We start from the raw sequence: 72,089 nt of genomic DNA on the forward strand, positions 1-72,089 counted from the left end.
ACTACAATGTCAGAAATACATGAACTTCTGAATTTGGCCACGTCATGGCTAAGCAGAACTACTTATGTGAACAATTCTGCATTATTTTGAGAAAAATGTGCCCACCTACAAATTCCACTCATTGGTCAAGGCTCGTTTCCCAACAAGGAGAAAATGGCGCACTTCCCTACCCCAGTACAATGGAAGACTCCCTTGAGTCTCAGTACTTGAAGCTTTGAAATTCAATAAGGCATTTGCATCCCAGAGGACACTCCAAGAAAAATCTCAAATCCAAGACATCTCTTCTGTTCCTGTGAGAATGGCAGTTGCCATGGGAATGGGGAGAGGGGCGCTGTTCTCAGGCACTCCATGATTTCGTCCCAGCCCAGCTCCTGCTGCGATGTAAGTGTCTGCTGAGATTTTTATAGAGGTCAATCAGCTGGGCCCAGCAGAGGAAGTGCTGGGTCTCTCTGCACCAGAGCAAGGGGACATGATTTATTTAGCGCTTATTGAGTGGCTCTAATGTCCCTGCCTTGCCTCAAAGACAAATGCAGGAATTCCGATTTTATTATAACTTCAGGCTCTTGTTTTCAGTCATCATTCTTGGGTGGATTTTAATAGTTTGTAATTAATAGAAGAGAACACTCCAATAAACCCTAAGCTCATCAAGTACCCATAGGCCCCATGGATGTATTTGGAGTGCCGATCAGACTCTAAATATTAACCTCTTGATTCTTCCGTGGCTGTAAACATGAGGAAGCAGCTCGGACTGGCTTCAACAGGATCTTCAGTGTGACTCATCCAGTGTTGGGAATTTCAGCTGAAAATACTCTTAGTGCATCAGGCTATTTTGCAAACTAATGAGAAATATGATTCTGTCCTTGGAGAGAGACACCACCCAGAAGACAACACAGCCATGTTTACATAAAGGGGAGATGTGGAGCCTGAAAAAGGCAGCTAGGAGCCACCTAATGTGAAATACAAGGCTGAATTTTTGTATTGATCTTGGTGTGGGACAGGGAACAGCGTTCCTTGATATGAAAGCTCCATCTCTAGAGAGTCTGAAGCATTCTAGGGAAGGCTCCAGGCCATTCATCATCATTATTTTATCAGGAAATAGGAAAATTGGACTTAGGTTAAATCTTTAAATAGATTTAGTGGTATCTTTGCTAGTTTGTAAGCGGAACATCAGCTTGCATCATCAAAGTCAATGTGTTGCTTAGGTACTCTTGATTATATGAATATGGTCAAGAAACAGACCATTTCTAAAACGCTTCCCAAATATATTCTTACACACACACAAAAATCATTCTCTTGCAGAGTGACAGTGCTTGACAACTCTGGTAATTCACTGGAAATGTTAGAGTGCTCAGTAAAAAGTCATTTTTCTTGACTAATAAGGAGATTTATCATGCAGGGCAGAAATTTTCTGAAAACTAGTATGTTATCAGCCAGTCCCTCAGTATTATGCTATTGCAGGGGGCCTGTGATGTGCTTGTCATTTATGAGTAGGGTTTTTAATATTTATAAGTAATTATTTAAGATACATAGGTATACTAATAATGTGATGAAAACTTATGATTCATTATTCAGCATAAAAAATAAAAAATGACACATAAATTTGAAGCCTTTCTGTACTACCCCCACCCTCATCGCCCCAGGACCTGTGGAGGAATCTCCAATCTGAATCACATTCTTTTTACTCTCAAGCATTTAGTTGTAAAATTCGTGCACAGTATTGACTTGAATGCCTATAAACTTTATAGAGAAGAAAATTTGTACATATTTTTCTGTAATTTGATTTTTTTCACAAAGGAAGGTTCATCCTCATTAATAAATATAGCTCCAGTCTATGCATTTTGATTTATGATGAACACTTCATTTATTTTTTCATTTTCTTACTGACAGATACGTGGGTGTTTTTTTTTTATTTTAGTTCAAAACGTGTACTTGAAATTTTACTAGACACAGTAAAATTGTCCTTGAAAGCAGTTATACTAATATATACTCAGATAGACAATGTATTAGAGTTTCCATTGTTTTACATCCTCACTAACATCCGCTATTGTCAAACTTTTAAATATTTGCCAATCTAATGATATCTCATCATGGTTTGAAAACCCATTTCTCTGGTTTCTAGTGAGGTTAAGCATATTATTGGTAAGATTTACATCTTTTATATTAAACTTTCCCAATTTCCTTTTCCATTTCTTATATTAAGTGCTGACCTCTTTCTCTCTCTGTCTCTCTTTGGAGAGAATATTTCTATTTGCTTTCTTATTTGGTGAGAAAATAAGATAATTATTTTTATTTCTATTTGGGGAGAAAATTAAATAAATTCTTACTTTTTATTTCTACTTCAGGGGAAAATTTGGGAAGGCTTCTAGTATCTGACTCCTTTTTTGCATAAAATAATAAAGGTGGCCCTGTTCATGGGGTTTCTTGGAAACTCTTTACAAGTATAGATGTGTACATTGTACATACCTTGATATTTACCAGAATTAGATTGCTATATTAGATATGTGTGTTGTTAGGGGTTTCCCCCTGAACAATATGTTTCCATCCTTGAAGTGTTACTTGCAGAGACCACAAAAGTATACTCCAGATAATCTATGTCTGATCACACCTGATTTTCTGTATAGTTCTTAGTTAGGGCCTGGATTCTATCCAAAGGTGAATGTTGAAGGGATAAGTTTAACTCTATTCCATGTAGTCAATTTAGTATAGCCATGGGGAGGGGGAAGATGTTTTCCTATAGGAATTTTAGCAAAAGTGTTGGAGTTTGAATTTCATGTGTGGCTTTTCCTTTATGAGGATTAGCTGCTGTGCAAGCTTGAAAAAAATGCTAGAGAAAAATAAAATTAGAGATAGAGACAGTGTAAAACCAAGGGTGGCTTTTGAGTCACACTCAATAGGAATATAGAACTCTTTACACTTTCCAAGTTTTTCCCATTCTATTGGGACTCTTAAACTGAAATAATAATCTCCTTTCCCCGTTAAATAATTCTGGTCCTACTTTTAAGATTACTAAGGGAATAAAATAAAACACATGCAAAACTTAACATCAGCATTACTAAAACATATGTGACAGTATGCAAAAACTCCACAGACCTTGTAAAAATCCATTTAAAACTACAGAAAAATCACCTAAAATACTGACCAAAATGTATTTAAATGAAGAGCATGGGTTTGGAGGGCAGGAAATTTAAGATTTACTTTTGACTTTGTCATTGCCCAAATCTGTGCCTTCTGTGTAATCATTCTTATCACCTGAATTTTATAGTTGACTGATGGTTTTCTCTTGCCTTCCAGACACATTAGGAATATTATGGTCTCTGTCCTAATATTCCTAGACCAAATGACACAAGGTGGCTAAGTAACTCAAGAGATACTACTGCTGTGACAAACACTAGTGAAATACAAGATGGTATGGCTCTTGGAGAGTCATGGAACTGGCATTAGATCTAAGGTCATTTGCAAAATACTCAAGTTCATGATTAGCCACTATTCTCCCTGGATCCATGATTCTATGGCAAGATTCCCTTGAGTATATCTAAACTGCTTAATCTTGCATTTACCCAAGCATTATCTTCTTCCTATTTAACCAGCAGTTTAAAACATCAACTTCAATGTGCAATGGATTTCCTTCCATCCTAAAATCTAATGGATTCTCCTTGTGAGAACTCAAATAGGTAGAAAATGAGGTGCTACAAATCAATGAACTTTAAAATTTCTTTCTTCAATGCTGAAGTCACTTTCTCAATTCTAATAATCCCAAGCAGCCAGTCTCTGGTCCTTGATCTTGACCTTTGGGCTTGGGTCCACAATCTTCAGAACTGGGAGTCAGCCCAAGTATAATTTTTGCCTGGCTGCAGACCAGAAGTTTGGTAAAACTCCTAGCAACAAAATATCTCTAAACAAAATTAACTGGTATTGTACAATACTTTCATTTATTTGAATTTAAATCAGAGAAATTATTTATAAAAAGTCATATAAATGTATCTAAAGGATTTTATATTTGCAAAAAGATGTTCTCTAGCAACATGATGCTTTTAGGAACACAGTGGGTTAGGGTTTATGGAAACCTTTGTCTGACCTCTCATGTTCCATAACTGCCCTTGACAACCACCCTGTGTAAAATTGTGGTCAGGAACAACATCATGGGAACCCAGTCTCACAAGGCCCCTCTTCCAAAGAACACTGTGCTTGTATGAATGCTCTATCATAGCCTTCTGGAAATTTTTAATAATTTTATCTTTCAGCTTGGGTTTTATAATTGAAGCTTAATGGGCGATGAAACATAAATGTAAGAAAAAGAGAGATAAACCCCTATTGTCTATCTCCCTATTTGTATATAGTGTTCACCATGAATTCACAATTCAGGGGGGACCCACCTTACATGGGAATTCACAGCTACTAAAGGTAAGTGTAAAGTAAGCTTCTTATGTCCGTGACTGAGAAAGCAAGGGTGACAACAGTCCCAAGCACCACATTCCATTAGAACTAAAACTTGCTTTGAACTCAGGAAGAAGACAAGTCCATCTAAGAAACATTAATAACCAAGTAACCCTGTTACATCCATTCTTATCTGTGTTACTTGCCAGTATCAGCCAATGATCTATATTGAAAATGATGGCATAGAAGGAATGGTAGGGTAAACCTGAGTTCCTTTTTTTTTGTCTTTTCTTACTCATCATTAACCAAACATAGAGACCATGTGTGTGAAGAAGTAAAATTTAAAAACTGAGTTAATTTTGTGCAGCATTTTCACTGTCCTGGTAAGAACAAAGTACATACGTGAATGCAAATCGTGAAATACAAATTGAGTGAACTTGTTGATTCTGCATACAGGTTAAATGGTCTTATATTTGCATTTTAAATTTGTATTATGCAATACAGAAATGAATGTTCACATTCATTTTAATAATTCAAAATTTGTATTATTTTTTACTTAGTTTAACATTAAAAGCAAATCAAAAACTCTCTGGTAAACCAAGAAAAAAAAAGGGAAAACAAGTTTAGTACCATTAACAGCAATTTTTTTCCTACTTTTTGAACAAGAAGGCTCACACTTTCATTTTGTATTGGATCCTGCGAATTATGTAGCTAGTTGGTTGTGATGTGAGCAGTGAAAAAGAGATAGAGGTAGACAATGAAGAGTAGGAGTAAAGTGCTGTCTCTGATTGTTTCCTTCCTCAGGAGAAAAAAGAATAAGAAAAAGAGTGGCGGAAGGGTATAAACTCATTTTAGGTAGAGAGGACAACACCCAAAAAGCTACTGGGCTCTGTGGCCTGGGTTGGTTCAACTGGCTCCAAAGCGGAGAACAGGAGCATTCATCAACCTCATGGTCCTGCTGTGGATCACTGTGCACTGGCTGGCCCAGCTGCCATCTTTTGACTCCTAGTGTGTTGCGGTTAATATAACAAGTACAAGCAAATGAAGCAAAACTGTGTCAGAGAGTCAGATGCTTTATCTGCCATCAGTCACTCAGCCCAGAAAAACTGGGTAAATAGTAATGTTAGGGTTGTACACTGAAAGAAATTGTCAGTATTTATCTTTGCAAAAAAGAAAAAATCTTAATGGCCTTATAAAGTTGGGTTTGTAAGTTTTATTTTATCTACTAACTTTTTATTGTTACCCTTAATCATTCATGGTTTTTTACCTATTAATTCCCCCACTTAAGCATTACATAATTTCATGCCTGGGGCTTTTCTTCTGAAATGTTGCTTCACTCTTATTTTTGAAGTTGTAGATGTTTATTTCCTTCCCCTGTCCCTTTTTCCTGCCATGTTCTCCTCCGGTATTACTTCCTGTCTTTCTCCCATGCAGTTGTGACTGCCTGAGAGCTATTGCTGGCCATCAGGGCATGTTAAGCGCACGTAGGATGGGCTGGGGGGACAAAGAATAGAAACTCTGTGAGCAGTTTCAACAAATGACAAAAAGAAATTAGGGGATACATATGTTAGTGTTCTTGCTTTTGGGTGGGGCAGCTCTGAGATATTGGTGTCATTCAGGGGTCATCGGTGGGCCTGGGAACTCATGGCTTATAGTGACTGGCTGATTATTAACATCTTCTCTTGCCTTCATTCCCTTCCTCCTGGAATAGCCTCCCAAATAAACTGGCACTCAGATCCAATTCATAGTCTGCTTCTGAGGGAACTCAATATAAGACAAGAGATTTTTTTTTATTTAATTTTTTAAATTGTTGTTCAATTACAAAAAAAAAAAGACAAGAGACTTTTAACCCAGGTCTACCTGAAACAAAGCATGAACTCTTGAGCACTATGCCATCCCAGAGTGTCTCTTAAAGTGTGGCCCATGGAATAATCCCCTTAGGATTACCTAATGATGACTGTTAGTAATGAAGACTCCCAGGCAGATGGGTCTTAAACACACTAGAGCCTGAGAATCAATTTTAGTATTTGAGGTCTTAGTTAAGGTTTCTAAGGCTTCGCAAGAATCTCTTTCCACATGTAATAAGTACATAATAATTTCAAGTCGCTTAAACTGGCCCTAAGTGATTTTCTACCTTCTCATTTTGACAATGTGTGTCTGTATGTTGCCTACGCTATATGCTTATGCTTATGAATACATTTCAGTATTTCACAGCAGGTCAAGAATATTCAACCAGCTAAAATAAGAAAGTGTTCTAATCATAGCAAAACAAAATCCAAAGAGCAGAGAAACATGGCTCAAAGTTAAGGATTTTTGATCCTTCATCCTCTGTCTACCAACAATTCCCCATGAGGCCCTGAAAAAGCCAGTTAACCTCTTAGTGTCTGTGCTTCCTTGTGTATTAAACAGGAACCATAGCTCTTATGATGTAAGAGCACTAAGCAGATGAATTATTTAATGTTAGATGATCTATAATCTGCCACACAATATTATTTTGAAGATGCCCATATATTATTCATTGCTGAATGCACTTGTCTTACATTATTAGAGTATGCAGTCTCTCACAAATTTCAGATATTACACACACTTTTTAATAGGAGGCAATAACATACATGCTGTGGGATATTTTTAGCTAAAGTGAGTTAATCTAGGTAACCCAGAGTGAAATGTTTTAAGGCTCTATAAAAACGATGAACCTCACTTCATATTGGATGATATATATTACTGTATTTATTTGCAGTTCAGTAGACCCTGGGGACTCAAGGATGTAATATCACGGTTTATGGTCTTTGTAAGCCACCTCAGAGGTTTATGTCACAGCGTAAGCTGCAGTTTTGTGGTGGCATGAATTGAATTGTGCACACTGAGAGCCTGCTATGTGGGAACCAGTCACAGTAGCACGGAGGGAAGCAGCTGCCTTCCCCCGCTGGGCGGCTCACCTTAGCCCTGTTTTCTCTGATGCAGTAGCTGTTCTGAAGTGATAAAACCTTAGTCTATTTATGAAAAATGGCTCTTCTGGGAGAAATAAACCATTGCTAGTGCTGGTGATGAAAATGAAGACATCTTAGAAGTACTTACTCTTAGCCAGGAAAGATGGATTTTTAATAAATTAGAGTAGAATATTGAACTTGGCAGATTTAAATCCACTATATGATGGAATCCACCAAATGGGTAGATGAAAGCTAGAAAATCACTTCATGAAAGTATTTTAGCAAGAGTCCTCACCAAATCAAAATTTTATTCACTTGTTTTCACATTTTTACTCTTTTTGGAAAATGGTGAAAGGGGAAAAAGTAGGATAACTCTAATAGCATAAACAATAAACTATATTAAAAATGGCTAACCTGAGGGTCAGAAAAGGAGTTTTCTATTTTCACTTTTGCTTTGTAGTGTTTGACAAGATAGGTTATGTGTTATAGTAGCGTTCTTAGCATTCCTTTTATCCATTTTGATAGCTTTAGCTAGTTATTTTGTAGGAGGAAATCACATAATCTCTGAATGAAAGTGTTACCCCCTTCTTTTTGACATTTGAATCATTAGACTCTATTTTTTACTTTTCTTGTACTATACCAGCACTTTAGAAATAATGTTAAAAATAGAGTGCCTGACATAATTCTATTGTTCTTAACTTTAACTGGGATATTTTAAGTGTTTCTCAAAGTATGTTTTGTAGAACAGTTGTCCTCCTTGAAGAAATAATTTTATGATAAGGTAAGCCAAGCAATCTTTCATGTTCTGTTCCCAACTTAAAGAGTCAAAAAGCATATTTACCTACTTATTAAATATGCTTAGCAGCCCTAGAGTCAAACCTTCTGTGGTTTAATTTTTGATAATCTTGGTATAAACAGCCTTCCAGAGATTAAAAAAAGAGAAGATGATTACTAATGTCTTATAAAGCCAGCATAACCTTGATATTACAGTAGAGGAAAAATAGTATTGTAATCTCATCCCTAAACAAGTTGGCAGATACGTCATCATTTGTTCTCGGACCAGGAGTGTGAAGGAAAACCCTCCCGTGATGTCTCCCATGGCCACTCTGGGATGAACACCAAGCCCTGTAATTATTGAAGTGAAGTCACCAATAAATGCTTCCCAAAGTAAACAATTGTTGTGCTAGAGATTTTCGACCACTGAGTATTGCTGAGTGCTGAGAGAAAACGTACCGACATTTCCTTTTGCAGACTTCTGGATTAGTTTAAGAATTATAAGGCAAACTATGTAGAACTTTGATCCATTTGCAGCTAGTTTTCCTGTGGAACCATGGCATTTTCAATTCTCTGCTACGTGACTGCAGTCATGATCCACAGTCCTCCGCCTCAGCCTGTCTTGCTCCCCAAAACAACCTTTTGTACATAAAGAAGTGAGTACATAATAAACTTTATAAAGTCAACCTTACAGAATATATATGGAAACATAAGTCCCTTTTCTGTTTTATAACTTGGGACTATAAAAGTTAGTTTAAAAATTCTACACTGTAATTTGTTTTGATTAATTGCATCTATGTTCTTCCATGAGATTTGTTTAATGTTCTCTTTTGCTTGGTTCTTGGTCAAGTTTTGACATCATACATCCATTTTTCCCCTATATTTTGGGAAAGAGTATATTTTAATTATCTACTCTCAAAAGATTTAAAGACTTCACCTGTAAGTCTGTACTGTAGTTACTTTGAATAACCTTGTATTTTTTGTCTGTTTCACCCATACTTATTGGTATATTTAGACTTTCTGTATTCTCTTTAATCAATATTGGTAATGTTAATTTTTCTAAAAAGTGTCATTTTTTTTTAAATTTAGAAAATTCAAGATATATCTATTATTCATGGCTATGATGAAATATATCCTATACTACTTTCTCTCTAACCTTTTCCTCACGTTGGGAAGGAAAAAGAAAAACAGAGAGAATAATAAAAGCATGTGTGCAGTGAAAAAGCCCCACTGTGGGAGAACGGGATATAAAAGGCTACTTTCCTAGTCCTTACAGACCTCTTTTCTTTTTCTATTTTCTTTTAAAGTTGAGGTAACATTTCTTAATAATAATAATACATAATTTTCAGATGTACATTATAATTCCATATCTGTATACATTATAGCACGCTCATCAGAAAAGTCACCGTATAATTGACACCATTTACTCATTTAGCCCTTTCGCCACCAACAGTAACCACCAACTGGTAACCGCCAATCTGTCTTCTGTATCTATGAGTTTGTGTGGTTTTGTTTGTTTATTTTTTGTTTGAAATCAGATAGCTTTTGTTCTTTTCCATCTGACTATTTTACTTATCATAATACCATATAATCCAACAATTTCTCTTCCGAATTTATACAACAAATTTGAAAACACTAATTCGAAAGATATATGCACCCCTGTGTTCATTGCAGCATTACTTACAATAACCAAGATATGGAAACAGCCCAACTGCCCTTTGATGGATGAATAGATTAAGAAGATATTTTATATATAAAATGGAATACTACTCATCCATAAAAATAATTTTTCCATTTGCAACATAGGACATTATGCTAAGTAATTCAAAGCTCTTTTCTTCAAATGGGAGTTACTACATAAGAACAATAACAGTAGATAAACAAAGTAAAGAATGGGCTTTCAAAGGTTTAGTCAGGTCACTGTGAACCACATCTCTTAAGTTATAAAAAAAGAATAATTTATATGAAGTGTACACAACTTTTAGTATGAAGATTAGGTAAAATATTTTATAGTCCTCTGAAATAAAATCCTACATAAGTATAAATTAATAGTAATATTTTACAAATTTTAGATGTTTTAATCCTGGCTCATTCTCCGGTAGTAACATTTCATTTTTAAATTCTGTCCTTTTGGAAACTTTGTGTTGGGGAAATGACCAAAGCCTATACAAGTTACTGACAGCAGTTTCTGGCTGACTGCAGGACTGGCCCTCGCCACAAAGGCCTTGTAAGATCAGTGAGTATATTCATTATTACTGATAAGACGTTATAACCACCAAAATGGTCTTCTAGACTAATTTTTAAAGAAAATGTCAGCAAAAATTGTAACTTTGTAGCTACTACTGTTTTCCTTAAAAGAATCAGTAGTAAGTGTGAGAAGAGGAATAGATATTTAAAAGATGTGACACCTTGACAGGAAACTTGTTCAAAAGAGAGAAAATATTGGCCTGTAACCCAACTACCTATCTTCTGTTCACTAGCCTCTCTTTCTCTGTACCCTTCTATCTAATCCCCCACCCTTACCTAGGCAATCTGTGGTTTGTTCTGTGGTAATGTATGTTGTAAAACACAACTGATTTCTTTCCTATCTATTTTTAACATCATTTCCTTATTGTTTTGCATTTCCCTATTATTTTGTTCCAGTGGCAACATTTGATTTATTTGTCTATTTTTAACATCATTTCACCTCTAGTTTTGTTACTATTCTGCTGGTAAAGTGAATTTATACATCCTGATATTCATCTTTTTAGATATTCCACGAATGTCTGTAACTTCCTTTTGCATATATACAATGATTTCTGTGGGCGGAAAATAGTGTTTTGGTCAGTAAGAATATGAATTGAGAACAAAGAGGGGAATAAAAGTTATACTTAATTGAAGCCCAATATGTTGAGCTCATGAAACTATTCTGAAGCTCATTTAAACATCTGTCAAAGTGTATTTCTCTAGAATAAAATAACCAAATGAAATGCCCATCTCCATGTCATGCGTAGGCATCAGTTTGCATAGCTGGAAAGAGTGTGGAGAAGGAGGAACTGCCAGTGGTACTACAGAACTTTGTGGAGTAGTCTGCATATCAGTTGCCTAAACCTGGGGTTATTCCATTAAAAATGACCTCCATGACTTATTGGTTTATTTTGGAACATGTATGAAAAGGAGGACCATCTCATGAATGTAAAGTATTTAGATAAGCAGAGGCAACAGAAGCACAATGTCTGTGCTATGGAGGTGCAAATCTAATTTTCTAATTTCCTCCTTCTTCCCCTGGCTAACCTAATTTCTTAAGATAAAATGACTGAGATGGTTCAGCAAAGACCAAGAAAATCAGGTGAACAACTGTAAAAAAATTGACCTACACCATGAGCCACAGAGAGTTACATATCCCTGGGGAAATTAATATTTGTATAATATTTAATTTACAAATCACTTTGAACACTGAATTCTTATATTCTTCTTATATTGGAGGTATTACTGTGATCACTTTTCTTCTTTTCAAATAGAATAAATTAAGACTCACCCATATGAAACAATAGAGAATTGAACAGAACACTCAGAGGGAACACTGGTTGAGTGCCCTCACTCTGCTGACAAAGTGGAGCAGGTGTGTCCAGATGGCATTTTTGACTCTTAGTAGTTGATTGTGCAGCAACTTTGAGACTAGTTTGCAGGATTACTGTAGACCTTATATACTGGTATACCCACACAAATAATACTATTACCTGTCTGTAAAACCTGTATCGATTCAATCTGCAAGCAATGCATGGATTCCCATTTGCTGTTGATGTATGCACCCCAGTGTGGATAAAGATTCTTCATACTCCTTTGGTCCTGGTTGTTCTCTACCTTAACAGATGAACACAGTCTTACAATCTTCTTTCTCATGTAGTCACCTCATATATTTAAAATCATTATTAAAATGCTTGAAAGTTAGAGCACTCAAAGGAATGATGCTGTGTTTGGAGAACTCAACTGAGCGTTCTCTGAATTTGAGATGTAGACTTTCAGAGACTCTGGCCATTTCTTATAAACGTTATTCTTCTTTCATCAATTCTCCTGAAAGGTGTAGAAAATCATCCCAAAACGCTCAGATTATCAAAAAGGATGAACACGTTTTCTAGGTGACCCCTTTAGTCTGTCCCAAATCACTTTTTAGGGGGAGACAGAAGTTTCTCCTCTCCCTTGTAATAAACTCCAGCTATCGAATCATTGTCTCTAAACCACAGTTAGAGCTTTCCTGAGAGCTGTATGCCAGGCTCCCTTGGTTTTCTACATTAGAAAAGTTACATGGTTTTTTTGCTCCAAGAAAAAGCCCCGAGACAACTTTGCTGTCAAAAATGTTTTTCCCTAAGTGGGAGGTCAAAGCATCTCTATATCCCTGGCTAGAAAGAAGAAATGAGGTGCCAAGTGTGACGCCCACTCATCATCTACCTTTCAGGGCTTGACTGGGCAATTTTCTCGGAGGATGAAGAAGCCGACAGAAATGCTTTCAAGATGGAAAGAGGGCTTGTAAACCTGACTGACTTATTATTTTCTCCCCCAAAGCAATAAACATCTGTTTTCTTGATAAAGTAACCAGGTTCATATTTGAAGGAACAAGACTATTTAGTTGGCTTTCAATTATTGATTCTTGAGAATATTATCCTGAGGGCTCTGTGCAGTGAATGCTGACCATTACCCCAAACCCTCTAGATTCCCCCACTCCATCTGGCAATAGCCCAAATTCCATGCCTCAGGACATTTTTTCATACTATAAAATGCTGGCAAATCTGTTAGCACAGAAAGTAGGTAATAGCTGTTCCCTTTGATTGAGATATTTAAGTAGGCCAATGCTTAGGGTAGAGAATCTTTCGCACATATTGGTAAGTCCCACTCCTGAAGAGATGGAAGGTTTTCCCCAGATTTAAATAAGCAAGTAGGTATAGGGAGAGACAGAGTTCTTATCTTTTGTGTGTGTATGTGTTATATCTGAGCTTAATCACCATACTTACAACATTCAGGCTCTTGGTTCTTTAAACTCATTACACGAAAGTTTGTTCTATTACTTACCATCTTAAAAATATAACAAAAAACTATTTTTATTCATGTATCTATTCAACAAAAGTTTCTGAGTATTTCTATGTGTCAGACACTTTTTTAGGTACTTAAAAAAAAGATTAGGACACAAAAGACAATGATCCCTTTTCTCTTGGAAACTTACATTCCAGAAAATAAATAACAAGCATAGTAAATAAGGAGATTGCATATTGTGGGAAAATAAAAAATGAGCAGAGCAGTGGAAGTCAGGAAAGCCAGGGAGGGGTAGAGAGTTGAAGACAACAGTTGCAATTTTAAAAAGAGTGATTAATATTAAGACTCACTGAGAAGTTGACATTTGAGCAAAGGCTTGATGGAGATGACAGAGCTATATACACACAGGTACTCAAGGAAGAATATCAGGGGAAGAAGGAAAAGTCAGTGCAGAACTAGAGGGAAAAGCATACCTGGGAAATTCAAACAACATCAAGACAGTCAATACCCTGGAGAGAAATGATTGAACAGAAAAGTACCAGGATATAATGTCAGAGAGGTAATATTGGGAGGGCAGGAAGGAGGATGGATTATGTGTACACTTTTGATTGTAGTGAAAACTTTGGCCTATGCTCAATGAAATGAAGTCTATTAAAGGGTATTGAGCAATGAAGCCATATCATCTGACTTGCATTTTAGAAGGATCTCTCTATCTGCTTTGTTAAAAGACTGTGGATGTCAGGTAGCAAGTGTAGAATGAAGAACTGTTCTAGGAGAATATTGCAGTAATCCAAGCAAGAGGCTCAGAAAAGGGTAGTAGAAGTAGAAGTGGTGAGAAATGTAGAACTCTGAATATATTTTGAAGAATCAATAGGATTTCAAGTTATGTTGAATGTGAGGTGTGAAGGGAAGAGTCAAGGATGGCCTCAAGAATTATGGCCTCATCTACTGGAAGGTTGGAGATGGGTCAACTGAGATGGGAAAACTAGGTAAAAGAAACTTGGGAAAGAATATCAGAAATTAAGTCTTTAACACGTTATATTTGAAATATCTATTAGATATCCCAATGGAAATATTATATAGGCAGTTGGATTTATGAGTGTAGATTTCAGATGAAAGATTGAATGAAAGTATACATTTGGGATACATTTTTCATATATAAATTTGGGGCACATTTTTCGTATATAAATTTGGTTACAACTTTTTGATGTAAATTCCAAATATCTGTGGTATTTAAAGTCATACTTTGGGAGAATATTACTAAACGAGTAATTATAGATAGAGAACTGAAGATTGAGCTTTGAGCATGTCGAAGTTAAAAGAGCAGAGATAAGAAGAGACAGCTAAAAAAAGAAAGAAAAACAAGGGGAGTACAGTGCTCCCATCTATAACACGAAGGAGACAGTTAATAAATGTATGCAATGTCAATAAAAAGTAAAAAGGAGAATGAACTGAACCACTGGATTTAGCAATATAAATCTCATTGGTGACCTTGATACAAGCTAAGAATGAGAAGAATACAGTTGGTAACAGCAGATGTGGAACATGTGTAATTTCTTTGCACACAAGTACAAAAATTGGAGTGGAAGCTGGTGCTGGTTGAGGGGAAATGGAATCAAAATAAGTGTTTTGTTTTTAAAGATAAGAGAAATAATGATGTTTGTGTGTCATACTGATGGAAACAACCCAGGACAGAGCGAAAATAATGGTGCTGCAGTAGGGAGGAGAATAGTCCTGAAGCAATGACCTTGGGTAACAAGAACAGGTGGGATGGGGTTGTTTTGGTGGATTGGTTTTGAATGGGAGCATAGGTATTCCATTTTTGGTTACAGGTGGGAAGACAGAGTAGGTAGGGGTAGATAGGATAAGTGGCTGGATGTGATAATGTGAGCCTTTTAATTGCTTCTGTTTTCTCAGTGTGGTAAGAAGCCAGTCATCAGGTGAAATGATGAGCACAGGGGCGGAATTTTTCAAGGTTTGAAGAGAGAGTGGGGAATAGTTGCTTGTTCCCTTGATACTCAAAGTGAGGTCCTTGTACCAGCAGTGTTGGCATAACCTAGAAGGTTGTTAGAAAAACATCTCAGGCCCATAACTACCGGATTAAAAACTGCATTTTAACAAGGTCCCCAAATGTTTCATATGCACATGAAAGGTTGAGAAGCTCTGATATCCATAGTACATCACTGCAGAAAGAGTTTAAAGGTCATGGGCTTTTGAACACAATCATTTGAATTCTAACATCTCTGCCACTTAGAAATCATGCAATTTTCAAAACATTACTTAGCCTCTGTGTAAGCAGTTCCTCAGCAGTAAATTGGGGAGAACTATTAAATTAGTATAGTATAAACAAGGGTGGTGGCAGGAGCAATTCTGAAAATAATAGGTAACAGGGTCTTTGCAGGGAACAGAAGTCACTCAGAAAGTTTCAACGAGTCTTTCTGATCTCTGACTTCATTATCTGCAGAGCATATAAGCAAGTAGGGTGTGCACCACTCCAGCCTGATACAGCGGCCTCGGGGGAGTAGTGACCCAGGCATTGGTAGTTTAAAAAGTTCCCTTGGTGAAGATAACAGGCAAGTTGACTTGAGAACCACTGACTTAAGTGAATAGATTTTTAATGAAGGCACTACTTACAGAGATTTGGGCAGAGTTAAGGAAACAAATACAGGATGTTGAAGCACTCAGGGACTAGCAACAAAGGGAAGGCATTACCCTTCCTGGGCAGGAAGGACAGAGGCAGCAGAAAAGGCCACTGTGGCAGTGAAGGAAGGGCCACCTATGGGGAGTTTAGTAACAGAGGGACTGGGTTACAGTCAGAGAAGTAAGCAGACGACTGCAGAAAGAAAATTCCCTATCCTCTCTCTCCTTACCTTCTGGGTCCTTGAACCTTCTTCTTCCATTTGGCTGGCCCCAAACTGAAGCTGGCTGGGAAATGTTAACTGATAACATTTTAGAGTTATTGATTAAAAGTTTACCAATAACATATTTAAAAATATCCTATGCCGAAAGGGGCATTTTACTTATTTTTGACCCTGAGAAAAGCTGAAATCAAACATGCTGGGCCATAGTAGAAGGGAAAATAAGCAACAAGAACTATGCTAACAAGGTTCATCTGTGGCACCAGTCGGTCTCCTCTGCGGTGATCTTGTTCCACTTATGGATCAAAAAGATGGACCAGGAAGAGCCAGAACAGGGATAGGGCACTTGACGTGGGGGCGAGGCTGGGCTATTGCTCAGAGGGCACTTGTCAATGTCCTGCTCTCCAGCATTCTGCTTCCTCTGACTCCCTTTTTCCCTGTCTTACCAGGGGTTCTATCAACCTATTGTCTTTAGATTTTGTTGTAAAGCATCGCTTTTGGAGAATGTGCTTTGAGGAAGAGATAACAGTTATTTATAACTTCTGTGTATGCCTGTTTGTTCCCATAGGTTTCCAGAGACCTAATGACAATTTCATTCTAAGACCTAGCTGTCACACCACATTGAGCAAATCCAATTACTTAAAGGTGTAAGTGGGCATATCATTTTGTTAGAGGTTTCTAGAGAAAAGGAAAATCTTCTAGACTCAAAGACATTCTTTCCTAATATTGAGTTCAAGCACCATGGCATGTTTGTAGGAAAGAGAAATTGTTCTCAGAGCCCACTACACCCAAACTGCTTAGACTGCTTTCCCATCCAGACATTGTACTAACAAGTCAGCGAAGCCTGTATCTCAGCACTGGTGATATTTATTTAACATGCATTACAATTCCAGCTGACACTTCCCTAATGAGTTTAGTGCTGCTGTGGAGTTAAAACTCCCCTTCTCAATAAGCATAAACTTGAGTGTCAAAAATGAAACATAGTCAGTCCTGTTGCTTAAATGGCCTGTATCGATTCTCCAGTGGTCTAACTGCTGCAGTCTGGTGCCAGTCCTCTAATTTGTGCCCTGAAGTGTACAGTCGCCCTTGATTTAGATGTCAGACTAAGGCAGCACATCAGTTTGAGGAAGCAGCTGAAACATTCTAGAGGATCGGTCTGGATATCTTCACCTTGCATTGTAAAAATCATTGCTCTCACATAAACAAGGGGCTAAATAATATTATTCCCATAGACTTTTTTTGAGTGTGTTTTATCAAAGGAAATGTCCTCAGAGTCAAAGCTTGCTCTGTTTTGTGCTTTATCTGTACAGCAAATTCCATTTAGAGAATTTTAATGCCAAAGCTGTAAGAGCTACATTCCTAGAGAATGACTATTTTGGGCATTGTCTTTGAACATGAAGCAAACATACCCTAAGAATGTTTGTATGAAGCTTTTTCGATGGCCAAGTCATGCTCACCGTTCTTAGGAGTCAAAACAACTCAGACACCTTTAAAGATGCTGACTCATTGAGGTCCAGCAAGTTTCTACTTACTGCTGGCAAAACACAAGAAAAGCTGATTATCTTCTTCAAACTTAAAATGAAAAACCCAATTACTTAGAATTGTAATCCAGACCTTATACTTGTAAGATCAACTACTCTTCACAATAAAGGAGACAAAAACTTGAAAAAGAGAGAGAGAGAGATGACTTGGCTAAACTCTGCCCCCCAAGCCAATTTCAAGATCTTGCCAAGAGGTATGGAAAGGACTAGAATTCCAGCCCCATTCTCAAAAACTGTTTCTCTGGTTCATGGGCTTTTTTGCTAGAATGGTGTAGATTTACTTTAATCTTGTAATTTCCAGGGAAAGAGTTTTCACTTTATTGATGTTGTTACAAAGACAACCTTGATAGTCTTTAAAAAGTTGCTAGCAAATAGTTCTTCAGATTTCTTGTCCTTAGAAAGCACTTTTTCCCAGGTCTCTCAGTCTGTGGGTTTCCTTCAATTTTCTTGAGGCATGAAGCATTTTGATAACTGATATTTACTCTACAATATTTGATCATATACAGTGCTGTACAAGTGTATAGTGTTCGTTTTATCCATGCTATTGGTAGTCAGCAAACATGTAACCAGGAACCCAGAGGCTGCTACAATTGCTCTAGTGATCATCTTTCAGGGTTTTTTTCCAACATAGAACAATGAGTATAAGAAATGAGGTTTCTTTGGTAAAAGTAATGACTGATCAACTAGGTGCCAGAAATGAGTTCTCCATGATGCGGTGAGTGACTTCAATATTTAAGAGATACTCCACTTTTACATGAAAAGCATATAGGAATCTAGAAGATTCTTCAAATGTACTCCTAACAATGGCAACTGAAGCTGCCTTCTGGCATCATTCTGTGTCCAGCGGGTAGTCCAGAGGATTGTGGCCACAATATGTCAGCTCTAAACTTGACTGTACCTTGTTTCAGAATTTTCTTATCAGCCTCATTCAGAGTGTTCTTTGGGCAGCTAAAAGAAGAGAGGTTACCTATGACTAAAGGTCTTGATGTGCTCAGGACTGAGGGATTTTCTGGACACAGGACTCAAAATGCTAAAATTGGGACAGTCCCCAGCAAACTAGAATAGTTGGTCACCATACTTACTGTGCAGTCTATCAATTGTTATGTGCTTACTTGCTAATAAGTGGTGATCTGACACTTGTTTTAATTTTACAAATTATCTGCTAATAAGTTTGTTGTAGAAAATCCTATAGTGCTCATCTTTTCCTCATTGTTGGTGCACCACTTTCTATTTTCTAAAAAACCTAATAGTTTTGAGGCAATATTGGTACAGGTGCCTATACAAGCCATGGAGAGGGGTGGGAAACACATTTTTCATGTAATACTGGTCTGGTTATTTGTGCTGGGTAGTTACACAAATATAAACCTAAATACTCAAACAAAAACAAATGCAAAAAAAATCACATCATAAACAAAGAGTATAAGCAGATGATACTCCAAACAACAACCATGAATTATTTTATGATATTGTGATTACAGCCACCCCAACCATAACACTTTAATTTGTTATAAAAATTTGCAAAAGATGGAGAACTTAAAGAATTCCTCCAAGCAAATTTTTGAGAATGGTTCAAAATGACTCAATACAAACACTAGCAATAATTACAGGCTTGATTGCTTATAAAACAAAGGCTCTCCCTCTTACATTTAATGTTAGAAAAACATACAATTTGCCTTGCCTCTTTCCTCAAACAGTGATTACTTATTTGGTTTCCGTAACTTCCACAGGAATTATGGAGAAAGGCAAAAGCAAGCACTAAAATAAGTGAGCACAGTTTTCAGAAACGAATGCTTCTTCTTAGGTTTCATTGGCTGAACCTTGGAGAACTTTTCACTTTATACCCTGCACAGCTATGTCCCAATGCAACAGCATCTCTTCCCAGCAACCTAACCTAGTGTCTGCATTCACATCTAACACAGCCTGACATGGTCGCTTTGGAGGGATTGAAGGTATTTCCAGCGGTCTAGATTCCAGAGATCCTTTTTTTTTTTTTTTTTTGGCCTGGACTATTTACTATTGTATTAGTACAGTATTGAGCACAAAGCACGTAGGCCCATTGAAGTTGCAGAAATATTGCTTCAACTCAATGCCATTAAAATTGTTACAGAGAAGATACCATGCTAGAAGTTTCATATAGGCTGAAAGGCATAACAGCTGCAGCCACTCTACTTGCAAATTAAAACCCTAGCTGTGAAGTTCAACAAATTAGATGAATTTAGCTAATTGTCTCTATGGTTCATTACTGATGAGTCACAAACTTAGCCCCTATCTGGCATTTTCTGACTCCAGGCTATCTTTTTAACAGGTGCATGCTGGGGCCAGACTATATTTTCAGGCTCTTGCTGAGCAGGACATGGCAGGTCCTGGATGGCCTTCCATTTAATCATGGGACTTGTTGTCAGCTGTACTCTGAAAAGCAAAGTTAACACCTAAATCACTAAATTATTATTTTTAGGATTGTGAGATGCTGTATCTCATACCACAATTCCCAGCTTCACCATGAGCTCATAGTCTGAATTATGCACATGATAATCTCATTTCTTTAGTTCATTTATGTTGTTGAGAATAAAGACAAAATTTTGTGAGTTTAAGACTCAGCCTCTTCGGGGATCGTCTCAGGAAAAGTAGGATAAGAGGTGAAATGACAACTTATTGGTCAGTGATTAAGTTGGAAAGTTTATTTCAAGATAGAGAAATTCAGAGCTATGAAAGTTTTTTCACCCATAGAACAAGAGTTTGGCTACACTTTTAGTGTGGGTTGTCAATGGCCAATCAGGAGAATAACCCTGGCTTCTGTGGGACAATCAGGGGGAGATTTGAAGTGATGTACACGCAATAGGTAGGAAGAAAATGTCCCCAAAAGATACTCTCTGTCTCTCTACTTCCCCAATTTCCAGCAACAATATGGAGCTAGGACTATCCATTGCACAACATACTACGTTCTCTTCCATATACAGTCCTCATGAGATCTATTTTCTCCTCATCAGCTGCCTGGGACGTTCATGTGAGCCAGATTTCACTGGAGTGGACGTATCATTCAATTGATTTGCTTAGAGCCCATTGATTCGGATATGACCCTGTTTGACTCTGGATTTAATGAGAATAAAATTAGCCACGCAGCACACATTTCAGAAAGATTATCTTATTCCTTATGTTTGCAGCTCACTAATACGTACTAGAAAGAAAAATGAATCCTCCACCAACCAAAACTCTTCTTCCTTTACCTGGGTCAGTCAACTCCGGAGGGCTTAGCCTAATTTGAGAACCACACACAAATTCACTATCAGGTGGCAGTTCTGAGATCTAATTTAATAATGCTTAAGTAACTTTTTGAATAATGGGAAGTGAAGAGTTTAGGGGTTACTCTACCTTGAAGAATTAATTCTTTCTTTGAGCTGGGCAAGGAGTGCTTTCTCAGGGATGCCATGCAAAGTATTAACAACTCATGAGTTACAACAGACTCAGCCCCACATTGGCAAGACTGCCAGCTGTTAACACCCAGTGTGTCGCACAGCATGATGTCCTGCAAACAGCCCTGTCACCTCTGTGGCAACCTCACTAGGCCTGGCGTACAGAAAACCTGACTTAATTTTCACCCTGTGACATGACTCATTCTAACACGTTTATTGTCCCAGACAGGAAGTAGAGAACAGAGTGTCCCATCTCCATCCTGGAGGCCACGTGGGGCTAGCTGCTATATTAGATGTCCCACTGGTGTAGCTTTTATCTGTAAATTGCTATAGATGGTCTAGCTTCTCTGAGAAAGCCTGTGACAGAGGGGTTACCACAATATTTTCAGAGGCCACTCAGTCTATTTTAGAGTTTCCCAAAAGATGGATATCATGATATACCAACTGTTTCTTCAGAGTTTGAAGAATCCTGACGTATGTGACCTAAGTCCCAGTCACTTCTGAGGCCTGTACCAGCTCCAAACAGAAGAGCCTTCTGTCTTAGTGACTGTCTTTCTCTGCTAGTGGTGAGGCACAGAAGACAGAGTCCCTGCCCTGACTACACTAGAACACAAATCGCATCTAATACCAAGCTGTTGAGGCCTTTTCTTCTCTGAAGAACCCTGTCCCAGGGAAGGTAGGCAACCAATTCACCTCATGCTCCATCCTTTCATTTTGAAAGATCCCATTCATTGGCATTATTTGACACTCTTACTCTGCTCTGTGTTTGGATTCTTTTTTTCTTTAAGCATATTTGAAGTGAAAGTTGGATGTCCCCAGACTCATCTCATTGAAAGAAAATTCAGTATGCAAAAATTTGAAAGATTAGTTAGGACGTATTGTCCATTGTTTAAAAGGGTTTTCTTTTCCTTTTCAATAAAGTCTCTACAAAAGATTATTTTAGATATTCAGCTCCTCTATTGTAATTTTTAAAAGCTCCACTTAAAAATTCAATTTCTAAAAAGTGTTTGAGAAAGGGTCTATTATATTTATGTTGTAATACAACTAAAATGACATTCCTTTGAACATAATGGCCCAACCAAGCAATAATATAATCACAATAAAGCAGAAGTAAAACATTCCTTAATTCCTTAATTCTATGCTCTTAGGTTCATTGTGACTCTTTCAGTGTGAGGGAAGATCAGGCTTCTGTCTGATAAACATTAAGGAATTAGAGTATTGGCAGACAATGCAGCAGAGGCCCATGGAATGGTGACTGAATGGAACAAAAAGAGAAAAATCTCTTTTTAAGCATCTTTGATAACTTTGGTCTGGAATCCTGAATATAAACCTGGACACAATATAGATTAACTTAAAGAAGTTAAAAGAACAGGAACGTATATAATGAGAAAGTGCGAAAGTGATTTATGGGCAAGCACCAACAGAACAAAATAGTGTCCATATAGGTTATTCAAGCAGGAGGCCAGGCTTGGAAGTGATGGCTCAGTAACTGAAGAATGCGGGAGGGAGAAGGATCTTTTAGTGGGGTAGAAAAAGAGGTTAAGTAGGGGCAATGAAATGGAATAAAATGCCCTTGTTTATGTATTTAAAAGACCCTCAGAGACAATCTTCTGAATTCCAGATCAGCTGAGTCATCAGAGTAGTCTTGCAAACTTAAAAAGATCAAAACGCCTCGCCATAAACTCTTGAAATGATTGTGTTTGCAGCTCAGAAAGGAAAAAGTAGAGAATAAAAATTCTAGCTAGACGCCGGGGAAATCTTTCCATGTCCAGATGGTGAGAAATATTAGATCAGGAAGGTAGTCCCTGAGGGAACTGACAATTGCTGTGAAGCTCTTAAAAATCAGCCTGCCCACGGCAACAGAAAATGCAGCAGGGAGAGCCTGCGTCTGTTAACAAAGAGATGAAAATAGACGCAATAATATCCACCGTCTCCCCTCTTTTCCAAACCACTAGTCCTCTCTGTTCCTGTTAGTGGCACCAGCATTTCCCCAGACACCAGGTTCTTTGATCTCACAGGTCAGCAGCTGCCAGCTCCAGTTTCACATAGTGCGTTTTTTGGTTATTTCCTTCTTTCCCATTATTACCTTTTTCAGATCACCCATTACCTCTCACAGAGATGACTCATGGGAGGTCTGAATTCTGTCTCTGTCCCCAGTATCTCACCTTCCTATCCATTTTTCATATCAATATCAGATTTATTCTCCTAAAGTACAATTTTGATTATGTCACCTCCTTATTAAAAAAAAAACCACACAACTTTTTCTTAATAGGAACGTTCCAGCTAATAAATCATGGAGGTATGATAGAGTATCACCACTTTGCAATTCGTAATGAAATAATGTATCTGGGCATTGATCATCAACCTAAAATCATTAAATTAAAAGCTGAAGGAGGTTTAATAATGAAAGTTTCAGGCTGACAACACTTGAACCCACTGATCAATTTTAGCATCAGAGAGAGAGAGAGAGAGAGAGAGAGAGAGAGCGCCTGATGGGAGTACACAATTTAACTTATGAAGAATTCTTGTGAATAAATCAAAACTGAACCTAATTAAATATCTAGCTATGATTACTAGTTTACAGAAAATGTGGGGGACAGAGAACTATGTTAAAAAAAACCTTGGTAGTATAAATTGGATGGATGATACAGATCTTTTCACTCTTAGATTTGAGACAACATGGAGTCCAATCCATTAGTAGTTTGTCTATCAGGAAGCTGAAGTCATTTAAGGATTTTGTGTCCACTGGGGAAAACAAAAGCTCTTCAAGATCTGGACAGTGAATTTATGTGTTTCTGTGCTTACTTTGACCTGTGGCTAAAACTATAATTTTTCTCTGTTTGTATGTCTTTAATTCAGGAAGACTTTCAATTCCTGATTTTAAGTATCAAATGTTTTCCTACCTACAAAATGTTTAACAAATTAGATTATAATAAATCTTAAGTTAAAGGGGCTCTGCTCCTATTGACTCACAGAGACATTTCCAAAATACAAAGAAAATGAGAAACTTGAACTTGTAAAATTTAAAATGTGTTGGACTTTTAAGAAAAACAAATGTACAGATAAAATCAGTTTAAGAATATTTTGATATAAGAATACAAATTCATATAATTAAGATAAATCCTTGGTTTAATAATTTAAGTTTAAGACAGAAAAAAATCAGCTATGTTTTTTTCCCAAATGTAATCAGCATGGAATATAAGCAGACATTTTGTTGTTATCAGATTAAATTTTGTTCTCTCATAAAGTAGTTAATCTAAACTTTCTAAATGTTTTATATTATTTATCAAGAAAAAATAATTCCCTTTACGTAGTACTTAAGACTATGAAAATATTAGTTTGGGTTCAATTAGAGTTTTTATTCTGAAAAACTTTTCATATTATCAATTGTCGTATTTTACAATTTATCAATTTAAGCATAATCCAAGACCCTACATAATTTAAAACCTTGGACTAAGATTAAATTGAGTTGATTAATGAATAATCACTGGACACCTAGACGATTTTTAAGATGACTACATTTTAAAACATAGAAGATTAAACGTAATTTTAAGTGTTTGCTTTTTGCCTTTGCTTCTATGTTTACATGGTGTGGGATACCTGTGCCTTTGGTACATTAACAAATATGTTTAGTTTTTTTTTTTCCTATAAGAAGGTATAGAAGGGAAGTAAGAGGCTATAGAAAATTGTGTTATGTTTATGCATGAACTTTGCTGATCTGCTAAAATGCTTGTACATGACAGATATTTCTTGTTTATTTAGCTCCCAGTTTTCTGAAATATGTTAGTTACTTTGATAAAGTTATAATTGCTATGGGTTTTGATGCTATTCTGGGAACAATGGTGACAGAGAAGTAAGAATATGGAGACAAAGTAATGGACTGTGCTTTTCTTTATCAAGATAAAAATAGTTTTGTCTTAAAGTGTCTGGTTGTTCCAGAATTTAAACCCTGAAAAGGACAGTGAAAGACAAACCATGCATGGAATCAGAAAGGTGTAGAAGGTTTACAGAAAATATACTCATGTCTACTCTCATACTTCAGAATTAGCAACTGTTAACATTTTTCTCATATTTGCTTCTACCCTGTTTCTTTAATGCATTTAAACCTTACTGAAGCAGAGACCCTGTTAAATATCATATCAAGTTCCAATTTTTCCCTTTCTCTACAGGTAAACTGTGGGCTGGGTTTGAAATATAAACCTCTAGTCCAGCACTGTCCACTAGAAATATAGTGTGAGCCATATATGTAATTTTAAATGCCTAATAGCCACATTTTAAAAAGTAAAAAGACACAGGTAAATGAATTTTAATAATAATATATTTTAAATTAAAATATAATTTCAACAAGTACTCAAATCAAAACGGTGTTAATAAGCTATTTTTATAATACCAAGTCTTCCAAATCACTGCGTAGTTGATATTTACAGAACATCTCAATTCAGATGAACTGCAATCCAAGTGTTCAACAGCCACATGTGGCTAGAGGCTGGCACATATAAGTGTCTGTTTATATACATACACACACACAAATATATGCATTCAGTATATATAGTACTGTTTCTGCATTGTGAGTTTAAATTTACATAAGTGGTACAGTGCTGGTATCATTCTCTTCTTTAACATTATAAATTTAAGATCTATTTGTGATGATGTATGTCAATCAAATTAATATATTTAAACTGCCTTATTATATCCCATTGTGTGAATAGAAAGCATTTTATTTATTCATTCCCCCACTGACATGCATTTCCAATCTTTTGCTTTTTATGGATACCTATGCAATGAACATCATTGTACCTGTCTACCACCTCTTAATTTTGCTGAGTAGCAGGAAGTTGCTGAGAGAAATTAAATAACTTCCCCAATGTCACAAAGGGATATACTATATAATTGCTGACCTTAAGGAAATTACAGTCTAAGAGATTTTCATTTGGGAGGTAAAGTAATTAAAATCACTTGAATAACTTTTCCAAGTTATACAGCTCTGATTTCTCATAGCTACCCCAGCCCCCCAACCCTCATACCAGCAGAGATCTACTACAAGGTGAGAGGATGACAATGCGGAACTTCATGTGAGCCCTGGGCTTTGTCAGTTAAGAAATGTCCCTGCTCCTTTATATTTTGGGAAGTGTCTAACAACTGTCTTGGCATATTCCAAGCCAAGAATGTCCTCTCCCATGGATCTCATAAGACTTTCAGTACATCGTGACTCATTCATTTACTCGTTTCTATAAACCCCTGATTTTCTGGCTTATCTTTGAGATGTTTCTTATGAATAAATGTTATCACTATGGCAATAGCCTAAACACAACCACCTCCTGGATTTTATAGTATGTCTGTCTTTATGGCTTGGGGGCCATGTCTTGGACAGGCTCACATCCCACTTTCAGATCCTCTTTCATGCCACCCAGGACAAGAGGCCGTTCGGAGCTCGTTAAACTCTGTTCCTGACCATGCCTGGAGCCCCAGCCGTGAGTCTGACTACTCATGCCTGCTCTGCCACTTTGCCCACTGGCAGCATGACAAGGGTTTGACTTGGCTTCCTCTTGGATATTCACTTGGTTTCTGGTTCTGGCTTTTTTCAGTTTCATGGTCTGACAATTTAGCGGTCTCTACAAAGGGTTAAGTGGTTTATAGAGATCTTTCTCTGGAGTGTGAGACAACAGATAATCTGGCTTGTCAGTCCTTTCTGTTTACTCGTCTACCTGTCTATATTGAGCTCAAATAAATTAAAGATTCATCCCCACTGTGAGGAGAACAACTCTTTGAAGTGGACCAGTGAGTTTTGTAATTAAGTGTTTATGTTTGGCTCATGGCTGAAATTTTAGATCTGAAGCTATAAACTCTCTCTATGCCCATGTGATTAGGAATCTAAGGAAAAGCTTTTGCTTCTCATTGTATGAGTATACAATATTTCTTTACCTCAAATGGTATTACTAAATTAGATTATAAAATTTCTTAAGGCAGCTCCATTCTGATAGCTTAATGATAAATTAGCACTTACATAAATTGAATATTTCTATAATTCCCAGAAATTAAGGAAATTAAATCTTAAATACTTCCAGTGTGCTAGATTTAAAAATTATGTTTACAGAAACCAACTTGGATATGTTTTAGAAAGTCAAGTTCACATAATTTAGACAAAGCTTTGGCAGCAAGACTAGTTTAATTTTTTTGGTGTAATAAAAACAGCAATGTGTCTCTGATTTATTAGGGTTAAGAATAATATATACACAGTTTTATTCTACTTGGGAATGTTCTACATGAACTAATACAGGTTTATTGATTGATTAAGCTAGTATTAATAATGTTTAAGACAATGTTTAAAATTATAAAGATATAAATTTGTGTTTAACCAAATGAAATCATTATAATAATAAACTTTATTTCAACGATAATTATGTTTTATACTATGTCAGCAAGAAGATAGTTTCTAAGATCTTCAGGAAACTTAAAACCTTAGATTTACATTAAGTTGAGTTAACATTAATTATTTAAAAGTAAGATGAAATACTGAAACATTAATACATAAACATAATTTTAAGTTTATGTACTTTTGCCTCTGATATTACATGTTACAGGGTGACTATATATTTGAGACAATCAACAGGTTCATTCTTACCATGTTCAGAAGTTGTACTATAAGGTTGTATATGGCTAGAGGAGGTTGTGAGGTGTATATTCACTGGTGTGTGATAGACTGTTCACAATTGTCTGCCTCTTAGTTTTCTGTGTGAAATGCGAGTTACTGAGGTTAAATCATATATGTGAGTGAGACTTTACCAGAAGCAGTCATAGCAGGGAAGTAAATCTTTGTATGCAACTTGTGCCAGATATGTTTCTGTTTTTAAAAAAAAAACAGCAATTTTGATTTAAGGTCAAATGACTGGTAGGACAAATCCTATAGGACAAAACCTGAATGGATCTAGAAATGGAAAGGGAATTTTACTTACCATGGTCAAAGCTAGTTAAGGTTTGATTGATTTATTCATAGATTGTGAAGAAGAGCTTGTGTTTGCATTTACCTGCTTTACTAAAAGACTATAAAAGACATTTTTTTTAACCTTCTGAGTAATCTGCTAGAAAGAAGAATGTTATTCTTCTTGAGCAGAAAAAGGGACTGGCAATGTTGAACTTTAATGCACCATCCTAGAAAATGACTAGGCACATGTTCTAAGATAAAAACAGGCTCCACCCTCTTCCCCAATCCCATAAGACTCCACTTGTTTACCTGTCTCTATATATCCTCATCTCCTTTGTCTCTCACAGGGCTACAATCCTTAAGTTAGATGACCATGAAAATGTAATAAATGTAGCAAGCAGTGCATGTAAAAAGAAGATGACAAAATGGTCCATTTTGCAATGACTTTTATGGAAATAAGCTTTGAAACAATATGAAGGCGAGGAGGCAAAGGGGAAGTCTGGCCTACTAGTAGCCCCCAAGAACACCAAACTCTCTTCCACATGTACCACCCACAGGGGAGATCAAAATGAGCCAGAGGCAAAGAAATTATTACTGAATTTCCAACACCAAATCAGACATTTTTGAAAATAGTAAAATAGCTCCAATGCAAGTCTTTCTACCATATAAGATGGAATTTTTGATAGAACAAAGGTTTATTAAGCTCCAAAGGGCTGACAGCCAAGGAGGAGTCATCCTAGAGCATGTACATCATGATCCATAGAGAAGAGAACTATAGGAATGATCCAAGAGGAGCAGTATCCTGCCACCAAGATACAAAGGTTCATCCAAAGGAGGAAGGAAAATTCACAAGGTCAGGAATTACTGGTTAGTGCCTTAGGATGAATCCATGATTGACGATTATAGGAATGTGGATAGAAACCCTAGGTCCTAAAAGGGAAGGCACATTGCCTGGCCTCCCCGGGCATAGCCTGGGGAACTGCTGGCCTTGGAGAAGACAGCCTAGTCTTACGGGAGCCGAGGGAGGATCTGGGGAGGCAGGGCATTGACGGGAGCACCCTGAAGTGATGTGGAAAAGTCAGCGATGCTGCTAAGAATTCTCCAGCCCCCAAGGAGGAGCACAGAAGTACCTTTCTGCTGGGCTCAGGTAATGCAGAATGTCTTCTGGGCCGCAGGCTGGAGACTCAGATAACCAACTGCAACAGATATAGCAGGGCCAGAAATAGATGCCGAAGACCAGGTGGCATAAGTTCTACGTCAGTGATGATCAGTGAGGACAGTGTAGCAGGTGGGTCAGAGAGCCCTCAGCAGAGCCCAGGACAAGAAGTCAGAATATGTCAGCCACCTTGAAATTTATGTAACATCCAGAGACAAAGGCAGAAAGGTAGAGCAACTTCAGGATTGATTCAGTGGGCACAGAAAGATGCAGTCTGTAACTGGAAGTGAGTTAATGGCTTTGAATTGATGATTAAGTTTTCTGCCTACCTGGTAGAAATGAGCACATACAAGGTACATTAAGTTTGGTTATAAAAAAATCACATCTTTGCACATCTGCATTTGTGAATTTAAAATGTTACACCTTTGGTAAACTACAGGTAGAGTGAAATCACAAAATATCAGGAAGGAGACACTGTTTTTGACTGAAACAAGATTGATTGCAGCATAAGAATGACTGTCAGGCCTTTCTGGAACATGATTCTTGATAAAAATCAAGGACAAAGAAATTTGATTTTAAGAAACAGCGTGGTATGAGATTCATAGAACTCTTCTCTAGGAGGGAAAGCAGAGAAGAAAAGGCAGATCAATTGGACCATATTCTATTGGAAAATATTTCTTTGACTCCAGGATCATTAGGAAAACTTCTACATATGGAGTGCCTTCCTGAGGAAGTGATCTAACTATAAGGGTGGTCTTAAGTGTAGGGTTGGATTCTCCACATATTCTATGCCAACAGTCTGGGCATCTGGACATGCAGTTTTATAGATATGAGTGTATTTGTAGGGAAAATGTGACAGAATGTTTGAAATTCAGCATAATCCTTGAAAGTCTGATTACTAGATATATACAGATAACAGATCACAGATCTCTGGCCAAACGCTCCTCCCTCTAAACAGAAATAAAAGATCACTCTAGTTTACAGACTATCCCCTGAACTTCTGGTTTACATAAATTATTTCCCTGAAATTAATCATCCTTGGATTTTTGGATAAGTAGGAAAATGAATTGGTTTTGTTTTGTCTTGTTTTAGAAAACCTGAAAACACACACACACACTGACCCTTATGTACTGGTGGCTTCTTTTCTTACCTCGAGGCCCTTGTTTTCACTGGGTCTGGATTTATTTTACCTGCTCTTGGAAAGATCCTTCACACTGAAGTGCAAATTGCTAACACTTTGAATGGCACATCTCTTAGGGAAGGAGTAACCCTTCACAACATCAAAATCTGAAATCGAAGGGAGAAATGCTCACAATGAAATAGCAGGCTTTCTGAAAGTGCAGGAGAGAAGGATGTTGCAACTGCAGTCCTTACAAACCTGTCTGAAACCATGCCACCTAATTGGTAACCTCATCTATGTGTAACTTGGGAGAAAAAACATTTGTCTGGTTAGGGATCAAAGTCTGGCTTTGGAACAAAGAGATAAGGGTAGTGCATTTGATGGAAGCTTGAAAGTGCGCACCATAGGGTATATTAAAGAGTCCATTGGTGTTCACAAGATTTCCTTAACAGAAACAGAATCTTAAGAAACAGTTCTTTATGCAAAAAGCAGGGTAACTGGAGGGATCAGGGACTGATGGCAGACAACCTATGATAACACATTTCTAATGGTGCATCTCTAAAAATCTGTTGATAGACTTTCCATTGAGTCATGTTCCTTAGTGCAGGCAAGACAGGCTCTTCCAAACAGTAAATTACATTTCTATGTTCTCTTGCCTAATGATGGCTTCGCTACAAACACACAAACTTCTGTGAGAATCTCGATGTGAAGAACTAACAATTACTGCAAGAGGAAACAACCCTGGCAGCATAAGACCATAATGTGACAGCCACAGTCCTTTTCCAACAGGACAAAATATGCCAGTGAAGTCCACCACACAGTCTCCTGGCAGATACTTTCGTGGAATTGGAGTGCCAGACCCCATTTGATCATCAGAACACAATGCTAGTGCCCACATCGCTTTGGATCCGAGCCTTCTACCCTCCTTTCTTTTCTTTCTCTTTTAAAATTACTTCAGGAGCCTCGTTCCATTAAAATACACTCAATCTGAGCAGCCTTTGACAAAGATATATAGGCTCCTCATGCAGGCTAATAATTTAACAATGGGAGCAAGCTAATACACTTGCCCCTTCAAACTTGTATGCTTGGATCATTTGTCCTCATCATTTGGAGGAGAGGTTGAGAGCTGCCTGAGGGAAAGACGGAGAAGGACTCAGACTCTCTTCCTTGTTCTGCACAGGCAGTTCTGGCCCCAGACTTTACACGCTCTCAGCCGAGCAAAACCCTTGACCTGGGGCATTCCTTGGGGCTGACCCTCCTTAATAAGGAGTTAAATGAACATCTTATGTTTCTGAAACATCACCCTGGTGGAGGGGGGATCTCAAAGGCTTTTCTAAGAGGCTTTTGAAGTATCTGTCCTGACACCGAAGTTCCACCATATGAGATAAAGTCTTTGCCATTTCCTAGCTGTGTGACTTTGGATACTTATTTAACCCCTCTCTGCCTCAGTTTCCTCATCTGTAAAATGGGAATAATAATGCTATCTACATCATAAGGTTGCTGTGAGATTTAAAGAAGTTAATATTGTTAAGCATTGAGAATAGTGCCTGGCACACACTGCTCTGTGTATGGATATTTGCTATTACTAAGAAGAGGACAATTACATTTTTCTCAATCTCCTTTTATGTCCAGAAATGTTACCCCAGTAACGTGTGTTGTCCCATGCAGATTGGCATCCTAGATATCTGCTTAGCTGGTTCATCCCTTAGTTGAGCTCTAACTGTAAGTCCCCTACAGATAGTCATGCAGAGTGTGATGTGAGAAAAAAGTAAGTAATTAAGCTAGACAGAAGGTGCACTGTCTTCTCGGAGCGTGGAGTGCTAAGATGGACATGCAAAGTCAGTAATTCTTTCGTGAATATGGGAAGAATTGGGAGGAAATTATTGGTGGTGGCAGGCCGGGGCAGAGATAAGAGGTCAGGGGACTGTTAAGAGGAAATATATCCAAACCTACATATTGGAATACTGACTTAACATATGCGTTTTGAGAGGTTATACTCTTGTTTCAGTGATGCTGCTATATTTTAACACACTTTGGGACACATGGCAATTTTCAGAAAGGAAAATTAGAAAGTAGAAATGAAAAGAAATCCCTGTTTTATGTTTCACCCCCACCTCTGTTGGGCAGTGAGGCTGCCCCCTGCACTCACTGCACTGACTTGGATCTGGATACCCTTTAGCTATTTTTCAAAAAGCCAAAGGATGAAGGAAACACTTGCACCATGGAGACCATCCAAATCCCCATTCTGAACGTGGCAGTAGCATTGGAATGAGGATATTTAATTTGGATATTGGGTCAGGATATAGAATTTCTAGAGTGTTTGTCAAGAAAGCTAACTACATTACTCTTTAGTCATTTTATCAGTCTTGGATATTATTAAATCACTGTACTTTCCAGGTAAATTAAATCCAGTGGGTTATGTTTCTATGTAGAAAAATGAACAAAATGCAATTAACCATGTTTTATTTCACTACAGCAGTGTACATTTTAAAGAGAATATTTGTAAAGTGATTTTGAGTTCTTACTGTGTGAATGCAAATCCTGAGTATTAAAGTCAGCACATAGCACAGCTGCTTGTGATGGAGGCACTCAAGTTAAGGGTTTTACAAAAAGTGTTTAAAGAGTTATTTCTATTATCTTCCTTGTAGGAGCTAATTTACCCTTTGTACTACCTTGACAGGAATGCAAATGCGCTACTCTGGAAACGCTGACTGTGTTATGGTTAAGTCATTTGTGACTGTTAAATGCCTTGCATTGTAGCAGGACTAATAGGTGTCAGAACTGTATTTGCCCACACATTTCTACCACATAGATCCTGCTCGGTGGACTCTTACGTATTTATCATAACAGTCTTCCTCTTTGATGGGGAAGTTCAGCCAGAGTTTGCCTTCAAATCCCAACTGGGATGAGTTTGTGGAAACATAACATGCAGGACATATACATTGGGGTGGTAGGCTTAGGAAAATTATAAGAAAAATTTACAGCTTTTCATGCCTGATGTCTAGCTTACCTGTAGAAAGTGTTTAGAACGTGCGCGCACCCAGGTGGTTGCACAAGTACTGGTTGACCTCTGGAATGGCTAAACACTACCTGGAAAATTGGAGATACTGTACAAAGCTGATACATGGCTAATTATAGACACTGGCCCCAACAAATTTTACTAGTAAATATCATGTTATCTCTTTTTTTAAATCTTATTAAGAAAAACAAATCAAAACAAAATCCTTAAACATAAAGCATCATTTTATGTAGGATTAATAGTTTCAGTAAGACTTTCCTCTGCCAGAAAATTGGGAAGACCATAAGAAAACATAGGAGAATGTTTATCTTACTCAATTAACAACTGTTACTGGGCACCCATGTTATACCAGACACAATAACAACACTTGAGAGACAAAGGTGAATTAAGACATGAACACAACGTTTAAAGGGATTACTGTTCCAAAAGGAAAAAAAAAAAGAACCAATCAATTGTATCCTCACAGGTAAGAAAACTATATCAACAGTAAGAAAGTCCTCTAGGTCTGAGGATGGTAACCACCTACCTGGGAGAGTTAAAGAAGCCTTCACGAAAGGATTTACGTTAGAGAAGGACTTAAAGGCTTAGCATTCACTATAAAGAAGTAAGGGAAGAAGCATTAATCTCAGTAAATAGAGCCTTTTTAAAATTCAGGATTAATAATATTTCTGTCCCCAATGGGCATAAATAACAAATATAATTAAGTTCTGGTTAATTGGGCCATGTTCTTTCATTCTTTGAAGCTAAAGTGACTGACAAAATCTGAAAAACAATCATATGAGGTGTTGTCTGGAAAAAGTTCAGCCATTATTAATATATCGAAAACAGTTTGTACAACATTGATGTTACCTGGCAGCCAAGGAGTGTGGACTGGAATGCACATGTATGAACTATGATGGCTTCACTGCACTAGTCAGTGGGGATGGTAGACACCATTGAATGAGCATGTATCATGTATACTGTGTGGTCATCACATTCAAAATGACAAATGAGTAGAGCAACAAATGTACATCAAATTTTGCATTAAGCTTGAACATTCCTCCACGGAAACTATTAGGATGATTTGGAAGGATGTACCTGTGGGCAACTGGTGATTGGCGGTTTCATCATGAAAACGCACCTGTTCCTGCATCACATCTCATGCAGAGTTTTTTGGTGAAACATCAAATTATCCAGGTAACTCAGCCCCCCTATAGCTCAGGTTTGGCATCCTGCTACTTCTGGCTTTTCCCAAACTAAATCACCTTTCAAAATCACCTTTGAAAGGGAAGAGATTCCAGGCTGTCAATGAGATTTGGGGAAATAGGAGGGGGCAGCTGATGGCAATTGGGAGAACTATGTGAGGTCCCATGGTGTCTAGTTTGAAGGGGACTGAAGTGTCATTGTCCTATGTACAATGTTTATTGTATCATGTATCTTCATCAATAAATGTCTCTATTTGTCATAGTGCATGGCTGGATACTCTCTGAACAGACCTTGTATGCACGCGATGTAAGCAAAAAGTCCTTGTGTATATGTGTGTGTGCATGCTTGCATGCACAATATGGCTATGGCTGGTTCCACTTTATCAAATACAGTTGATTGACCATTCACTTGGCAAGTTTGTTTCAAAAGACTGACCTATGGAGGCTATGATTCAAATGTATACTAACTCCCTGAAATTGATTTATGTTCCAATATTTTATCTATAAATTTTGCACAATTTTAAAGTAATTGAGCCTTTAATTGGAGAGGGGCTTAGAGTGATGGGTGGGAGTCATATTAAACAATATTTTAAATCCATATTATAATTCTGATTATATCATAAGCATCTATTTGCCCTGGTAAGATCACCTTACTTCTTTGATACAAAGGCGTTTATACTCCTAAGTTTTGGCAGAGTTGAAAAAGCTAGTATTTTTTTTAAATTGAGGATCTTGTCCAAGATTGTATGTTGAGGGTAGGATTGGAGTCAAATTTAAGCCAGACTGACAGGAAGCCATTTATCTCTGGCATTGCACTGGCTTTCCAACTATGTATTATTAACATGAAGACCTGAACAAAGAGGAGAATTAGTATTCCTTGAGTACCTACTATGTACTAGATGCTTTGGCATGGGTTATCCATTTAATGATCAATTATCTCCATTTTATAAACTTGGATATTGAAATTCAAAAAAGTCCATTTTCTAAGTTTACTCATCAAATATGTGATAAAACCAGGATTACAATCCATGGTTTCTGACTCCAAGTTCACTGTCCTTTCCACTACACAATTGGAGACAGTCTCCCCCACTGCCCCTCCTCCCAAATATCCGAGTTTAGCTTTCTTCCTCTGACACAATCTTATAAATTGTACCTTACTGTCATCGATTGGATTCTCCCAGATGCAGACCTTGCATCAAGGACTTAAGGGCATGTAGTTTCTTTGGGAGGTAATTCTAGGCAGGATACTCAGAGAAGTAGGGAAGTGAAGCAGAGAAGGAAAAGAAGCCAATAAAGGGCACAGTGATGTGCAGTTTATCTCTGGGGCTGAGTCCATGGGGATTTCTGGGAAACTGCATAGAGCACATCTCAGAGTTTGGGTGTGTTAGCTGCGGTATCTGTCCACTAACTCCTGTTAGTTATTAGTTGAAGGCTGTTCCTGGGAGCCACAGAAAGCCCTCAAGCAAAGAGCTGAAGGTGCTTGCATTCTTATATCCTGGGGAATAGTGAGTTCTAAAGTGATAAGAGGTGGGGTGGGGAGGTGCACAGTGTTTGCTAAAATTATTGTCATCATCTTATAAATATGGCAACTAATGGTGAGAGAAACTAATTTTCATGCCCAGTTACTAAGGGATTATGAACATGCTAACAGTGGACTCTTCGAGATCCTGTCACTTATCCCAAAGAAACATGCTTTTAATGGTGGGCAAGAGTGAGTATATTAACTTCTCTAGGGTGTTGCTCTTTTAACACACTTTATTCCTCCCAGCAAGAAGTTATTTTCATCTCCTCAAACTTCTCTCCCTCCAGTTATTAATTTTCATCAGTTCTCCCCTATTTATGAAATAGTCAACATAGTCTTTAAAGTACATTCTCTTTGCCTTCTCAAGGTATCACTCCCTCTTCCATTCCTACCCTCCCATTACCTTCTCTTCCATTCCTACCCTCCCATTTTAACTTAACCACCTCCGTACAGAACCTATATCCAAATAAGGACAAATTTAGAGACACTGGGGGTTAGATCAACATATGAATTTGGGATGGCATAATCCAACCCATAACCGTACATATATAAAGAAGTAGATGAGCCCTAGCTGGTGTAGCTCAGTTAGTTGGAGCATCAACACGTGGACCAAAAGGTCACAGGTTGGATTCCTGGTCAGGGCACATACATGGTTTGCAGCTTCCATCCCTGGTCATGCAATGTACAAGAAGGCAGCTGATCAATGTTTCTCTCTCACATTGATGGGTGTCTTTCCTCTCTCCTTTTCTCTCTAAAGAAAGCAATGAAAGAGAAATGTCCTTGGTTGAGAATAAAAAATGTCAATTAGACACACAAAACTGATTATTTATGTTAGGTTTAGGAATAATCTTCATTTTTGGCATTAAAAATTATTGTCATATTTAAAAGAATTTGACATTTTGAAAATTCTGATAGATTTTTACATTTTGAGTGAAATGTAAAACATGTAACTAAGTCACTGATCTTAGACCTGGAATTTTAAGTTGAAAAGTGTGAGTTTGCAAACAATATTATAATGTTTTTAAAAACTTTTGATTCCTATATTTTAAAAGTATAATTTAATAGAGTTATGTGCAATGTTAAAGTATCTAGGAAAGTTTTGCTTGTTGAACATTTATTTAAAATATGTAAAAATAGAATCAATTATTTTAAGTTTATAAATGAAGTTACAATCTTTTAAAGACTTTAGTCAGGTTTGTAAGTGGGACATAATATTTAGAAGAATGTAAAAATTATTAATCAAAGTTCCTTTGGAAGTGATTGTTAAGTGTTACCAGATATAACTATAATAATATTATTTTTAAGTTGACTTTAAGCTTAAGGGAAAACTAGGCTCTTGAATTTTTCACTTTAATAAATTGAATATTAATTTAGTGTTTAAAAGCAGCCACCAATGGCATTTCTTGTGTACCAGTCTGTACCAATCTCATCTCAGTTCTAAGAATATCATATGATAAAGAGCTGCCTTTTTAACCTAAAATTACATTTTTCTCATTACAAAAGCAACACATACATATTATAGGAACATTGGAAACTTTTGAAAGTATTTGTAAAGATTAGAAAACATCCATAAGAAAAAAGATAATAAAGAAAAATATATAATCCAAGAGATAATTATAACAATAAATACTCTTGTAGTAAATGCCTACATATGTTGGTACTTCTCACTGTTTGGTTTCCAGAGAGTGGCAGGACCAGTTTTAAAGGCAATCTTACCCTTTTTCACAACCCTCAGACATGCTGAACAAGATTCTGGGAGCAAGGCCCAGCGAGCTGGTTGGAACAGTTCCTCCAGGTGATTCTGTTGTATGCTAAAGTTTGAGAGCCACTGACATATGTCATAATTGTTCCTGCAAGATAAGTGCCTTAGGAGTAATATTGCTTAGTCAAAGGTTGTTTTTTTTTAAATAATTTTTTTCTAAACCATAGACCTTATTTAGAGTTTTTCCATTAATGTCCCTTTCTGTTCCAGAATCCAGTCTAGGATCCTATATTACTTTGAGTTGTCACATCTCCTTTATTTCCACAGGTCTGTGAAAATTTCTTAGGCTTTCCTTGCTGCAAGACCTTGATATTTTTGAAAGGTATTTGTAAAGTATTTTGTTGAATATCCCTCATTTTGCTTTGTCTCATGTTTTTCTGTTTTTTGGGTTTTTTTTTTTTTTTTGGTGATTAGGTTGGCATTATGTGTTAGGGAGAAAATACCACAGAGGTAAGGTACCCATCTCATTACATCATATCAGAGGGTATGTGATATCATCGTGACTAGTGATGTTAATCTTAACTAACCAGTTGGTCAGAGTACTGTCAGTTTTCTTCACCATGAAGTTACTATTTTTCTTTTTCCATATTTCATTCTTTGAAAACAAGTCACACAGTCTAGTCCACCCTCAAGGAGAAGAATATAAAGCTCCTCCTCCTAAAGGGGGTAGTACCTGCATAGATTGTTTGGAATTGTTCTGAAGAAAGATTTCTTCTCCCCCCATTGACTGATTGTTGATTGAGATCAGTATGGATTCACAAATATTTATTATTTTATTTTTTCTTGATGGAGCTCATTACCTAGCAAAAGGGCTTAGGAGAGGGGGAAAATCACGAAGCAAGAGAGAAAACGGATCAGTTCTTGTCTTGCCTGCACTGCTGTGTGACTATATGTTTTGGACCCAGTGATCCCCATCTCTGAATCTCCATTTCCTCACATATCAAACCAGAGGGTTGGACTAGCTGGTAATAATAATCTAGAAGTCATCATTACTTGGGTGCTTTGTATGACTAGTTTCTGAGTTAAATGTATCATGTAAATGGTCTGTTTTCACTTTCTCAACAATTCTAAGTTTCTATGAAAACTCCTAGCATCAGTAATGATCATATTAAGTTTTAGGTCTTCTGTGAATCTGAAAGTTATTCTAGCCACACTTTTACATACTTGCAGACATCAGACTCTTCATAAAGAAGAATGTATTTCGAATTAGATACAATATCAGTTAGTATTAAGCATTGCTGTATGTTAACAGGAATCCCAAAGTAACCCAGTTTAAAGGATTTACTTTATTGATTGCATAAAAGTAGTCAGGAAGTCAGCAGAGCAGTACTGGTATGTAAGCTCCTGGAAGTCATCAAAGACCCAGGCTCTTTCTGTCTTTATGCTCTGGTGTACAAAACTTAAATCATCAAGGTCACCACATGATCCAAGAAGACTCCTGGAGCTCCACCCATCACAGCTTCACTGGGGGTAGACGGAAGAGATGAGAGAAAGGAAGAAAAAAAAAAAAGAGTGCATTTCAGCTGAGTCAGCTCCCTTGAGGCAGTTTTCCTGGAATGCCCATAATTCATTTCTGTTTTGCACATCACTAGCCAGAACTCAGTTGCATGATCACACCTAGCTACAAGGGGAAGGATGGGAAATGTAATCTTTTAACTGGGCACATTGCTACCCTGAATAGAATGCAGAAGAAGAGGAGAAAAGGAACACTGGCTGGCCAATGGGAGTCTCTGTTATAGATGCCTCTGTGCAAAAGACTGTATAATCATAGATCAAATAGATCATTTTGCAGATGTATTAATGTAGCTATTTAAAAAGAAGTATTAATTCAACGTATTTTAAGTGAAAAAACAAAGCAGTTTTATTTTTTCTTTGGGTGATACTTCAGTATAGTGTTTGTTTATTTTTTTCTCATATTAGTCTAGCATCGGCTACCTCTTTCAGATTGGCTCCAACTTTTTTCCAGCTTTACCGAGTTATATCTGACCAGTAAAATTGTAATATGTTTACAGTGTTCAACATGATGATTACATAATTTGTGAAATTATTCCCACCATCAAGTTAATTAACACATTGCAACACCTCACATAGGTACTTTATTTATTTTTGGTGAGAACATTTAAGATTTACTCTCTTAACAAATTTCAGTTATATATACACTGTTACCAGCTTTAGTCACCATGCCATAAATTAGATACACAGACCTTATTAATCTTATAACTGAATGTTTGTACTCTTTTACCAGCCTCTCCCCATTTCCCCAACCCTCCAGCCCCTGGTAACCACCAAGCTACTCTGTTTCTTGACTTTTTTCCCCCTAGATTCCACATATAACTTATGCCATGCAGTGTTTGTCTTTCTCTGTCTGGCTCCTGTGTTTTTTGTTTATCCTTCTCCAGGCTTCTTATCTTGTATTTTCCATACTCAGCCCTATAATCAATCATTTCTTGAGGGAGCTCAATTCCTTTAACCAGATAATTGTATTTAGTAACCAAGATCTGGGCACTGAGTGTGCTTGTTGCCACTAGGATATTACTAATTCTAGGTTCTCCTGTGTGAGCTAAGAAATATCTATACTTTTAAAAATTCCAATATTTGTTGCCAAATTTTCTTCTAATCTTTTTTTTTCTAGTTTACATTCTACCAATAATATATATTAGAGCAAGTTCTCCTATATTTTTGTCCAAGTGGATCTTTATGATTTATTTTAACTTTACCAACTTGGTGAATTAAAAAAACAATATACCCAGGAAATTTTTATTACTGTGCCAATTAAATATTTTCCATATATTTACTGGGTATTTTAATGTTTTCTTTCATAAACTTTCTCTTTGTGATACCTGATCATTCATTTTTTCTCCTACTGATCAGGTCATTTTCTTACTATAGTAAAATACATTATTTAAACTTATGCTATTCAAATATTAAGGTAACAAAAAATGGACATACTAATAGCCATGTCTAGTAAGCTTCATGGCTTAAATATATTTAGGGAATACCAGCCATTCAGTTATCTTTTTGACCTGAAACTCACCTAAAAAGACAATTGTTAGAACAAATCCAGAGTAGAATAACATATGGAGGCGGCTCAGGTTGACCTCCCATTGCACTGGTAGCTGACAGCAATCACTAACATCCTACGAGGTCATATGAAGTATGGGGTGGTTTTAAGTTCTTCTCCCCTGTTGAATAAAAGTCTTGACTTAGTTGTTGTGGCCTGATTTATAAGGATTGGCAAGCTGTTCAAACTCTTTCCTCTGAACCTACATGGGCCACATGAGTTTTGGTACACTTGCAGAAGAAAGTTAAGATGAAATTTGAAATTTTAAAATGTGGTACAGAGGATTGTAATTAGCACATTTAAAGTATACTATAGTTGCTTTGATATAAGATACTCAAAGACATTAATATGATTTAGCATGGGTTTGAAAAAAGAAGAGAATGAGTACACGAGGGACAAGACTAGGCCCAATGCCTAGAATAGTATTAGATGGGTCGCAAGCCCAAAAAATCTGGTAATAACTTCCCCTCTGATTTACTTCTTCTACAATTCTTTGCTCCAATCCTACTCAGTTAACTGCTGTCCCTTGACCTTGTCAGGCATGCAACTACCTTAGAGCATTTGAATGGCTATTACATTGTTCTGGACCATCTTTCTGCACATGATCACATGGCTCCTTTTCTTGCTATTACAAGTCTGCTCAAAGGTTGCCTTCTCAGTAAGGACTTCCTAACCATGATGTTAAAAATGACAATCCTGAATTTTCAAATCTCTTTATTAAGAGAATCCTAGTAGCTATGAAAAATCAATCCCCAAATCTCAATGGCTTACCAAAATAAAAGTTTTATTCACTCAAAAGTCCGAATGGTACATGGTAGAAAGGGACAGTATCTCTTTTTTCCACACAGTCATTCTGGGACACTCTGCTGTCATTAGCATATTGTGTATTCTGAGCATGTCTTAGACATCAATAAGGGAAGAGAACAAGGTGAGAATTAAAGAGGAGCTTTTTAAATGCCGAGAGAAAATTCATTCAATATCGCTCTACCTTGAACTCAGTCATGTGATTATAGGTAACTATAAGAGGGGTGAGAGATGTGGTTTAACTGCATGTACAGGAGGAAAAAAGCAAAACAGTTTGATTAACAAACTAATTTCTTCCATACATACAGTAGGCACTTATTAAATACCTGTCAATTGACTAAATAAATGAATAAATCAGGGCAGTGGGTTATCCATTCTGTTCAAATTAAGAAGGGTTTTGAGGGATTTAATGAATGATGGTATGATTCAGATGGTTTCAAGTGAATTGTATTTAAGTGGGGAAATAATTTACTTGCTCACTTGAAAAATTTGCATACAAAACAATAGGTGAGAAACAACACCTAAATAGGGACTTCAGAAACTCACAGATGGAACCCAGCTGGGAGTACTGGTGAAAGCAAAGTGTGGAGGGAGGTAGAATTCTCTCAAGTTGGGTCTTTAAGGAAGGGTTAGAACCCCCATAAGTGGAGAGGAAGGAAAGAAGTCAAGTAAGAAGAACAGAAAGGACAAGGATGAAGATTTGGGAAAACATGGGGTAGGTCTACTTACATATTTCACATAGAGGAGCGTATCAATCAAGATAGGCTACATTATTGTATAGTAAAACAACACCAGCATCTCAGAGTTTTAGGACAACAAAGTTTCTTTCTGGCTCATATTACATGTCATGGAGGGTCAGCTGGGGCCTTCGTTCTGTTTGCTAATGTCTGCATCAGGGACCCCGTTTGATAGATGAGTCACTCTTGGGAACATTGTTGGTAACTGTGGATAAAGAAAACACAGAGCTCTGGAGGGTCTTACCGGTTAACTGTTCTGCTTGAAGGTGACATATGTCACTTCCACTTAAACTCATTGGCTTGAACTCGTCACATGGCCTATCCCCAAATGGAAAGAATCTGAACATCTGTCAAAGAACGCTAAAGACCATCACAAAGGGCAGCAGAGAATGAAGTTAAATGGGAGTTACCAACGTTGCCTTCAATCTGTGCAAACACCACACCAGGACAGAAATTAGTTTAAACTGCTAAACACTGATAGAGTCTAAAACTTACGTCTACACTTAGGTTGCTTTTAAAATCTCCACCTGTTTATCTGACTCCCGACTATAAATCTCCATTCAGATACTTGTGGTGGTTTCGTTTATTAATATATAATTAAACAAATATTTGGCACCCATCAGGTGAGGTGCTGGGGACGCAGTTGTGAATAAAGAAATGATGTCCCTGGCTTGACTGAATTGATAAGCAGCAGAAAACTGAGTGGGCAAGAAAAGCATGGTTGAAAAAAGAACAAGTATCTTTAGAGGCACGGCCTCGTCACTTACCTGTGTATGGTGGCCAGAACATGCCACCTATCAAGCAGGGAAGCATCTTACTTTATTTCTCTATGACTCCAAACATGATGCTAGGCACACAGTAGGCGCCAACCTGCCAACTGTCCCCTCTTGCGTCCCCATTTCTTCTCCTCTCTTTCCCTTCATCTCCATCTTTCGGGTTCTCTTTACTTGCAATAATGGCACCATCCCAAATTAAATATTTTGTAGTAAAAAGTGCTAACCATATTTGTAAAAGAAAAAAGCTGGCATGGAACATTGTTTTAGCCTTTTCATTTCTTAAGTAAGCAGAGGATGGATATACTTAGAAGAGAGAGTGCCAAAGATAAATTTTACAGGCACCAAGTGCTCTCAGCAGAAGCAGGTGGACTGGTTTGCACTCCTCCAGACACAGATGTCCCGCGGCGCTGCCCTCCCGCCGCAGCTCAACGCAGAGTGAGCCGTTCTTCCCGGGTGAGGAGAGTGCCTTGAACCGAAACAGGACGAGAAGTTGGAAACGAGTTTGTATGGAGAGAAAAAGAATTTGAGCCTTTATTATTATTATTATTATTATTTCTGTAAAAACTACATCTAGTTCTTTTTAAACTTTAGTGAGAAAATGACACCTGGGACACAATAGACAATATTATTTATTGTTGAATCCATATATGTTCTTTTTTTCTCCCCCATAGGAAATATTTTGACTTTGAAAATGGCTTTTTGGAACAGGGACCTGAGATGTGATTATGGAAAACATGATGCAGTTTCCTCCGCCCCAATAATCGGTAAGTACTATATTGTAGTCTTCTATTGAAGTCTTTTGAAGTGTCCTCTTATGAAATTTACATTTTGAATTTTTGCCTAAGAGATTAAAAAAATTGCAAACTGAACTTTGCAGTTTTCCAAGACTCAAATTCACTTCCAAGTAATGCTATGAGTCAGTAACCTTAAGACTGCTGTTAGAGTACTAGACTATATACGTTGCTATTAATAATGCTCTAATGCTAGCACACCAATTATCCCCTATAATGAGCTAAACAAGAAAAACAATAATTCAAGAGAACACATAAATGTACAACTTTTCAAATGAAGTAAATTCTGTGTAGCTTACTTTACACAGCCACATTTTCAAAATAAATCAGAACATAAATAAATAGACAATCAAGAACAAATCAATCCTTTTGCTTAGGTTTCAGCAAGAAATAAGGACTTAAATTGTTTAAGGGATGTACATATATCCCTGAAAAGCCTGTAGTGAGATTATCTCTAATACCCTCCCTGTTAGGCAGAGATTTTTATTTTGTTCAACCCAGTTATCCAGCTTTCTTTATTTTTATAATGGTTTTTGGAGCCCTGAAGATTGGAGGTGGGATTAATCCAACAGCTGGCATTTTTAGAAGTAGGTGCAATGGAAGAAGAAGAGACAAGGGCAGGAGTACAAGGAAAGCTCACAAAATTTAGGATGAATACAAAGACAGGAGGGAAAAAGAAGAAACTTATTGGTGGAAAATAGTAGGGAGAAGACATTAGAGAGCATTCAATGAGGTCCAAGTCCTGTGGAAGCACAGCCACATTAGAAAGTTAGGAGGAAGGGCACAGGTTGTATAGGGCGTGAGTATCAATGAACAATTTAATAGGCAATGAGAGCTGGAGTATGGCTCTGAGCACCCATAGCAGGGCAGCAGTGGAAGAAGTTATTGCTCATGAGGAGGCTGAAGAACTGTGGAGACAGGATGTTTTGTCTGTGTCATCGACAAAGTTGTTAGCACCGGGAGTTGCTACGAACAGTAAAACTGTGAACTTCCAGACCTTGTGTGGAATTACTCAATGGACAAGGAGGATGTGCTTTGGCACTGAAAGCAGTAAATGGGAAGGGAACCCCAGAGCGGCTTCTGAACATTGCTGCAGGCACGCTTCAAAACAGAAGAGATAGCATTTACTGAAAAACCACCACATGCCAGACACTCTGCTAAGAGCTTTACATTTATTTTCTAAGTAACCATTCCCAACAACATAATGCTATTATTTCTCCCAATTTTACAGATTAGAAACGGGGTGAAGAAAGATTAATCTGCTCAATGATAAATGTGTGCAGTCCATTTTGTATCCAGACGATTTATTTCCAGACTCCACGTTCTTAACCACTAAGGCATATATCATCGCTCAGTTTGGAACCCCATCTAGGTGAGGCCAATGACCTTGAATGGGAAGACTCTAGAACAGTCATAAGAAACTGGAACAGCCTAACCACTTGATCAAGACCAGTTTGCTAGATTTCTGCAGATGGCTCTTTAACATGAGACATACACAGAGACTAAAACTGAATTATGAAAAATAGCTAGAGAGAAAGGAAGACCTCTTCCTATACCCAGGCAGGCACTCTTGTCAGCCAGCCGTTTGAGAGAGTGGTGATGGAGAACACCATTTTTACTGAAGAGCCTGTGTGGGTGCCAGCGTGCTTGCTGGCTGGACAATTCTGAGAACACCCATGGTGCAGTATCCATAGCCCATGACGAGAGGAACAGACATGGTGAGGGTTCCCCAAGCTGCAACATGCTCAAGCCTAAACCAAGTTAGATCATTGAAGCCGATGATATTTGCCGCCATGGGTTACTTCTAAGTGACTATGAAAACTGCTGAGAACCCTAATTCTAAAGTATAAGAGAAAACTTCGGAAAGAGCATAAATAGAAACACTATGACTTGTTCATCCCTTGGGGAAGTCCTTTTTTTTGTTGATTTCAAGTCAGAAATAGAAGTAAACTTCAGTCAGTGGCCCATGCAGATCCTCATGTTTCTTACATGCAGGCGAAGCAGAGCTGGCGACCAGATCATGGCTCGTGAGAAGCCCAATGAAAGGAAACCCAGGAACTCTTTACTAACGCTGTTCTTTCACATTCGCCCAAACCAGGGCAAATGATGGGAATGACAATGTGGGTGGCACTCTGGGGGAACAAAGGGGAGAAGAGACACTGCACAATTAAAAGATGCCCCTGAATCAGGGGGGAAAAACGGGACAGTATTCACAGGGTAGTATCAGGAGGTCTATGAGACTAGAAGAAGCCAAGTCAAATCTGGAGGTGGGTATAGATATGCACAGCAAGTTCTAGAAGTAGGGATGCGTTACCTGGGAACAGGAGGGTTCGGCACAGAGCAGTGCCACATGTGCTTGTTTAAGGGGTTGAGAGCATATTGACAGACTAAGTGGTTCCTATTCACATGCTTTTTTATATGCTCCTGCATCTATAGATCATTTGGCGTCCCTGTTTTTCTTCCCCCAAATTCACATCCACTGTAGACAAGCAAACAATGACAGTATAGCAAAAATAAAAGACAACCAAAATATAGTGCTTCAGAAATATTATTAATCTGTGATATATTCATCCAGTTTATATATATGTATTTATATTTTCAAAATAAGATTATATTATACATGATGGTCCATAAATTTCTTTTCTCCCATGGCATTATATTGTGCCAAAATATCCAGATTCTTATGTTACATAAGCTGTTCCAAAGTACAGAAATTGATGGACAGGTTCCCAAATACAGGCCAGTAAACCAACTTAGTATTTAATATGATACAAAATACTGAAGTATTCACACATTAAATATAGTAATATACCATGACCAAATAAAATTTACTGAAGCCTATAAGAAGGTTCCAATAATGGGAAATTAATCCATGTAATTTACTAGATCAAAATATTAAAGGAAGAAAAAGGTTTAATCATCACAATGACAGATGCCACCCATTTCTGATTTTTTAAAAATTAAAATCCCTAGTCACTAAGAACAGAAAGAAAATCCCGTAGCCTGCATATATGTCTAAAAGAAACATCCGAGTTAGAGGTGGGATGGTGCGGGTAGGGCAGCCCTGGGGAGAGAGGAGGGGAGAGGGACGGTGTCCTCTATTACTGCTCTACTTCAACATATTCTTATTTTCCTGAAGGTTCTAACTAATGCAAAACACACAAATGAAAGAAAAAGAATAAATACTGAGAAGAAAAGATAAGATGGTCACTGTTTGCTGCAATATTATTGATTTAGGACACAGAGGAGAAGAATCCCTACTTCCAAGAAAATGATTTACTTTATTTTATTTTTATATTTTGCCCACTTTAATTTTATTTATTTATTATTCTTTTTTTTTTCCTGGATAAAAGACTTACTGTATTTTTTTCATTACTGTTTAACCCCCGGAAACTCCCCAACCCCCACCACAATCATTACGCTGCTGTCCATGCCCGTGAGTCCTTTTTCTTATATGCTCAGTCCATCTGCCCCCTAACCTCCCCGCCAACCTGCCCCTTAGGGACATCCTGCTCTCTATCTCTAAGTCTGCCAGTCAGAGAAAGACGAATACCATATGATTTCACTCACATGTGGAATCTGACAAACTGAAGTAATAAGGAAAATAGAGGAAAAGATTTAAAAAGATAAAAAATTTCAACAAGGTAGCTTATATGCAAGATCACCTTACAAAATCAATTGTTTTTCAGAACACTGTCAATAATTTAAAATTAAAATGAGAAAGAAATGATCACAGCTAAAATGGCAGCCACCACTATAAACCACCCAACAATAAACATGATGATGAATGTGTAAGATGTCTATGAAGAAAATAACATATTTTTAGAAATATAAGAAAACCTACATTATTTAAATAATATCATATGTTCTGGTATGGGAATACTCATTGTTAAGATTGTTTCTTAAATAGAAATTAAACTATAAATTAATGTTTAATGAGAATAATTTAAATATATATATATATATAAAAAATATGCTTTTATTGTTTTCTCATTCTTCTCTGTGACCTGTTCATCCAGAGGCCTCCACTGATTTGGGGACAATTAGTATTTTAATGCAGAAATGCAAATAAGCTGCATTCATATTTCAACTTCAAAAACATAATTCTTGATTCCACAGCAGAGAAGTTGTCTTGAAAGCCAAGGTTTGCTGAGTAAGAAAAACAGTTTCTAAGTTTCACGATCTCTTTTATATTACAAGAGCTAAATACGACTGACCTAGATCATAGGGTTTTCTTATTATCACTAGTGCAGGCAGAATGTAACATGCCACGTATGAAAAGTTCCTATAAAATGGAGAAAAAACAAAACAAAACAAAGAGAACACCCCCCTCCAAAACTTGGGAGGAAGAAGAGAGATTTAAAGGAAAAAAAATGAGGTAAAGATGGTCTCTGGTCCCCGTGATGCTTTAAGTACCTGCCTGGTCCTATACAGAGTTGTCATGATTATTATTGACTATATTCCCTATGGTGTCATGTACAACTCTGTGACTACTCTGTAGCTGTAAAGTACATGATTTTTCTAACCTATTTGCTGTACATCTAAACTAATACAGAATAATATTGAATATAAACTGTAACTGGAAAAAAAGATGCTGTCTGGATTCCTGTGAGGGACAGAAGAACAATTGCAGTGTCAGAAAGAAAATGAAAAGGGGGAAAAAAAAAACCCTTGATATATGTATCAGTAAGAGAGTAGTTAAATAATATATACTCCTAACATATAAAAATAGGTAGACTTTAAAAAGAATAAAGATAATTAGTCACAGGACTTTATGTATATAATATAATCACATTCACCTAAAAATTATACCATCAAACTGTTTCCATGCCAATAAGTACATGTCTACAACATCATTTCTAATGGCTGCATATTTTGCATTGTATGAACATGCTATGCTTTTCTATTGCTAAATACTTAGTTTGTCTCATAACTTTTATATAATAATTTTAGACACATATCAGTAGATTTTCTGATGTTTGTTGTGCAATCATTTTCTTAAGATAAATTGATAGAAGAAGAATTACTGAGACAAAATGCAAGCAAAAGTTTAAGACTTTTGACACACTGATATGTGGTTCTCCAAAACAGTTCTGCCAGCTGTGTGGTCAGCTTTGGGGCTGATGCTTTAAACAGGGAGCAGAGAGGCAGGCAGCTTGATTGGAATACCTGAAAAAGTTGTGGCAGAAGAGATAAGGACAAATCTAGACATTCCCAAACAATTTTGTTGGTAGGTTCTTGACACAAAGTTTTTATTTCTTTAAATGTCTCTAGTCAGAGTTGCAGCAGTAGCGTCAGTAAGTCCTAGTTCTTTAAAAAGTCCTATTTCAGATTAAAAAAGGCTTTCCCAGACGGTTCGCTTGGCCCAATGAAAAAGAAAGGAGGAGGAGCTGAAAGAACACTAAAATTGAGGAAAAAATTGTGGATGCATCTCTGAGCTTTAGTTTATATCTGTATGAATTTTGGAAAGTTGCTGAATCTCACTTAATCTTCATTTCCTCAATATAAAATAAGAATAATACCATCTATAGTGGTGGTTGTAGTAAAATAGTATATGTGATGGGACCTGGTACAGTGCTTGAAACAAAAGATGTTAGATTTTTATTTTGGTTTCCCTCCTACAGAGCAAAAGGGAGAATGAGTTTTGTGCAAACAAAATTAATTAGTTTATTTGTTGGACATTACACATGAGGGAAAATCTGTTGGATAAAACCTAAGATTGGGGCTCGAATTCTGGAGGCATTTTTGAGGGGTACTACCACTCTGTCATTAGTTTCCTATGTCGTCTTTTTTTTTAATTGAAATGTAATTGACTTCACTTACAATAGGATACCATATTAGCTTCACTTACGATATTATACCATATTAACTTCAGATATACAACACAGTGATGTGTATGCACATATGTTATGAAGTGATCACCATGATAACTTATCTTCTGTCACCAAAGTTATTACAGTATTATTGACTGTATTCTCTATGCTATTTGCTACTTCCCCACGGCTTGTTTATTTTATAACAGAAAGTTTGTACTCCTTAATCCCCTTTACCTGTTTCACCTACCCCCATCCCTCGGGGAACCACCACTTTGTTCTCTGTATCTATGAGTCTGTTTCTGTTTTGTTTTGTTTTGTTCTTTAGATTCCACATATAAGTGAAATCATATAACACTTGTCTTTCTCTGACTTATCTCATTTAGCATAATACCCTCCAGCTCCATCCACGTTGTTGCAAATGGCAAGATTTCATTCTTTTTGTTGTTGTTATGGCTGAGCAACATCTCATTACATATATGTATATCACATCTTCTTATCCATTCATCTTGAGAAAATTGCCCGCTCTGCTGAGATACATTTTCCTTGTCTATAATGAGTAAATGTGTTCTGAATCAAAAGGTCTCAAGGCTAACGTTGTATGTATGTGCATTTTTCCAGAGGTAAGGTCAGTGGCCATCAATAGATTTTCAGAGATCTTGCTGCAGTAATGTTCTGGTTAGGAATACTCTAGAATCTAAATGGGCTCTGAAACTTTATCCATATCTAACACTCATTCTGATCAAGTTCATACCTGACTCTTCCTTTTGGTTCAGTTTAATTCACTAATTTGTTATTAAGCAAAATAATATTTTTAGTGGTGATATTCTGGCCAAAATCCGTAGGCTTTTTCTTGGCTTTCAAACCTCCCTTCAGTTCCTTCCTAGCTTCTGGGAAAATGGGATCGCCCTGGTGTTGCCACACCAAAGGTTCTGATTACCCAAGTGGTTTCCAAACTTATTATCCTCCTAATCCTTCTTGGTTCATTTAAATAAATTCTCTCTCTTGGATAAATCACCAGAGTACAGATTTAATTAATAGGTGGCAACATATTGCAACTCTCACTGCCAAGGCACATGATTAAGATCCCGTAGGCTTCCAGATCTTTTGATTGTTATTATTTTGGTCTTCTTGAAATATATAAGCTCATATTAAGAACAATGTCAGATTAAAATCTCCCCATGGTAAATATCTGTGAGTATTAAAAAGTAAACTGAAGCAAATGCTAAATGTAAATGATCATGTTAGTAATTGATACATTTTTTAACATTAGTATTAAAATTAAAATTAGAATTAAAATTAGTGTTAGATGATTGCTCAGAGAAGTAAAATATTTATTCTGTTAGTATTTATCAAAAGTCAACAACTTGCTATGCAAGGGGATATAAAGGATGGACTGCTGAATTTGAATTATTCCTTCAGGAAAATAACTTATCAGAACATGCAAGAATATGGTATGTGTATGCAAATAACTATAATACAATGCTATAAGTGTTAAGTCTCAAGTCAGTATTGATAGATGAATTGCTAACGTTGTCCTAGTGATCGGCAAAAACCCCTTTCAATGGGGGAAGGAAAGGTCTCATAGAGAAGTTAGCCATTGAGCTGAATTTTGAATAATAGTATGAGTTTGGTCTTGTAAAATACCATTGACCCACTCAGAAGCAAGAGCATGGACAGAGCAAAGAAGACTCAGAAAGGTTTGAAGCTTCTGTAGGATATGCATTTACTTCAGCTCTTGGTAATATTTCTCAACTCCTTGGTAATATTTCTATCCCCATGGCTACAACTAGTCTTCCAAATTCTAGCTTCCCTTCTTAAATCCCATCTTTCAGGCTGCTACCTCAATAATGGTAGTGTGAAATGTAGCACTCCTACCTAAATAAATGTATTTTCTCTTGGATAAATTCCAGGACATCTTATACACGGTATTCTAAGTCTTCATCATTCAGCCCGACCCAGTTTCCTGGCAAGAAACCTAAGAAGGGCAGCCTCCGGAGCGGCACTGGAGACAACTCCTGGGCCCGAAGGAGGCGGCGGCACGGGAGGCCCTGCCCCTTAGCCTCGCCGGGAGAGGAGAGTTTGCTGGTGCTCCTCGCTGAAGCATCTTGATAGGATGCCTCAGCTGCGTGTGAGGTCAGCAGTGGACGTGACGACTGGAGTGGGAGGGCACCCAACGCAGGAGAGAGGATGGCTGGGACCCAGAATGCAAGGTCCCTGCCCCTGGAGATCACGCTTCCTGTTAATTCCTAAAAGGCAGACGACTTGAAAATTTAAAGAGACCCGCGACAATGGGGATCTTAGCTCTGGGAAAGGTCAGTTGAAATCTCAGTTTCTTTAAAAGTGGAAAAGTCTAGCAGTCCTGGGCCTTCCCTCCCTGCCCTGGGCCGTTTCCCTCCTTTACATGGCTCTGTTGGCTTCGTTTGCTGATATCAGCAAAGCAGAGGAATGTGACATCCCTACAGACTGGATTCACAGGGGGGAACTTCACAGAATGGGTGGGGCTTGAACTAGAACTTGATGAGGGTGAACAGAGGAGAATGTGTCTGAAGGCACAAAGGCTGAGTAAAAGGCCTCAACAGTATGGAGTACATTCTCTCGGCCTGTGACTAACAGGTCACGTAAGGGCAGTATCAGCATCGCTGAGCCCTGGCTATATTATAGCAGAGGAAGTTCCTGCTATTCCAGGAGTAGAAAAAGGTGCCTGTGTGTGTACATATATATATACTGAAATTAAAGGGAAATCGTAGTTTGGGAAAAAGAACAGTGGACTAGGAGTCCTGATTTATACTCCTGATTATTTTGTTAATTTGTTACATGTCTAGGCAATGCTGATACTCTGGACCTCCACTTCTTTATCAGTAAAATTAGGAGATTGGACCAAGTCACTAAGTTTCTTTAGGTTCAAAAGATCCATGATTCTAAGAAAAGTAGGCTTTCTTGTATCTCTAAATACCTATATACCCCCATGGCTGGGCATCAATGTGTTCTGTTGGAGGTTAGGGGGGATGGTGTTTTGTTTGAGGGACTATGAAGGAGTAACATGCTTGCTCAGTAAATATTTATTGATCTACTGTGTGCCAGGCACTGTCATAGGGACTGGAGATATAGTGGTAAGCAAAATAGACCAAACATGCCTGCCCTTACTGAGCTTAGAGTCTGGCAGAGGGGGACAGACAATAAATGAGACACAATCTATAGTGTATTACAAGGTGATAAATGCACATATGTGATGGAATTGAAGAAGACTCTGTATGATACATGGAAAGCAGAGGATTAAGCAAAAATGAAGCACGTTGGAAGAGAACCTGAGCAAAATTTTCTTTTCATTGTACCTTCCATTTAGCTTCTGGACTCTGTTCTTACTTCCACATTCCTAACAATGGGAACATTTCCATCGCACACGCTTCTATGAGCTACTGTGGCCAGGGACCATGGCCACACACAAAGTCATCAGGCAGCTGTCCATTGCTTGCCCGATGCCGTGACTTCGAGAAAAACACTGTCAAAGGACACCGTGGACCTCTCTTCTCACTGGCAATCCCTGTTGACTGCAAACTGCTTGAATTTTCCCTTGGCTGGCATTTCTCTTTCTTTTTTTCCTTTCTGAAATTATAATTTAATGAACGTTATCCAATAGTTCTTTTTCACCACCTGGTTTTTTTTTTTAATCAATGATTTCACGGAATTTTTTTTAACTGTGTTTAAAACAAACTCTGTTTTGCAGGTCTGTAATCTCATTAGTAGGTGTAGATAAGGTGTAATATTTGTGTCAAAGAAAGGAAGTCAGCATGCTCCACTATCTTAAGAAAATTACATTTTCTGAAAGCAAGTTGGCCTCTATCTAATCGCCATAAGACACTTTTTTTTCTTGACAACCAAACACAAATTGGCTGATCCCTTAAAAAAAAATAACTCAAAGTTTAGAGAAGGAGGTTAGAGTTTAAGTAAAATAAAACAACCTGAAAAACACTTAATCACCCAAGGAACCAGGCATCTGAATTGCCAGGAAATATATGAACATATCATCTAGACTCAACTAGAAGAACTAAAGGTCAATATTTAGAAATACATAATTTCTTGGGTAAAAGTCAAAGCTCAAATTCCAAGCCCAATTGCTTTATGCTGTTATGATTCGTTATGGGGTTGGTGAGGGAATAAAGGGTGAGAGTGCCAATAAAGAACCACAAATTTATTGGAAGGAAACTTGTGCCACAGAGACCGAGGGGCAAAGACAACAGATAAAGTTGTGATGGTTGGCTGTGGATTTTCCAGTGTTGATTTTTAAGATGCCTGCTGGCTGAGTCAGAGTGGAAACTGACAGCAAGCAACTCAGTGGGGTGCAGGGTGGTCATGCAAACTGAGACAAACAAGAAGGAAAAAGACAAACAGACTCCAGAAGAGATGTGAGTGGCTGCAATAGCCCCATGCTGTCCAGCAGGGTCATTAGCCTGCATTACTTGGTCTAGGGAGAAGGAGGGCTTTGGTCCTGTTACTGTTAGCTTCTTTCCTTCCCTGGGCTCTCAGGAACTTTCCCAGAGGCCTGTGTCAAGATGAGTGTTACATGGAATATTTATGAGCACTTATACTAATACTTAAAGAATCGTAGTGTTAATTGAAGTAGTCGTAATGTTGATAGCGAATGCTTACATTGTGCCCACTATTATCCAGGCACTGTTCTAATTACATAAATCAGTGAGTTTTAACTGGTGTGCCACAAGAAGTTTTAAAACATGCAATACCTATTTAGTCAGGGACACTGACTTCTTTTCCCTTAGATTGTCAAATAAAAAAAAATGACAACAACTAACATAACATTAGCCATCTGATGTGAATGAATCAAAATTACAACTATATTCTTGCAGATTGGCCAAAAAAAATTTTTTTTTGGTGTGCCACAGAATTTTAGCAAATAGTTTACATCTACCACGAGATGGACAAGGTTGAAATCATTGGTATGATTACCCCATTTAATCCTACCACTACACCATGAGGTCAGTACAATTTTTATCCCCATTTTTCAGATGAGGAAACCAGGGCCGCAGAGGAGTTAAGTGACTTACTCAAGGGCACCCGACAAGATTCACAGCTGGAGGAGGAAATTTGGAATCAGAGGAACATCTAACCTCTGTGCTTTCCAGGCTGTTCACTCAATTTTCAACCACAGGAGTATGTGTGGGGGGGATTAAAGATAGGCTGCGTGAGGTGACGTCCAGAGTACGGTCTGATCACACTCCTGCTCTTGCCCACCTTCACACCAGTGCGAGTCTCTAGGGTCAAATGGTGACAACAGGATGGGAAATACCAGGGCCTGGAGAGAGAGTTAGAAAGGGCATACCGAACAGGAGAGCTGAAGTGGGGGTGAGGGGCCCCCAAGAACAAGCAGAGAACCAGAGCTATTGGATGGCAGAGAAACACCACTTGAAAAACATTTCAAGTCCTGAGAGAAGAATACTAAAATCTAATGCTATTCATAGGGGACAATATATTTGTAAGCCCCCAATCAGAATACATGGCTTGAAAGAGTCTAAAAATGGAGCAAAGTATTTACAAATAGAATTGTGACTATCCCAGAAATTCACTGACATACCAGATACTGAGGCTGTTTTCAAGCCACTTATTGAATATTTGACTGCATTCAGCTAAGGTCCCAGGTCACCTTGTAAAGGTGTTTGTATCCACATGCAGGTGTGGAATCTTAGGTCCCCAAGGGCTCTGAAGCTACTAAAACAAACAGACAAACAGAAAAATAAGCAACACATTGAGAACTGCTGGCCAGACCAGAACATGGCTATTATGCGGAGGTCTTTCATTTGATATCATACACTATTTGACATCATACATTCAATTATCCCTGCATGTCTCTACATATATAGAGAAAGCAAACACCACAACCCACAAAACTTGCCTTGTATTCATGGCACAGGTCTCTCTGGCTTTCGGGAACCTTCTGAGGGTTCTTTAATTAATTACAACAGAACAATAATCCTGACTGACCTCCAATCCTGACTGACCTCCCTCCCCTACAACTGCCTGAGGCTTCCGCAAGCTGCTTTCTGGATAGCTTTGTCTTCCGATAATAAGAGACACTTCAAAAGAATGTCCCCTTCTGACACAAAGAGCCAGGGGAAATTCCCTTCAGAACATCTCTCATAAATGCTCCCATTTCCTGAAACAGGAACAAGAGGCCACAACAATGAACTCTAACATGAGGCACTATGGTGGCATTTGTCACAATGCATTAAAATGGTTTGTGATTTTCTGTTTTGCCTATAAGGGACTTTGTTTCAGCCAGCACTTTGCAGAGTATCAGGCACACAATAAGTACTCTCGACTAAATTGTTATTGAAAGGGATGACTAAGTTCCCTGTTTCTGACTCAAAGAAGGAGCTTTAAGCTCAAGTGGAACACACACACACATACAAACACACACACACACACACACACAGGAAGGTGTAAAACCAAAATAAATGTTTTACTTCATTGATTATAAATAAAATCAATGTACTAAATACAAGCATTTTCATAGTTATGATAATACTTCTTTCTCCAGTCTCTTCCCCTCTGGTCCCTTCAAAAAATAAATAGATAAAATACTTCTTCCAGGAAACCTACACTCTGACTTTTCTTCCTTAGAGATAGTGAACTTTCAGTGGGTGCTCACCAAGGGCAGGCCAATTCTCATAAGGAAGGCACTGTTATCTAATGCAACCGATGAGGCTCTGGGTCTAAGGGAACTACAATAACTCGCTCTTTATCACACAGGGGCAAGGTTGTGATTCAGACCCCAACATCTTGCTTTCATCATTACAAGTGACTTCCTCACCAGTTTCCTAACCTTGCCTTTTTAATCGCAGAGAAAAAGAGTTGAATGCAGTTACTCAGGGAACTTGGAAGGGGAGGCATTGAGGAGTCATCAAGCGCAAGAACGCTGTCTGGATGGGAGTTAGCCTTAATAGGAAACATGGCGGACAATGAGACCTCCCGAGCTAGAGGAAATGTGTTGTTTATGGAAATGTCAACGAGTCATGTTAAGAAGAGTGGATTTTAAACCTAGCCACAAGGGTAATGATATTGGGATCCTAGAGCTCCAGACTTGGTGAATGGTATACGGTAAACATGGTTATTAGGGCACTGAGACTCTTTGTTGGTTTCAGGGCTTAGAAACACAGCACTAATGTCAGAAACCTTAAAAACTCCTTTAGACGGGTAGGACACATGAGAAAAATACTCCATGAGGCAAAGAAATAACTAGAACAATTGCAAAGGTGCTAGGATATGCCAACTTTACTTCCTGCAGGTAGCGATGTCACATTTCTTGGGTTTGGCCCAATTGATGCTGGACAGAGGCAAGGATAGATCTAGACCCAGTATAATTTTAGGGGCGCCAAATGTCAGTCTCCAAAGTCTTATTCTTGGCCTCAAAGCCTGCCACAGCATCATGAAACCCACTATTAGAATCACTCTGGGCTTAGATATGGTTATGCAGAAAACCCCTGTGGCTTTGTAAATTTCCAAAAGTAGAATCACACTACATTTGCACTAGAATAGTATGTTAGTTCCCAAGCAGATAGTAAGTTGCTGCTGCAAATGGGTGAGACAGGCAAGTTCTGGGAGAAGACAGAAAATGTTCAAAGTACAGAGCACATAGCTATGCCCAAGACAGCAGAGCACATAGCTATGCCCAAGGCAGCAGGAGACAAGAGAGAGGGATGGAGTGGGAGGCAGCATCAAACACATCATTCATCCTATCAACAAATATGAGTATCTATGTGCCAAGCACTCCTCTAAGCACAGGGTATATACAATAAACAAAGTAGGCAAACATTCTGGTCCTCATGTAGCTTATAGCCAAGGATAAATGTAGATAGATCTTTCTGACTTGTCCATTTATCTTTGGCTGGGCCAACACCATGAACTGGAAGTTCTCGATAGAGAATACGAATAATAATAGCAAAGTCATAAATAAACTTGATGCTGCTTAAGCCAACAGTAGCCTGTTAGCTATGTGTTATCCCCATTTCACCAAAGAGGAAACCAAGGTTAAAGTCCTCTGAAGATTACACAGCTAGTGGGACTGAGCTGGAATGACATCTCAGGATTTGTTCATGGAAGTGCTGACCAAGGCTAGAATATGAACTCTGTGATCAACAGATCTAGGTTTGAATTCTGGCTCTGCTGCTCAAGTGACCTTGGCCAAGCTATGCATTTTCTTCTTCATCCAAGTGTCCTCATGTGCACAGTTCAGATGATAAAACCTACTGCAAAGGTCTGAGATAAAACTGACAGGAAAAAATCAGTAAAATACAACAATTTCTGGCATGTAGTAGGTGCTCAACAAATGACAGCTCTCACATAACAAGTAATCCCCATTCCTTTCCTGTTCTGTTGTCTTGTACTTGTCACCTGGATTGAGCAGCCACCTGAGGCTGCCCTGATGCGGACCATTTCCCTGTTTCTGTAAGTTGTAGACCCAGAAGACTCCAAGAAGCCCCAGTCACGGAAACTCCCCACTCCCATTCCACAGGCACAGGGAATTACCCATCGGCCAGTCTGGTGTGTTTTTTGTAGCCAAGTTTTGAAAGCTTGTCCCTTTGAACACACAGAAGTCAGGAAATGCAAAATTAAGGTTCCCAGAGCAATCATAACTCACTCGCAATGCACATGAAGGCATAAATTTCACCCAAAGTACAATAACATAAAACACAGAACATACCAGAGTGGGAGAAGTTAAGACTGTTTCTGAAGTCATAAATTTGAATTTCTTGACTAGGTTGCATTTTCATTGTCACCCAGGATACTGCATTAACATAACATTCACACTGGAAATTGCAACATAATTCAGAGGCCGCTGTGCCTGTGACTGAGGTAGTTTCCGCTGTAGGATCTCTCCTCAAACATTCACACAGATTTCAAGAAAAGAACCCTAAGAAGAGCTATTAGTTTCCTGGGGAATGCAGCTAAATCCACTCAGCATAAAAGGATTTAGCTACATTTATTTTCTAGCAAGCTCTGGAAGCAAGCAACCTCTTTCCTTTCGATTGCTTCATCTCTAAGAGAAAGTGGTTTACCCAATCCCAGCCATTATCTGAAGCTTCTACCTGGATTCTGAGAAAGTATGGGCTATAGCTACCCTGTCTCCTCACCTGGGGTGGGAATGGTGAGATAAACAGGGGCCCAGTAAATCCATGCACGCAAGTTGGTAACGTGTGTGTTTACAATAGAAATCAATCCGGCATTCCTGCAAGATGCAGAAATCAGAATGAGAACTACACCCACAGGTCCATGGTTCACAAACTTTGGCAGAGACCCACAGGATCAAGGGACCTAGAACAAGTCACCACCTCAGTTCAAGGACTCCTTCTGCCTGGGCCTGGGTGCCTTGTAAAAAGGGGGTTAATGATAATAATACTTTACCTTCAGGAACTCTTATGGTCCTACCCACTTGGTGATCAAATACGCTTTGATTATTAAGTCTAATCTTAACACTGTTTTTGCACAATTCTATCCTCCTTGTCTCAGAGAAGACATGTGTTTCCTGCAGAGGGAAGCAGCCTGTTTCTCTCAGGATGCTCACTTGATCCTCATGTACTCCCCTCATCTCTCACTCTTCCTTCTTGGGTTAATGTAAAATTTAAACAATAAAGGTATACAAAGTACCTGACACTTTGTAGAGACTCAGCACATACTAATTTTATTTAAGTTACCTTTTATGGCGATGGAGCATTCCCTTGCTCGCTCTCGGTATCTTCCCTTCCTCATACAGAGCAGGGACAGAGGATTACCATACCATACCTTGGGCTTCCTCTGCTGAGAGTACAAGCTCAGAGAACTTCCTAAATCTAACTTGGTAATAGTGACTTCAGTTCTTTTTAGACATTTTCTCTTTCATTGCAGACCCCAAAATCCAGTCACGATGTTCTTTTGGTCTTCCGTGCTCTGAACTCCATGAAGAGTGCACCCTTGGTTTTCATATTCCCCTCCGTGGCTATCACACATCTGTGCTTTTCGTAAAAGCAAAAGATGTGACAATTGAATGCTGGTCTTTTCTCCAAGTTGCATCTGTCTGAGGATGAGGCTGTTAAATATATTATGAAGTCAAGGAGAGTTCAATCTCTGATATCTCATTCATCATGTATCCCGCACACGACCAAGCTCTGCAGTCCTTTCTCTGCATTATTTCTCTGGCCTACCCCCACCTTCCTATTTCCACTTCTTTGCCCTGAGACTGGTTGACCTTTACCCAATCTCTTCACATACAGTGTTATTACTCAAAGTGGTCTTCTTTAAACTTAAAAAGTATATATATGATACAACTCTTACTCAGAAACTGCAATAGGCTCTTTTTTTTTTGATGTCAAATGCTGACTCCTAATCAAGTGCTGTGAGGCTCTTCACTAGAGATGGTCTCCTCCTCAAAGATTGGGAATTCTTAAAGGTAGAGGCAACAAGGTTAAGGGGTGATTTTACAGTCATCTTTAAATGCTGAGGTGCTTCTTATGTGAAGGATATGTTTTTGCTCAGAAGACCTAGTAAGACCCAAGTTTTAATAACTCTAAGAATATCTTTGGTTGGAATTGAAGACAGTCTGTCTTGATTCTAGATCTCACTTATGTCCTACATTCTCTGAAGGGTTTTCTTAAACCTCAAGCTCTGTCCATGAAAAGTGTTCTTCATTTAATTTCATAACCCCTTTCTGTACCACTTATTTGAAACTAGTGCGCCACTTGGCTTCCTGACAGCTATTGTATTCTTGCTTTGCACATCATCTACCTTGTTCTCTATGTATGTCTCACCTCTTCCAGTCACATTATAACTTTTGTGTTATGAAACCTTCCCGAAGAATTTGACCTCCTGCTGACTCCCAACATTGCCTTCCATTGATTTCTGTTGCTTGCCCAGTTATCCTTATACCTCTGTGACTTTTCTTTTTATTCCTCCCCCATATGCTAAAAAGCTCATGCTCTTCAAGTGTCCTTTTATTAGTCTAAATTATCTTCTGATTGTACAAGGAAAGTTTGAATTTTAAGACTGTGAGATCTTTGGGAATCTGTGGACTGTTACAGACCATCTAGAGGGCTGCACATACAAACAAAATTTGGCTTCTCCAAAGTCAGGAAAAAAAAAAAACCCAAACCTCTAGGATGAAATGCATCCCAGGAAATAAGTGTTTGCTCTGACTCACTTCCTAGTTATCTCATTCAAACTACAGGCTGTTAATCCCCAAACCTGTGTCTTCTTCCAGATCTCTCCCTCGTACTTTAAACACTCAAATGAATTGATCTACAGAACTGTGGTGTTTGACCCCTGTTTCTAATTAGTAAAAGATTTCCCTTCATTAATTTAAGATTATTTATGGCATCTTCCATGTCTTAGCGCTGTTTCTGTACCTGAGGCCACAGAGAATTAATTTAATCCTCTCACACGATATCCGTCCCCTTGTATATGAAGACAGCTGTGACAAACCCAACTGCTTCAGCCTCTCTTTTTAAAATCAGTCTCTCCAGAATCCTCATCTTTCTCTGAATGAGTAATGACTTGTCAGTGTCCCTCTTAAAATCAGGAGCCACAACTAATCACAATATTCCAGGTAGGTTTGACGGTATAAATTATGGTATAACTCTGTTGTCTCTTATATTAGACACATATCTTAAAATTACTCTAGTTTTTCCTATTTGTCATTCATATTGAGATGTCAACTAAAACTCCAAAATCTTTTCACAGTTATTGCTATTAAAACACATTTCTCACAGCCTATATTTCTATATGATTCTTTAAAAAAAAATCAAAATATATCTTGGTCATTTTGACTTAGTCTTCCAATAACCAAAGTCATTTCTGACTTGTTATTCAGTCATCCAAGTTAGTGCCAAAGCTCTGGGACATATCATTGGAAGTATCTTCTATTTTGATACTGATGCATTGATATCTCTGTACTAGCAATGAGCTCCTCCGACTCTATATTATACTTAAAACCTGTTTGTCAACAGACATATAATGGAAGACTTTTTCAAATAGCTGGAGGAAAAACGGATATGCTCAGAGTGGCAAAAACTCTCTTGGTTTATCAGTCGAGAAATTATCTTTAGAAAGAGAAATATCTCAGCTTGTTCTTAGTTTTATTCCAGTAACACTGTTTCATGTATACTCAAGACCATGATCGACCCTTGTAGAATTTAGCAAGAGGTCTTTTATAAGCTCACCAAACAATAAATACAGAAAATTACCTTCCCACCACCTTTGATAATTCTAAAATTATTTTTCTGTTTGTCAGTCTTCTGGTACCATTCTTGTCCTTCTCTATGAATTCTTAAAAAATGTGGTCAGTGGTTGTAAAATCCTATCTGCAAACATTAGGAGCGGCTTGCTGAATTGTTACTAGGACCTCCCAGTACATTTCTTTGTGCCTTTCTGTGAATCTACCATTATTTCAAAGAAAAACATTTTTAAAGGAGTCCCATCTGCAACATTCTCTCAGTATCCTAGAATGTAATATATCTGGACCTAAAGATTTAGGTGTACCTGAAAAGTTGGATGCCTTTTGAAGTAACTTGCCTATCTTGGGCTTCAGTTTTGTTTTTACCATGCTTGTTTTTAACTCTTTCTGGCTTGAGGACAACTTTATTATGAAAGAGTAAACCCCGTGGAACTACAGCAACTCAGATTGCTATTCATTCTCAATGTACTATGCCTTGGTGAACCTTGTTCACTTTATCTGTTTATCACTAATTCCTGGCTGTTACCTTTTCCAATAACTTTTCCCTCTTTCTGGGTTATCCTTTTCATTCTGTTCTTACCCAGTTCCCTGTCATTTATTTATATTTGTTCTTGACGATGTGCTCTTCTCTCTGCCTTTGATCTGCATCCTATAAAAATCTGACTTTTTCAGAGACCTTCTGGGTGCCAAGTACATTGTGACATGCTTTCGGGTGCAGTGTGACCTGATGCATGGACATTATTATCATGAAGAAAATTGCTTCTCTTTTATTACCATTTTAGTAACTCTTACGTAAGTGTTTTCTTTTTATCTTTTGAGTTTAAATTATTTATATAATGGAAAATTGCTCTGGCTTAAATGGGGAAAGAGGAGATTTTTAACATTTTTGAGTGGGCCAAGATTTAAGATCTCGTGGAAATGGCATTTGTTTCTCTGAAACTCTAAACTGCTTTATCTAGACCCTCGTAGTCCCTCCCTCTGAATTAAACTTTCATGTGCATATATTTCTGGCTTCATTATTCTCTCTCATTAGGGACCTGTGAAGCCCAGCTGGGACTCTTCGAAATGATTTTCACTTGAAGTTGGGTGTAACCTGTTAGACATGATCCATCATCTCTTCCCTCGGCCCCACATGGAATATTCCAGAGATTTCTTTCTAAGCCAGACTTCTCCTGCTATGATTCCTGCTTTAGAGTGATTTCTCCCAAACTTTCAAATGAAATCCTTTCGTTCCATCCATGTCCCAGTTGGGATGCCGAGTTCCTTCTAATGTATACTAAGGAGAGTGTGGCCAGAGTGTCTCTGATAGGCCTTTATCTGAGCTCCTTAAGGGCTCGATACCGGAAAAGTACAGATTAACACGTAGCAAGAAAATACATTCAGACGAATATAATCCCATCTGTACCTGCCAAAATCTTCACTCCGCTTTACCAACATCCTTGTAATAACATTGTTAAAGGATTCTGACACTTCTTAGATAAGCACTTCATTCAGCTCTCTGTCTCCTTTCAGAAGAAACAGGAAAATTCCAAATACAGTCAACTCAGTTATCAAGGTCTTCTTATCCAGTCTGCGTAGTCTGCAAGCCTTTGTTTCTCTTCCTCTCCCTCTGACTACCTACATTTGGGATGCATTAGTTCCACTCTGTACCCCCATTTTCAGGGCACTTTGAGAAAGAAGAGTCATAGGTTGCCAGAAATGTTTTTATTTCACTTTTTATTAGCATGCCTAATAAAGAGATGGGTGAGTGAGGTCTTTGGAACCAAGGAGCAAAATGAAGCTTGATGGTTCCAAGTATATTTGACTTTGAAACACTTAGTTCCAAGATCTCCTGATTAAGCAACAATAATAGCTACCCAGAAAGGGCCTCCTTCCCATAGACCTGGTTAGAGATTTCCTTGTTCTTTCTCTGCTGAGCCATTTTCTTGCTATTTTCTTTGTCAGAAAAGATAAAGTTTGCAGAGTGGAGCAAAATTAGTTATAATAAATAAACTGTGCCATTGGTTTCTACAGTCCTCGAAAATGTTGAGATGCCTCCTCAGGGTGTCCACCGAATTTCCATCTACCCTTATCTTCTTCGAATGGTGGGGGGAAAGGGGATAAATGGGGGGGGGAAGTGTATTGAATCTGATTTTCACCCCACCCCCACGGTTTTGTGTGATTATGTGACTGTTCTCTAGTTTTTATGCAGGAGAGGGGATTTGACCTGCGTATGGTTTAAATGGACTTCAGAGGGTTGTGAGAGCCAGGGAGTCTGACTGTGTCTATCTCTGTTTCTTTACAGAAAATATGTTTAGGTTTCCAAAGAAGTGATTCACAGACAAACTTTGGAACACAATTTGTTTATAATGCAGAGCTTTCTGAGGTCCCTGGACTTCGCTTCCTGCAGCAGCCTCTGCTAACAGAGAATCTAGGGCTTGAACAGTCCCAGTAGAACTGACTCTGATATGTTTTAAAGAGAAGTCAGAAATTGATTTAGGCAGTTAGTTTGACTATGCAAGCTAGGACATTTCTAGAAGTTGCATTACTTCCTATGACACCTGGGACCTAGTTACTTTAAGTACATAAATCAGCCTTCTGAGAAATATTATTCAGTTTCCTGAGCTTAGGTTAAGCTGAATTACAAGTGACCCTATAGAATTATTTTATTCCCCTTTTGCCTGAATTCCTGTGCAAAGGATTAAAAAATCACGTTGTCTGTTTTTATTGGCGTGTTTTCTCTCACCCCACCCCATTTTAATAACTTCGGCTCCTTAAATCTGTATTCTATGCAGCACTTTACAGAAATTTGCCAAACATGTCAATGCCCAAAGTGAAGTAGGCCTTCACTATTTCTATAACCACTGGTGCATATACAGAAAATGTGATGGCCCTTCGGGTACCAATAACTCCCCAGGACATAAAAACGAGAATCACTGCTTTTGCCAGATCTCCCGGTGCTTTATGACATCACCAGGCGTTTTGTGACACCATCACTTTAACACACAGGCTTTGGCCCTAGACTAGAGGCAAAGGAATATGTTTATTGATGGAGGCTGTGGAGGAAAGACTGGAGGTTGGAAAGGAAAGACTCCAAAGTCGCCTAGAGAAATTACAGTGAAGAAAAACAAGATTCAGACATTTCCGAAGCGGAGCAGAGGGGGAGGGCGAGGAAGGTTGAGGATTAGGCAACACCGAGTTACAATAATACAATTTTCAAAATCCCAATCAAATGCCAGTGCTTTGTGGTATTTTTTTTTCCATTTTAAATGACAAGATAAACAGGAAAGTTTTTGATGTTTACTCTCTCAGATTCTAAAGGAAGCACCAAAGGAGAGGTGTAGCAGGAAAATGTCATCGTACAAAACCAAATTGAATTTGCTTCTTTCCCAGTGAATCCTTCCCCTCCACCATTTGTTCTGGATTCGCTGGTGCTGGAGTTGGGAGCAGTAATGGTTTCATTGTGGAATTTCTGGCCACTAGGGGCGTTCTGTGGCCCTCATCAATGTGAATGAGGCTTTCCCTTGATTTAGAACTAAAAGTTGGAAATCCCTAAAGGAATTTTACTAGGGAAAAAATTCAAGAACCCATAAATTACCATTCATATAGAGAAATTCTAAGACAATAGTTCATAAATTATTGGTTTCTAATTACAGGGTTTTTTTTTTTTAATGTAGCTAAAATTAGGCATGGTTGGTAACCCCTACAGGGTCTCTGTGCTGTGGACCCTTCCCCACAACACAGCCAACACTGAGATGAATGTTAGACCAGGTTTTCCTCCCCCGCCCTTTTTTTTTAACCAGAAGGCAGGTTACAGTGAGTGTTGCATCCAGATTTCAGAAAAATACTTATTTCTCTCTTCACATTTTAGACATGGTTTTGGATGATGCCATACAAAGGGAACTGCAGAGCCCAGGCATCTGATGGTTGTGGCATTTTTTCAGAATTTGTATGTAATAAAGAAGGAACCTCCCAACTCCCTCGGTCCAACTCAGATTTCTGCCATTTCTGAGTCCGAAACCAAAAACAAGTAACCCAATAGTCTATACAAAAACGAAGAAAACCACAATCACCAAAGCCTCCATATGCAATCAGCACTCACTCGCATATCCCCCTTAAACTCATTCTGCTGAGAGAACCCAACAATTTCTTCAGTTCTTGAGCCTCAGAGAAATTCATATTTCCTGCATGCAGATGGCAGATGTGGAGGTCTCTATTTCCCTTTGGTGTGCAGTAACTCCACTTACTGATTTATCACTGAGAGAGCCAGGCTTCTTGGTGGAATATCAGTGAACAGAAGGAGAAAAAAAATGCAAATCCTTTTCAGTCAGTGCTATGAGAACTTGCACTCCCATTGCTCTTTCTCCCCTGAAACGAAAATGAACCAGAAAGAGAAAACCAGAGAGATGAACTGAAATGATGATAAGGTCTCTTGTCTTCGTAGACGACCTTCAGGGAATAATAAAATTCACACTGAAGAATTTTACAACACACAATTTCCATTTGGGCAACTCTTTATGCTCTTTGGAATAACTAGTTTATGGTTTCTTTGAAGGTTGTTTTCCCCCTCAGTTTTTGGAGAAATGCAGGGCTGGTTGAATGGCAACATTAGAAAGCCCTGGAAAATACATGAAGTCTAAGAATGATGACAGTTAGAGATGGAGGAAACCCATGACATCATCTCACAGGCCCAGAGGGACACGTGGAAGATTCTTTCCTAGAATAGCTCTGCTAATTCCTTATCCTGTTGTCTTTCAAGTGGCTCCAAGGATGGCGTTTCTACCACATATTTCCCCAATCTCATAACTTTTTGCTGTCATAATTTTTCAGGGTGTCTAGTCCAAGTGTTCCTTTTCTGAAAATGACAACTTCTCTCCTTTGCTCAAAGTTGTGTCCACCTGCTAGAATGAATGATTCACTCTCTTGAAACCTATTTTTTTAATTTTTCACTAGATCTCTCCTCTGATTCTTTCTCTCCCTCCAGAAGCCATTGTACCTGCAGGTGGGGTAGGGAGTGTGGACCAGAAGTCTGTGGCAATTTGGCAAATGGAGTTTTAGCTCTTTGGAGCTGTGCTGTCTTAGAATTATAGCGCCAGAGCTGCCCTCAGTGTTCAAGGTTCACAGTGCCAAGCTGTTACCTTCTTTCAGTGTCGAATACAGAATATGCACATCACGTTGGAGCTTTCACACTGCATAACCTCAATGAGCTACACAGCCCTATACAAAAACCCCCCTCCCTCATAGTCACTAATGCCCAATTTAGCTTGCATGTGAGTGTATGTTGATGTACATATGTGCCTATACATGTTGGGATTGTAATTATAAAGTTCTTAGGTATATTTTCCTCATGTGGGTCCTAATAGAGTGCAGGCTGAGAGCCATGAGAAAATCATAAACTCATGTTTTCCAGCCTCTTTCTTTAACAGACAGAGCTAGAAAAGTGAAATGTTATGAGCTCAGAGGTAACTTACCCTGACAACAAAATCAGAAAAGACCCCAGAAATCCCCTTGCAGGCCACTGCTCTTTCAGTTCTTGTTCTGATAAGCCACTTACTATGCAGTGGAGGGTGTCTTTCCCATTCTCTGGACCTCAGTTTTCCTAACTCTGAAACAAAGAAATTAGCCAGAGAAGAGGTGGTAAACTGGTATCCGCAGAATGACTTTTCCAGCAGGGTTTACTTTTTAAAAAACCAGTAGATATTTTAATGTAATAATCTGGATTTTTAAACGAGTGAATGTGACTTGGTTGCTCCTCGCATCCACTCCTCCTCCTCCAAATTCTTGTCCATGGCTCCTGTCTTCTATTTTGAGGGGGTGTAACTGGGGTGCTGGGTCTACCAGCTCCTCCTCTCTGAGCTGGGTTTTCCTTACTTGCTGCTGAAAGCACCCCATATCACCGGCTTCATTTGATTGACAAGAAGATCCGGTCACCCTCAGCCAAAATTCCCTCATGGCAACAATAAGCAGGTGTCCCCAGTGGCTGCTCCCTTCCAATGGGCTGTGCACCCTCCAAGCTTAGCCCACGTCTCTCATTTGGCCACCTGGTTGCCCAATATATGGACATCAGCCTGTGACCCTTGGGTAAATGATTATTTGTGACAGGGTTTTATATAGTTTATGGATGCATCACAGCTGGATGTAGCCTTGGCATATTTCGATTCAATTGTCTACTCAATTAGGTGAAATAGCAAGTTTTAACTGATATGATTAGGCTGGGCTTTAAACTGACCAGATGAGTGGTTTCAGCACTGTGTGAATGCTGCCTCAGTAAAGCTCTGCTGAACTTCCCGTGGAAATATGTGCCAAATTATATGCAAATTTGTATTTTTCATGGGAGCTGAGAGCTTTGGCACTTAATTTTTATTTTTTATTTTTTATAGCTGAGTATGTAGCATTGGCCAAGTTCTGCATGTTTAATCCTTTTAATCATTCAACATAAATCATGCTCTCAGCCCCTTAATCATTCTTGTTATTCTTCTTTGAACTTCCTCCAGTTTCCTTACATCCTTCATTGCATTAAAAAAAAGAGTTTTTTAGCAGGCCTGTTTTACTTCCAAAAATTCATTCTAGGATGGGAACAGTGGAGGTTTAGAAGATCTGATGCCATGAGAGACTCCAAGGGAAATGCAAGGTTTGGGCCTTGGAAAGTCACAGACACTCGCAGGGACTGACAGGACACCTGACCCACTTGTTTGTCACATCTGACCAAGAAAGACTTTTTATATCCTTTTTCTCTTAAGTAAAACAGAGAAGCATTTCTACAATGACCCTTGGCAACAGATTCCTTGCTCATTTCTGGTTTATTTGTTTATTTATTTATTTAAAAGGTATTAGGTGAATGTGAGTTGTTCCCATTTCCACATTGAATCTAAAGAGGGAAACATGGGTCAGAGAAATCTACCTGCCGCATCCCTTAGAATCAGAGATTGATCTGCCCTTTATCAACTGTTTCCCCTTTGATCTAGTTACAGTGATGATAGAGATAGTGTCTCAGAGAAACTCATGGGGGAAAAGACCCTAAAGGAAATGGTAAAAAGAGAAGTTGATGGAGTGTTTTAACATACATCCATCTTTTCTTGATTCTACTTTTCTTTGTCTCTACTGGCCCTCTCAGCCTCCAACTAGAATCTAAGCTCCAAAGGAACTTTGTCTTGCTCATCAGTCTATCCCCAAATCTAAAAAGACACCATAGAAAAAGGCTCAAGCCCTGGCTGGTGTGGCTCAGTAGACTGAGCACTGGCCTGCAAATCAAAGTGTCATTGGTTCGATTCCCAGTCAGGGTACATGTCTGGGTTGCAGGCCAGGTCCCCGGTAGGGGGTGCTTGAGAGACAACCACACACTGTTTCTCTCCCTCTTTCTCCCTCCCTTACCCTCTTTAAAAATAAATGAATAAAATCTTTTTTAAAAAAGTGTTTAAGAAATATTTGTAGACTGAGTGAATGGTCACCTTTTGTCTATGACTTCATGTTTTAATAAAGATAATAGATACTTCTTAATTTTATGCAAAGCATTATGCAAAACAGCTTCAAGACAATTATTAAGGCTTCTGTTACTTCCCAGTATGTCTTCCAAATTGTGCTGGAGGCCAAACATCTCACAGAGAAATGTAGAGTCCCCATTGCCCAAGGTCATTTAGTCCAGCTAGTACAAAAACTCCCTTTTATTGGTCATCCTGTCATTTATTATTTGGCCTTTGCTTGAATACCTCTAGAAACAGAGAGCTCATGCCCTTGTACAGTTATGATTATTAGAATGCTCTTGCTTAAATTTAGCTAATATCTTTTTTCCCTGCATTCATTGTCTTGGTTGTCAGAAGCAAATTAATTTTTCTTTCCATGGGGCAATCCTTTAGGTATTTTGAGACATTAACACATCCCTTCCAAATTTTCTCTTTGGTATATTAACGGTCCCCTATTCCTTTCTACACCTAGAAACATAGCAGAGATTCCAACTTAGCAATGTTGCATGGGTTCACCTTGAGAATTCAGTTGTGAACAGCAGGAGTAGACCGGCAGTATGTCTATCTATGGGAAGGACTAAAGAACTTCACAGAGAAACCAACAAGTAACTACCTAACCAGCTACAAGTCATCCTATGAGAGCCATGAGTCAGCCTGAGAAAGGAGGAATGCTTAGGGGCATGGGCTCAGCTCATTCTTTGGTCCAGCTTTCTACCCCCAGGAACCTGTGCCAACTTGGAGAAAAGGATACTGAGAGTCAAAGGTCAAGGTCATGAAAATCTTTGGTCAACTGTAAATACAAGGTGACATTGTTTTGACATTTGGGTGACACTGTGCACCCCATGAGATGGCAAAGTGCGGGGGAAGAATTAGCATATGCTACTAGACTAGAGATGACATTAGCTCTACAGCAAGGCAGGAGTGAGGATGGAGACATGGTGGAGAAAGGATGACCAGAGGGTCAGGTGATGTTGAAGGAGGGATGGTATGCTCGAGCGGCAGCTGAGCAGAGGGCTCTGCATCTGGCACAAGGGAGGTGTCCCTGGAACTTGAGGAGAACTGGAGCTCTTATACCTCCTGCAAAGGAGGTGCTGTCTTGTTACTGGTATTCTGCGGGCACCAGGAAATGTGATGATAATTAACAATGGTAAAAATTGTTTCTGTCTTTTGAGTCTGTTGTATGGACCAGGCCCAGTGTTAACAGCAGGGCAATTCATTTAATTTTCAGAATAATCCTGCAAAATTGGTACAATCTTTATTCTTATTTATAGATGAGAAAATTAAGACTTAGAGAAACACTCTTGTCTGAAATTTCACCTCTAGTAAATGGCAGAACTGTGAAACAAAGCTACTTTTATCTAACTTCTAAGACTGGCCTTTGAAATGATATAAAATTCTGCATTTTAGTATCATTTCCTTGTATCACACCCCAAACTTCAATAGTGCAGTATTTACATTTGAGTTAAAGAGGCTTGGTGCCTTAACCAATGCTTTTTTCTTTTTAATGCTCAGTCTAAGTATATATAGCACATCAAACAAGAAGCGTGCAGGGAAGTGAAGCGAGTTGATTTCTGCAGAAACTTTTCTCATCATGTGAATAGAGGGTCACCCCCCACTGTCACTGAGCAAAGGGTAAGTGGCCATTAGTCCTCACATCAGATCAGTCCTTTGAGCTCAGAACTAGTGCTTCACAATGCACAGGATCTCCAAAGCAGCCTCCCGCACTTGGTGTCAATTCAACAATAAAGGGGAAAATGATGAACTCTCTCCTGCATCGCACACGTCCATCAGCCTCTTCTATGTCCCTTGACACCCCCTGCAACAGAGAACTGTTCACTCTGTTCCAGTGAAATATAAATCATCTCATGAATAATTCTGGGGCATCCTGCTTTATAAAACCCTTTTATGGGACCATAAAATACCTTACCTTTCCACCGTAGATAAGTCGGCCTCAGGAATGAGAGCAAACTTTTTGCTCTGGGCTGAACAAGTTGAGCAAATTATGGCTCCTAGTCACTTTTGATTTCCTTATTGGATGAAACACATTTAGCAAAAGAAAACAAGGTTTTAATTGCATGCTCCTCTCTACAGCAGATCTTTCAAGATTCACTTGTAAACCAGGAGCAGACTCTAGTGCAGAGAGCAAAGCGTTCTAGACATGCTGATGCTTTATGTGCCCAAGAACACAGCTCTTTACACCCCAGAGGTACTTTACTGCTAATGATCTTTGAAGTTAACAAGATTTTCAAAAGCTTCTCAGCATTATCATTACTATTTATATTAATAACATTAGTGATCTTCCTTATTCTTCCAAGACTTAACACTACTAATTGGCATCTGTGTAAACAGAGGTATGAATGCTATCACGCAACACAAGCAGAGCCAACCCTGGCAGCTTTGTGGGTTTGATATGGAAATGTTTGTTATCTAATGAGGACACAAAATGTTAATCTGCAGAACAAATTGTATTTATAGAGAAACTAATTATCATATGCAAATGTGACGCACATCACTTGGAAAATTCTTGCTGCTGGGCTGGCTCTCTGACCTTTCTGAAAATGCGGCACTTTGGAGCGGTAGCTAATGGTTTCATGCTTTGAGGCTGATGACTTTCATTTTCACACATAAATGAGCTAAATGGGACTGACTCTGGCTCTGAATAAACACAACAGAGCCATCACTTCTGTGGCTGTACCCTCCAACCCCCGCCTCACTCTATTGATTTCTTATCCTTTCCTTTCAAATTCAGAATCCCTACAGTTTTTTTGCTACATCTGAAAAGCCAGATATTAGATGATCAGAATAAAGAAGGTTTTAACCCCATTACTAAAACAATTAAGGGGCTCTTATGAACACAGTCATAAAAATGGAG

This window comes from Pteronotus mesoamericanus, unplaced genomic scaffold, assembly GCF_021234165.1.
Source record: "Pteronotus mesoamericanus isolate MK-2021 breed Mesoamerican mustached bat unplaced genomic scaffold, CSHL_Meso_final contig_169, whole genome shotgun sequence".
Taxonomy (NCBI): domain Eukaryota; kingdom Metazoa; phylum Chordata; class Mammalia; order Chiroptera; family Mormoopidae; genus Pteronotus; species Pteronotus mesoamericanus.